The sequence below is a fragment of the Cryptomeria japonica genome, chromosome 8 (genome assembly GCF_030272615.1).
Source record: "Cryptomeria japonica chromosome 8, Sugi_1.0, whole genome shotgun sequence".
Classification (NCBI taxonomy): domain Eukaryota; kingdom Viridiplantae; phylum Streptophyta; class Pinopsida; order Cupressales; family Cupressaceae; genus Cryptomeria; species Cryptomeria japonica.
In genome coordinates, this window is record NC_081412.1 from 35410630 (window position 1) to 35482718 (window position 72089).

A 72089-nucleotide genomic window follows, 5' to 3' on the forward strand; every position below is an offset into this window, starting at 1 on the left:
AATTGGAACTCATATCGGACATCAAATTCATATCGCAAGGCAAAAAATCACAGATCCACATCAAAATAAAATCAGGATCCTCATCAAAACAATCAATCGGCTTGGCACTCCATATCGAAAGCAATTTCAACAGACTCCAAATCCTCATATCAGAAATCGGACATCATCATAGCAGGCAAAACATCGGCTCAAGACCCATCTCAAAACACTCAGCAAGCACCTATCAACCCCTGAGACATCTACCTAATCTATTCAACCCTCGTGATACATCCTTCCCAGCCTTTTTCCCCCATTTTTGGACCCTACATGCTAAACTAGGGCTCCTACGTGCTAAGCTTCTACTTATGCGCTATCTTTTTCCTCTAATGCACTAGAAACTTTACCCTACGCATTAAACTCCCCCTATGCGCTAATTAGTTCTGCCACTGCACTACCTTGCTAACTGTATGCGTAATCTACCCGACGCGCTACTCTATCTACCCCATGTGCTAACCTGTCAACCCTATGTGCTAAAATGAACTACGCGCTAACCTAACCTACTGACGCACTGGAGAAAACTACTTGGACGCTAACCTACCTAGGTTTACCCTATGCGCTATCTTGTCTATCGTATGCGCTATGAAACTACATCTACGCGCTAAAACGATAAATTTTAAAACAAAAAATTAAAAATATGATCAAAACAGGCAAAATCAATCAAAAACGTGGCAAGATTTGAATCACTTACAAGTGGGCTATACACGGCGGGCCTCCGATATCGACGGACGCGCTCAAATCGGTGTGAAGCATATGGAATCGACATCTTCATCAAAGCTAAAATGTCACAAACACAAGGAGACAAATGTGCAAATGATAAGAATCAAATCACTTTTTACCTTTTTATAGGGTAAAAGTCAACAAGGTTAATAAGTGGGGCATGCATTTTCCTCACTTTTTCATTTTTAATCTTATCAACATCATTTTCGGGAGATAAAATAATTAAAATGCATTCAACACAGTCAAAATATTCAAAATGCAATTAATTTAAAAACGCTGATCAAATCAACAAATTTTTCAAAATCCTTGATTCATCTCCCGAGGGGGCATCATCAATATCGTTCATCAAATCTGGGGCATCATATCGACATCTCGACACACATCATATCGATCAAATTTTGACAACATATTCAGTAAATTTTCTTTGAATCAACATGTGCACACACGTTACTTCAAAGAGGGACAAAATGTAGATGTATAAATCTGACCACTTTCCTAAATGAATATTTAATATTTATTTTAACCCCATTCCCCTTATTAATTAAATTCTATTTAATTAATTTCTTTGTATTCGTCTATTTGATTAAATAAGTTACTCAATTTATTTAATTAAATTCACCTAAGCCTTTTTTAACCTTTGATTAAATAAATTACTTTATTTAATTAATTCCCCTTTCTCCCTTTTTAATTAAATTTACATTTAATTAAATTGATCATTACAAATAAATAAATCTAATTTATTTATTTAAATCCCCTACTTGTATTTATGCAAGTTGCATCTATTTGATTGAAATAAAGTAATTTTATTTTAATTAAAATCCTTTTCCCTCCACTTCCATTTTCCTACATCTCCCACTTGCCTCTTTAACCCCCTTCTAGATCCTTCTAATCAATTCTAATTTAGCTTAATTCATTTCTTAAATATTGTCACAATCCTAAGAAAAGAGAAGTCACTTCTCAAAGCCTCCAAAGTCTTTGAAAACCATTAAAGGTTTTATGTCCTCAACAAGTTAACCCTCAAAGTCTTCCAAACCATTTAAGGCTCTTACATAACCATTAATGGTTAACTCAACCTTCTTGCATGATTAGAGACTTTCTCTCTAACTCAACCCTTATCTAACCCAAGGGTCTCATCAAGCATTCATGGCTTTAACCTTGGTTATCCCTTTAACCCTTGCACAAGAGTTTACCTCTTGGGTAAAAGCTTTATCCAATGGATGGCCCTAGTCTAACCTTGAATCTTACCTCTTGAGGTAACCTTCATGTCTTCTCAAGCATTTAATGCTTCTTTCATCTCCTCTCAAGCAACCTCTTATTGATAATTGTCACCATTTCATTGGTGAGAATTGTAAACATGGATTGATAACTTTCAATCCTGTCCCTTGTCAAGATTATCCAATCTTGACCATCCATTGCCCTATTTTCCCTATAAATAGAGCTCTCATTCTCTCATTTTGAGATAGAAATATTTCATGCATCTAACTTATAGTCATTTTACTAAGCATCTAGCCTCTCTTTGTTAAAACACATTAAACATTTAGAAGCATTTTTAATATCATAGCATATCCATGTTAGACTATTATATCTTATTAGGATGGGATTAATAATATTTATCATAGAATCATATTCATACTAGTTTAAATCAATCTAGTTTCAATATTATACATGTTGTAGGAATACATTCATACTTATAAGAAAACATCACTCGTTCTTGGAGTTGTCATTTCTAAGTCACTTTGCTCAGTGATCTGAGAGCAAAGACATTGACTTCACAGATCCTGTGAGATAGAGAAAAATGGGACACCCCTTGGGAAGTTGAGCTATTCAATATAACTCCTATAACTTGCACCAAGAGTCTCATTGGTGTGTAGACACTTTGAAACTAGACATTTATGTTTATGTCGCCCTCATTTCCCGCACACACCTAAAACCTTCTATATCTCTAAAAGGAATCAATTCTTCATCGCTCACCACCAATGTGGCCTACAATGTTCCTGTACTATCAATATGAGAAGATCCAGGAAATGATGGTATCTTATCAACAGTAGTCACCTCTAGTGCATCCTCATGTGCATCTCCTACTACAGAAAATGAATCCACTATGAAATGCCCCCAAGAAAGAACGCTTGAAGAGAAATAAACACATAACAGAAGATAGAGCAAAAGAGGGATCTACCAATAGTGGGTGAGACAACATGACGTGGAATAGAGGATGTTTGCATGTTGTGTGTTCCCAACATTGAAGTCGGCAATACAGGTGGGGCTAACCTCTAAGGAGGCGGCATTTGCACAGGAACATTGATAGCACCTGAAGAATAATACATTAAATATATGAAAATTGAAAGAATTGTAAACAAGGATGAACCTTTATTATGAACATTGACAGTATCGAGTATGATGTGTTTTGGGTACTCAATGTGATAAGCCAAGCAATTGATAAGCCAAGAAAATCGTCATCACATGAACTACCTGCAATATCTTGATCATGGCCACTAGGCTGATGAGGACGCATAAAATCTTGTAAAAACAACACGTACATATTTTAGTTAATGACATAAAAGAGAATTATATATAAACCATTATTGAACTTTTGTTATAATTAAAGCTTTCATTACTGCTTACTTGCAAGTTTTGTGTTGTCCACATCAATTGTTACACCCTCTCTTTTATTTTATCAGTCTGATGGCGCATGGATGCCAAAGAAAGAATCTCTCTATTAATTTTTCTAATAGACTTTTTCATCATTTCTATATGGTTGTCGTTAATGTGATGTCATCATCGCATAATACTATTGAGTCCATAGCCCTATAAAGGTATTGAGGTACGTCAGGTCCCTTTCTCTTTCCCCAAACATCCGTCTGTGACAAGAATATTATTAACACTATCAAAATTACTCCAAAATACTCAAGAAAAGAACATAATAATTTAACAGCTTGCTTCTATCTAATTTGTACAATTACAATGAGGTTTACGTGCTCGGTAGAAGTGTCGTGACCTACATCCCTGTTTGTGCTATGTGATGGATCCATGTCGCCTTGTGACAAAAAAAATATATAAAAATCGTTAGTGAAATGAAACCTATAGGCTTAGCACAAAAACTTAATAATAAAATGGTATATTGGAGTCATTAATTGGAGGTTGGTTAATTTAAATGGTATATTGTATGTACCACCCCATGATAGTAACATTATTTGTATCTATACGATTCAAATTGTAATTGATTAACAGCTCTTCCCCTGCACTTATTGATTTTATCGCACATACAAATACATGATTTCCCTCGCGCACCTCAAATATGCAATTGGGTTGCTTATTAGTTGACCTAGGTCGCGTACTATTTATAAAACCTGCAATATTCCCTATTGCTTTTGGCCTTCCATCAATGTATGCAGCCACTCGTTTACTTTGATCATTATTTTTCTGTTGTATATAATTTATTGACAGTGCATACCTACGCATACTTTTTTATATCGAACAATCTGCATCCAATTATTGTAATTGTAACAAGGTCCGACAAACTCTGTCAATTCAGCAACTTTGTTGTAATGGACCTTTATGTCATCCATGGAAAATAGGCCCAAACCATGTAATGATGAAGGTGTTATGTGATATATCCTATGATTAACACAAAAAATGGTGTTTATTGGAGGAAGTTCCTTGGGTACCCATTGTTTGTGTAGATGTTTGTACCTCAAGGGCACCTCAATGTCGCCTTTGGTCTCATCATCATAAGAACATGACCCTCCTTGAGCAAGGAAAAATTTCATGCGTTTATTGAATTTTCTTCTAATCTTTTGACCTCTAGTTTATCTCCCTATTATAGACCTACTACATGTCTCACTTTCATTTTCTATTCCTGCATTTCCCTCACTCGAGGAAGACACATCTGACAAATATTTATTTGGTGGTACCTGCACTCCATCAAATTAGAGAGTTAGTTGGTAATGAGAGAGATATTTTGCAAATGAGGGTAATGTTGATGAAGAAGTCGACCCTAAAGTTGATGTTGAGATTAAAATTTGAATAAGTCCAATTGGGGGCTCAAGTGTTGATAATTGTATTAGATTTGCTTCTAATGTTGAGGTTTGAAAAACCGAGGAAGTTTGTTTTCCAAGTAATTTTTAAAAATAAACTATTTCTATAGGGTGCATTGACTTATACCTGTCGATCCATGAGACTGTGCATGATCCTCATCAAAGGAGTTTAGGTTCCTGCACATGTAATTCAATTATCTTATGTTAGCTAAAAATTACATGATATGTATACTAAAAATTACATAGTACACAACATGAACAACGTGAACTTTGTAGACAAGAAGAGTATTAAAAAATAAAATATGATGTCATCATAATCATTGTAAATTTTTTAATTCCTTGCTTTTACTTTATATAGACTATGCAAGATCCTCAACTAAAGGGTTGACGATGTGTGTAGTCAATTACCTGTTTCCACCAAGGGTGATAGCATCACACAAAATATATACATGAAATAAGCACCATCAATTGAGCATCATAAGCAAAACATTTGTAAGTTGATAAACAATAAATACATATATACATCATAAGCATCACATATGTATCATCATATATGTAATTGAGCATCATAAGCATCACAAATGTGTCATCATAAACATGTAATCCATCACATATTTATCATAAATCACCATCCATTACATAGGTAATAAACAATCCATGTTCTATAAATAAACACAAAGTTCAAAAAATGTCACATGTATCATCATAAACATGCAAGCCATCACATATGTATTTTAAATCAACATCCATCACATAGCTAATAAACAGTCCAAATTCCATAAATAAACACAAAGTTTTAAAAATGTCACATAAATACTCACTCTCCCCATCTCCATCTCCTTGAGGTGGCATAGTTCTACTATTAGGACCTGCTAGAGGTGGACCATGAATTAAAAACATTAAAAGGTGCATCATGAATTAATTATGTAATGACATTAGAATTCAAAACATAATGAATTAATTATGTAACCATATAAGTGAAATAAATTTCTATCAAGAAATCCATATTAAATAGATAATATACTAATCGCATACCTCATACATTTCATTCATGTCATTGATCTTCTTCATCCAACTCATCATCATGAACATCATGATCGTCATTTCCATCATCATCATCATCATCATCATCATCATCACCACCACCACAACCACCACCATCGCCATCGCCATCGCCATCACCATCGCCATCGCCATCGCCATCGCCATCGCCATCGCCATCGCCATCGCCATCACCATCACCATCACCATCACCATCACCATCACCATCATCATCATCATCATCATCATCATCATCATCATCATCATCATCATCATCATCATCTGTTTCTTCTTCTTCTTCACCATCGAGTAACTGTTGATTGTGATCATCTTCTACTTCTTCGGTATCTTCTTCTTCCATCACATTATACTTTATCGACCTTCCTCTTGGATCATGTCTAACAACAAATGACCAACTCGGTTTATGTGGAACCTCTGAGTAAAATACTTGCTCACATTAGCTTGGAAGAACATAGGGCTCATCCCCAACTAGTTCAAACGACCTTGCACTAACCATTGTAAAACCATTATCATGTTCAATGACAGTTCTATCGGGATCATTTTTATTCAGTCGTAGCCTATACCATTTGACAATGAACAAAACTAATTTGAAGGAATTAAAATCACACTCAAGTATATCATCCAAAATGTCATAGTATCGATTTTGAGACCCTTGAGGATGTATGTCATTTCTCGATGAAATATTTGTCACCTCAAAGACTACAGTTATCTCAGAATCACAAGTTTTCTTCGTGTCATTAAACTATTTGATTCGAAATTTATGACCATTGTAGCACATAGAGTTGTGGTGTTTGACCTACAATATGTCAAACATGTAAAAATTATGGAATCGTGAGTTGATAAACATATGGGTGATTAATAAATTTATGCATACCTGTTTATCTCTTAAACCATATGCTAAATCAATTTCCCTTTGCGTAACATTGGAATCTCCATTACGATGAGATTCTTTAACCAATGAAGCCACACCTTCCCATGTTAATGTGCAACCAGAATGTTGACAACGTTCAATCCATACTGTCATCTAATCAAGATTGTTTGCAATATACAAATGTAGTGCATCCCACTCTCGACCAACTGTACAAAAAATAAATAGACGTCTTACAACCGATTTATTTTTAAGATTAAGAATTAATTAACTACAATAACATCTTATAATTACCTCTCACTTTCCTCAATCTACCTTTCCCCGTCAAGTACTCCCCTTCAAATTTGTTGATGGGGTTGGGATCCCAAATGCGATCCAAGTGGATCTTTGTTGCAAACTTAGGAAGATATTCATAAATGTACACCATAGTCTGGTATACCATATATCCCTCCATCATAGAACCCTCAGGATATCCTCTTTGTCGAACCAAATCCTTCAAAAATTTCAAGTGCCTCTCAACCATCCACATTGACCTAGTGTGTACAAGTCCACACAATTCAATCTCCTCAACTTGGTGTATGAGGTAGTGTTCTTGTGCATTGAAAAAAGTTGAAGGTAGACACTTTTGCATTTCACACATTAGATGAGGAATTTTTTTGTTCCAATATTTTATATCTTCTTTATGGATTTCTTTACATGACAACCACCTACAAGATATTCAAGATGCAAAAATACATATTACATAACAAGTAAAACAAATCGCGAATATAATATCTATACAACAAATTGAACAAATATCACTACTTACCTCATGTGTTTTCCAAGATCATATATGAATTGCTTAACATTATTGTCGAAGTGGTCTGAGAGAGATAGAGGTAGAATGTACTACAACAATTATAAAATTATCTTTTCATTTTTTTCTAACATAATACAATGAAAAGTACATGTACAGTATACAAATATATAGTAAATACACAAGAACATGAATTACCTTAATGAAGGTATGTCAATCATGCGTTTTCATCACTGGCCCAAATTCACTTTTCTTTGATATGAGATTGTTTATGTTCGCAGCAAATCTTGTGGGAAATCGAATTTTTCGTATTTATTTTATAGCATTGCTTTTCTGGTCCGTTAATAACCAAGGAAGGTCACTTATATTAATCTAGTCTCCATGGCTATTTGATTGAATGACATTTTTCATTGCATGATTGGATTCCTGAATGTCACTACAAATTTTGACATTTTTTTCTTTGTTGCACCTTCCATCCAATATTTTCCATAATGTCTCTGTTATATTCTTTCCAATATGCATAGTATCAAACAAATGCACAATTTGTAACTGCTCGTAGTAGGGTAACCTACTAAATTGTCGGGGATAACTTTTTAGTCCCTTAGGAAGGTGGGCATTAATGCCTTGACGATCTTCACGATCATCAATCACATCATCAGTAAACAAAACACAATAGAAAATATGTTTTATGACATAAACCATTAGATGGAATGACATTACCTTGATGATTAATTCTATTATATTCCAACTTCCACAGGTGATGTGTCATTCTTCCTAGCTTTGATGTATTCTCTTCTTTCCCATTGAAAAGATCTTTTTCAGTATTTCGATACTTATGATTTTTGTGGAGAAAGTGACTATACTCATCAAACACCTACTTTCTTAAACTTTTTGAATGACAAGATTTCATCTTTGAACGACAAAAAGAACATGCAAATTTTCCCTTTGTTTGAAGACCTAGAAGATAATGTATAATTGGATTAAATATGTTAATTTTTTTAATTATAATTATCATGCAAAACTTGAACACTATAACATACCACCAAAATGTGTTAGCCCTGGGGCATCGTGTATTGTCCATACAAGCATCACATGGAATTGAAATTGTCTTTGTCCTATTGGTCTAGAGACGTCATACATAGTGACACCATTCCATAACTCCAGCAACTCGTCGATAAGAGGCTCAATATATACATTCATATCTTTAACTTGGTACTTACCTAATCAAATGAACAAAAACATTACATAATTATTATGACCATTTTACTGCAATATTTATAATTAAATGTAGATGACTATTAAATGATAAAATACCTGGAACAATCATTGCCAACATTATGTGCTCCCTCTTTATTGACATCCATAGAGGAATGTTATTATTGATAACAAAAACAGGCCACACTGAGTAAACAAATCTCATCTCTCCGAATGGATTGACATCATCTGCTGCCAATGAAAGCCTGAGATTACGAGGTTCTTCTTTAAAGTGTGGCCACTTTTCCTCTATGTCCATAAATGTTGAACCATCCACAGGCATTCAAATAATGTCATCTCAACTTCTAGTGCATGCATGGTAATCCATAAATTGTGCCAAGCTAGTGCACTTGAATAATCATTACATACGTGGAATAATGGGAATATAACGAAGAACCTTGTGAGGCACATTTTTTGTTATTTGATCTATTCGATATCTATTGATATGATATTCAGGGCATTCAGTTCAAAATTCATGTTGTTTGTGATATATAATATGATCATTGGAACAAGCATCTATTGCTTGATACTCCATTCCAATATCTTTCATAATGACAAATAATTCTCGGTATGAGTGAGGTAGAATATTTGATGGTGGTAACAAAAACTCACCTATCAATCTACAGCAAAAAAATATAATTTGTTAATATAAAGAATATTAATGGTACATGATTCACCATTTATTAACTATAATGACATATATGACATACCTTAACATACATGAGATTTTTATGTTGTATAAACCATTCATAACCTTCAAGTTCACCAACAATAATATAGCGGAGAGAAGAGTTGTCCGGGAGCCTTCGTAAAGGGCCTCATATACCTTCTCAAGTAGAGGTAAATCATGAACAACATCAAGGTCATCTTCATCATCATGATCAACTGCGCTAGTACTAAATGTGTCATGGATCAATGTATTTGTACCATCATCTCCAATTGTGTTTTGTGGCTCATGATCATCATCTTCCATGGGATCATTATCTTCAGCTTCGATATTCACACCTCCATGTTCCTCCACTTCAAAAACCATATTTTTCGGGTTGTGTTGACCCATATCATGTGCTCTGGGGTGCTCGACCTATATAAAAATGATAAACATAAATAAACCGTGATCATGATCTCATCATCAAGTGATTTCTTATGTATATAAATTGTTAAAATGTTATAATGAAAAACTTACCAATGGATGATAATCATTTCCCCCTTCAATGTGACCACGTAGCCTACAATGTTTCTTAGTTGTTTTGATTAGAAGTCTTCTAGTCTTTAACCCCTTACAAATTTTGCAAGGACAATAACATTTTCCATCACCTTTTCTTTTCAAGTTAGACCACAATCTAGCAATCGTTTCCTTATTTTGTTGTTCGTTGATATTGTCTGACACGGTCTTTCTTCGCAGGCAAAAAAATCAGGCTATAAAACTAGTTATATAGAAGTTAAAATGTTAGTTATGAAATCACGTTTCAGTATAATATACCAAATTAAATTACTTGAGCATATAAATAATGCAAATTAAACCAAAACCATTTAACTCTTCTATTTCATCTCAAAACATATCTAATGGCTTTGTGGTGATTTAGAGCAGGTGATATGCTAATGGCTTTGTGGTATGCAATCCTTGTATCATATCATAAGCTGACTAATGTCTAATTGGGGTAATCTATGAGTGTCTAATGTGAATTCATTATCAATGTTGTGAAGTCATCGAGAGTATGGTGATAGTCATCCTTATAGGATCCTCTCAATACTGTCCAAATTAGTCTAAAAGGAAAGTAACTATCCATTATCATGCTCATGCATACTTACATGACTAATGTTGCCCTTGTGTATCCTAAACATTGGAGAGACCTTATTTGACTTGCCTAATCAATGTGGTTGTTGTCCTAATATGAAATACCAAGTTCTACCCTTGTGTCTGCATCAAACTTATCACATCATGTTTCTTCAACAAAACACACTATTTCGATCCCAATCTTCCTCAATACCCTTAATGGAGGGGCATGTATAATGGTTTCAACATACAAAGGCAATGATCATACAGTTCATTCTTCTAGACACCCTTGGATACATTATGTGGCTTCTAGGCTTGGGAAAACTAATATGAATTGAGCCAACACCATGAGGATAGGGTCAAGTATCATGGAAACTAATCATAATATGTTAACCATAAGTCAAGCAGATGAAAGATAAGTCAAGCATATATCTGTTTGTTATATTTTAGGTACTTACCCACTATTTTATAAAACATCTTGTTATGGTAAATAGAAAAACTCTCAAGTGACACTATGTTAGAAATGACTCATCATTGTAGGTATATGGAGCACCTTCGATGGTCATTTTGAAACTCAGCTTGAGTCTACATGAGCTGCAAAAGCTTGTGATAAGTATGGATGATTGTCTCCTTCCAATATGTAGTCCTTTCATTGTATGCATACCTAAACAATAGCATAAATCTATGTTATATTTTAGGTGCCTACACACTATGTTAAAAATGTCTCACTATGGTAGGCAACTAGATGCTAATGTTAGCCAAGATTTCTCCCCATACATGCTCTAAGGCATCTATTTTGATCTCAAAATATTGCTACAAATCAGACAAAACAAAGAGTAGTACTGAACAAAACTTCTATTTCAATTGAGTGAATGCTTGTTGTTGTGAATTTGTTTAGCCCCAAGAAACTCAAGAGTTTTATGAGAATCCTAGGAACAATATATTATTTATAGATCAAGAACTTCTCTAGGTCAACATATACACCATATTCATCAACAATGTACTTGAATTACTAGATCCTCTCCATGTTAAAGAGCATTTCTCTATATTGGCATAAAGCCTAAGCTGATGCAAGTTGGAAAGAACTTGTCACATGTTATTCTCATATCTTTTTGGACATAAGAATTTCATCCAAGTAGACAACCACAAAGAGCCTATGAAGAATCTAGGTACATCAATCATCATCAAAATGAATGTTGTTGGTGTAGTGATTATTCCAAAGGGCATCAATAACCACTCAAACAAGCCCTTCTTGGACTCAAAGAAAGTCTTCCAAATGTTAATTAGCTCAACAAGGAATTGATGGTTCTTGATTTCAAATCAATCTTGTTGAAAAATTTATCTCCTCGGAGCTGGTTCAAGAGGTCAGCAATTTGAGGGATCAAAAAAGTTGTTCTTGATAGTGGTTTTGATTAGGACCCAATAGTCGATTTGAATCACCATGTCCCATCTTCTTCTTGGAAAGTAAAAAATGGGCTTCCACAAAGCAAAAGTAGTTGGTCAATATGACCCTTTTGAATCAACTTCTAAGTTGTTGTTAAGTATTGATGTAGTCTTAAGACATCTCATGACTCCATTACATGTCCCCACTTGGGTTTAAAAACACAACTCTATCAAAACAAAAACAATATCACTAGTAAAACTATGACTGTGATAGTTAACACCCTTAGGACAGTTATAGAAATTTAATCTATTTCCTTTGGTTTTGATCCACAAACCCTTCTGAAGGTTCCATAGGGTCCCCTCACCCCTCTCTCTATCATCAACCACTTCAAAATACCAATCGCTTGGTCTTCCCACCAAATTCTTCTCTCTTACTACCTTTTACTATTTGATACATAGAGATATCAAACTGCCTTCATGCTATGATACATAGCATGAACATATGTCTTCCCACACATTTGGGTGAATTTATATGCATGGGAGACCAAACTATACATTATTTACTCCTCTTGGTAAACCCTAAGCAAAGTTTTGATAATTTTTGGAAAAACTATGATATCTTCTTTAAAACGCAAATTGAATTGACATAAAGATTACACCAAAACATTCACACAAAATATTCGCACAAATGTATAGTTTTGAATATTTATGTTAATTGCATATTTCAATAATAGTTCGCACAAATGTATAGATTCTTTGCACACAAATTGAATTAACATAAAGATTACAACAAAATATTTATTCAAATATGCAATTAACAATCTCCATGCACATCAATCCTCTTCACATTTAAAGTCTCTCCCTAGCATTTCAATTTTTTAGATAGTTATTGATTTGATCAAACACATGGCAATTATATTTATGGTAGAGTTTCAAAAGCCTTTACGCTTTGATGGATATCATACCCTACTCTATGTCTCAACCTTGCATCTTTTTCATTCTTGTTTCTTGCATAGCTTGTCTCTATATTGTGCCATGCACCATCTCTGCAACCTCACAAAGTAGTGTTATGTTTGTTCATTGCCCCTTTTACTAAACTCTATAAACTGCAATCTTGTATTTATTTTTAATTGATGCTTTCCTACATTGTTTGATCTGCCATCTTGTTAGAAATATCCTCTCTATTATGCTTTGATGAATGTCGCATCCTGTTATAAACCTCACATTTTGGCACTGACAGAAAGGATATTAACAAAGGTTGTGTAATATGGCTTTTACATCTGCCAATTGTCATTCCATCTTGTGCATATGGCTTTTACATGTAGAAGAAATACATTTGATAAATAGGCCATATGGTGGATGACAAGTGGAGGATGTAAGCACTAAAGGTGTGGCACTAGTGGCTTTGGTACATGAAGGTGACTAGAGGTTGTGGAAGGAGAAATGATGGAAGTTGGATCTATGGTAGAGGTGGGAGTAGATGTTATTTACACATGAAAATGCTAAACTAATACTCATAAAATAGCTAGGAATCCAACTTAAGGCCTTCTATTTGTTAATAAATTTCTCTACCATTAAGCTACTACCCCCTTTCTTACCATTATATTGTTGTCTTGAGTGTAGATTATTTTCAACACCCAATATAAGACACATTATAGGTTCTTGGGGCTCCTAACCTAGCCTAGCTTTGATAACATTTTGGGCTACCTATGACTAAGCTTCTAGCTCCTTTCTTGCTAGTCCATTTTTGGTCCAAGTGTTTCTTATTTCCAAAAACTAAAACCATTTGTAAATTTTTGGGTCATGTAGATTACTTTTAAATATACCATGAAACATATCTACTAGTGGTTTTGGATCAGTTGCAACTAGAGCTGTTTGTAGTGCTTCTATTGTTACCTTTGCAATTGTTTATGTTTGTTTAGATGGCGATGGAACCACATATTGGTAGTGAGGATGAGGTAAATCACATATTGGTAGCAGTGGATAGGGGGAAGATACATGACAAGAAGCACACACCAATTGATGAGCTTCTACCTCAAGAAGAGGGATTGATGAACATCTTATATAATTTGGCAGATCATCAAAGAGACCTGTGAATGTGAGCACACTAGGAGGCCCTATAGATGAATTGGTTGATAACCTCGGAGGTTGCAGAGCTGCAAATATACTAGTTACTGCACTTGTATAGAAAGAGACAAGATGGTTATAGGGTGGTAAACTAGTGTTCACTTTAGTCGTGAGGGGTCATCAAGTGTATGACTGAAAGCTTTGTGCATTAATACATTCAATCATGAAATCAAAATGCTATCTACTGGGTAGGGAGACAATTTTCACATGTGCTCCACCTGGGCCCCCTAATTCCTAAACTCAAAATGTTTCTTGAGCAGTACGAGCTGCTCGAGAAAAACAATCAGGCCTAGGTACAGCTAACCAAGCTCGGCCAATCGGATATACCAATTCAAGTGCTTCCCCTCCTTGGATCGCCAGGAGAAAGAAAAAGAAAGGTGGATAACCACAAGTGTTTTCTATTTACCCAGGTGCATTGACAAATAAGCATGCAGCTTTGTGAACATGTTTATATCACTTCCATTCCCTATTCATTAGGGATTTAGGAGTGGAGGTATTGAAACTCGACCATAAGCCATTATAGTATTTGTAGGTTCAAAGCAAGTTTTATCAGGCATGCCATTACAAGTGGATGCATTTTTTGTAATAAATGTTGTCCAGGCTACCAATAATAAAACCCAAATCAAGTCTAGCTCCAATCCCATAGCTGGAGCCATTTAATAGAGAGGCCTATGAAGAAGAATATAAGGATGACTCAGATTTTGGGAAAAAAGTACAAACAGCTCCAAGGACAAGGGGTTACAAAAGAAGGTGAAGATTATACCTCGAGTGGTGAGTGTCATTTGATCTTGCTAGGGGTTGCCAGAGGTCGATGAAGCCTGCACGAGATTGATTGCACAAATGACTTGCCCTCTTTTTTTTTTTTAAGTAATGTCTGTTGTCGTCAGAATTTCAACAAATGCGTGGAATTTTTTTCAAAAAAAAAAAAAATCATTGCTAATGCCTTCTCTGTCGAAACCAAATGTGAAATTATCGTCGGAGTTCCAATGAATTCGGGCATTTTTTCAAAAAAAAAAATCAAATTTGGTCACAATATACCTTCTCCATCGAAAGCCTCCATCAAAATTCTAGACCAAATGTATTAGTGTCCATTGTTGCATTTGTTGGTGGTGCCTCAAGAGAAAGCCCTTATGGTGATGAAGGAAGCTTATCTTGATTTTTTAGCTATATAACTAGGAGAAACATTTGGATATGGCCTCATTGGAATGTCTTCTTCATAAGGGGAAGAGAATACACCTTGAGCTATTTACCTTTTGAGGGCAACCAACTCATTAGCCAACTTTTTCACCATGGGATTTGTTCTCTTGGTAGCCCATGATCACAATGAAGAGATTTCTTTGGACCCATTTGATTTTATCTTTATCTTACCAGCAAGGATAAGATCATCTTCAATATCAATTGCCAAGACTTACGTTGCTACAAGGTTTCTTGGAACAACCCTTCTCAACAAGAAACATACTTATGGCACTTGAGCATTGATGAAAAAGCACTTCAAATATTCAACAGTAGGCTGAGAAACAACTGGAATTCTATTATACAACTTATTGAATTTGGCCACAAACTCCCGCATGGATTCATGTGACTTTTTTATCAATGCATGCACATCTTCTACAAGATTGAACATCTCTCCAAACTTTTCATTAAGTGTGGCCCAAGATATAATCGAACCAATAAAGAGATTATAGAACCAATCAGTTGTAATACCTTGGAGAGTCTCCCCAAATGGCCTTACAGATATATCTTCGTGTTCAACACCATAAACACCACATGCAATGTAGAAAGCAACAATGTGTTCGTCAGGGTGTTGTTGTACATCTCCAAAGAACTTGGGAAAGTTATTCCTTGAACCATCAGGAAGAGCATGCAAAGGTGGAGTTAGATTCAACGAACCAAAAGAATTCCCCCAAGGACCTTGAGCTATCATCTTACATGTCCTTCATGAAAGCTTAAGAAATTACAAGAACAATAATTACAATGAATAGGATACCAATATACTTCAAACAAAAGCATGATGCTTTTGGATGCATATTGGTATTTCCAACATAAACCCCAAGAAAATTTATTCTGAAAACAACAAGACACTAGACTTCAAATGAAAGCGTGAGGCTTCCAAATGTGTTTTTGTCCCCAGTAGAGTCATCAAAAACTGTTGGTTGAAAATTTTGTACACCTGGGGGATGTACAAAATTCTAGTTTCGACCAAAGTGTGTGAGTATTATACCCTCCTAATTTAGGAAAGGCTCCCCCTATCTACAAAATAAACTAATCTAATATGGCTGGGACAACAGTCTTTCTTCTTCTTTCAAGAAAATCTATATTCTTTTCTCTTCACATAAAAGTAATAACAATTGGAAATAAATAACAGCAAATACAAAAATGGGACTTTTTTGTAGGATTTTTGGAACATAAAGGGAATCAAAGTTTCCATGAAGGCACAAAGACCTTCGTCACTTCCCCGGGACGGGAAAACAGAAAGAAAGCTCAAAGTCTTCAACTATCTATTTTCCTATCAACCTTTTTAGATTATTTTATGCTAACCAAGCACAATATGTAGCAGCTCAAAGTATAACTACATGATGCACTTCACCTTACATGTACAAATCTTAAAAATAGAAGAAACACAAAGTCTACAAGCTATCTTCCCACTTTACCTTTCCACACTAGTTTCAGATACGATAAGCAACTCAAAGTCTACAAAACCAAATCTAAAAACCAAACATATAACTCTAAATACAATTAGCAACTCAAAGTCTACAAGATTGAATTTAAATCCCTCTTTTACAATAGATAAAAACTCACAATCAACTCTAGAAAATTTCATCACATAACAACTTCAATTGGCACAAAGTCTTAACACAACTTGCCTCTTTTATTGAAAGCAATATGATTTACATCTAAGCTGGAAGTCTTAGAGTGCACATACAAACTCGCAGAATTTTGTTGCATTGCCAAAAGATCTAAATTATAATAGACCCCCTCAAATATTTATAGGAGAGGAGCCTTGAGAAAAAGGTGGGAGGATCCTAACTAACTTGAGAAATTCTCTCAACGACCATGACTTATTCCAACTACAGTCCTAATTGAACTCAACTTGTCGTTGCTTTACATGTAATTACAAAAGTGCAAGTGATGAGTTAACTTGCAATTACAAAGTTATGTTTTTTTTACATGTAACTTGTCAAAAAAAAATTACAAATGCATAATTAAAGTTATTCTATGCGTCCAAAGACACGACTCTAACTGCTTCGTCCTTTGTCTGTGATGATCTTCATGTTGCTTCAAGATGCTAGAACTTGAAGTATTTTGGATCAATGAAGACATCTTGAACTGGAACGAGAACTTTCATCCTTAATGATCTGTGTGTCCTTGGCCAACGAACTTCAACCTTATCTTCTTGTTTGGGGTAGTACTGGCTTTTCAGGAGGGAAAGGGTTGCCTTCTTCTTTTCATGTCATGACCATCTTTGTCTTTAAAGTATTCTATGCTTTCAACCATTAATTGTTGTTGTATCTCTTCTTTGTATCATCCTCCAATCTTGAAATATGCTTGCAAAATAAGGCACATGCCTTAATTCATTGATTTGGTAGATCATGTGTACAAACTAGACTAACAAGGGAAGGGATAAATTGATGCAAAAATGGGCTCACGAGTGAATTTCGGGTTCTCGAAGCTACATTACATATGTGATGAAAACAAGAGAATTAACTTGCAATTATGGAGAACAAACATGAAATTTCATGTGTAATGGGTAACTACAAGTTTGCACTTGTAATTGGACCTTTAAAACTCATTTTCAATTGTTTTTTGAGTGCATTTTGGTACAATTTTGAGTTCTGGATGGCTGATTGCAAGTAGACTTTAAATGGGAAAAATGAATGAAGGTGTGAAATGAGTGGATGAAATTGTGGGAATAGGGATCTTTATATGTGGTAAATTATGGGAATGAAGATTTTGAACAAGGAAAACATTTTGGGAAGATCATCTTGATGAAAATGGGAAGAACTTTCAACTTGTAATCAGGTTTTAAAAACCCGATTTTGAAAGGATGAGCATTTTTCCAACTTTGAAACTTGGAATTTCAACAAAAGATGGTTAAGATTTGTCAATCAAAGGGTTAGATCAACTATTTTCATCTCACTTGCAATCAGATTTTTGAATCTCGAATCCAAGCAAAGAGGGAAAATGGGGAAAGACAATGCAACTTGCAAATTTCTTTGCAAACTTGGAACAAAGGGGAAAATCTCTCACAAAACCTATTTTAGGCAAGAGCAAAAAAAAACTAACATATATACAAATTGATCAAGGAAACAAGAAAATAAAACAAGAACAAGAGAAAAAATCATACCTTGATCAACAAAATGACCTTCCAAGAACAAGAAACAATCCTTGAAAGAAGAGATAGAATCTCTTAAATAGACAACAAACTAAATTCTAAACCCTAGCCACATTTTTGAAAAAATGCCATATGCAGCGAAACACCTATCAAATGCATGAGGAATCAGTCAAATAATGCATTCAATCTCCACACCTAGGTAAGACAAGCAAAAACAATTTGGAAGAAAGAAGATTCATGGCATTTGCATGAAGAAAATTGTGGCATTCTACAAACACGTGTTTGTTGTTTGAAGACCACAAAACAAGCAAAACATCTTCCAAATGGCACAAAAGGAGTTGAAAGATGCATGAAAATAGCAAGGAATCCAAAACACCTTCTCCCTCCTTGAATCTCTCCACAAAAATCAATGGAAATCTTCAACAAAATCTTCCAATATTTTTGGTTGAGTTCTTGAGGAGGAATGGCAAGTTTAAAATGCATAGAACAAAAGAAATCAGGTTTCTTTCACCTATTTGCAAGTTAAAAATGTTCACTTTTTCATGCATGAGGCAAAATCGGAAATGTGAGAGCAAACAACAAGTTTAAAATGCATGTAAAAGGGAAATAAAACTCCATTTACAAGTTGTAAACAACTCAACAAAAGACTAGTAAAGGGAACATAAAATTCCCTTTGCAAGTCACAAAAATAACTTAAAAATAAAACTTGTAATAGGGAAATAAAATCCCTATTACAACTTGAAGTGACTTTATAAAACTTGTAATGGAAATAAAAAGTAAGTTACAAGTTCTATTTTTCATAAAATGCACTTGTAATTAAATTAAAATTTCCCTACAACACTAAAACAAAGAAAAACATAAAACTTGCAACTTAAGGAAAATTTCCCACCTGCATTAGGGAGAAAAAACCCAGAATTGAAGGAAAAACATAGCAAATGAACTCAGAATGCAATGAAAATCTAAACATGGTTTGAGGATGGACTGAGGATTAAGCAAAATTTTGACTTGGGAAGTGTGCTTTAGAGTAAAATTTTCATTTTTTAACAATTTTTTTATGTAATAGTCCATATTTTTTAAAACAAAAATGAGGACAACAATCCTGACCATTATGATCCAAATTTTTGCCTATTTAGCACCGAGATTGCTCTTATTCATGTTTATAGTGTTTTGTATATGCTCTTATTTTTCATCAGTTTTCATTTATGCTTTCATTCTCATAATTAGGTTTCTGAAAATAATTGTCGATTGTGTCTTGAGTTTCATTCTCCTTATCCTTCTATCTTTCATGCAAAAAGATTGATTGTTTGCAGTTGTGTAAGCACCTGAGATTCATTTTGTGCTAAGGTTTTAATCTCTTCATCCAATTCACTCATAAAACCCTAACCTTAACAATGGTAGAGTCTTCCAACCAAGGGAAAAGGAAATGGTCTGAGGATATTATAGCTTAGCTTCTTGGGTCAACTGGGACTCTGAAAAGGTTGAAACTTGGTTCAAGGCCAAATGAGTTTATCATTGACCACGCAGTAGGTATTTGAGATGCATTAATTCCCCCAACAAGATGTGGTCTATGGAGGAGGGGTTATAACAAGAAGAAAGAGGGGGCCCCAGTTTCAAATATTTGGACTTCCAATTTGGGGAAGCTTGTAGTACCAAATGTATATGTGAACGCATAATTAATTTTTGTAATTGCAACAAACTATAATCTTGTTACTAGGGAAAATGTAGCAAGTCGGGGTGCCAAATTGACAGAAATTAATAGAGATGTGATAAAAGAAGTTTGTATGCTCAATCCCAATATTGATTGGCCCATCAATTTGGATGAACTGAAGATTGAATATGAGAAGAATGAGCATGTGTATAAGAGGAAGTTGGTACAATTATTGCATGCAAAACTCAAAGGGGGGGATAGATTGTTGACTTCAAACCAAACATCCCCTTAGAGTGTGGACTTATTTGTAGATTACTTTGTGGATACATGCCATGCCCTTTTTCAAATGTGTGCTACAGATGCCAAGGACATGGTACTAACCTGGATGATGATGGTGTGTGCGGATGTTCAGAGCAGAGATATCAATGGACCCTTTGATTTTGCTTCTGTGGTGGCTGAAGGTTTGAATAATGCCCTCTCTGATTTTAAATTGGGAAAGTCAAATATTTTTTCAAGTATTATTCTTTTTTTATGCATCTATTTTTGTATAAGGGTCTCAAAGTGTGGCACCTTGGTTTGGGGATTATTACGAAGGTTATAGGGGAGCCTCTCCCAATTCAGGAATGGATGTATGTTTGGGATTCCCATGGTAATAGGTCTGATTATTTGATATTTGAAAATCTTTTTGTGAGAAAAATCCTTAGTATCTTGTAGAATAAGGTTAGGTGGGGACTATCCTAGGAGGCCAAATAATTTTTAAGGCCTAAGGACCTTAAGCTTGAATTGAAAATTACTCATAATTGGGGGTCATGGTTCTATTTCAAGAAACACACTATCATAAGGGTTTTTGGTAGTCTGGTTACTCCTAAGTGCGTACTCATTACTATTCGGGATAAGGTAACTTTCCTTAAAAACATGCATCAGTTGGCAAAAGCAAATAAGTCTTTGATGGGTGGTTCACATAAGAAAGCATCAATGATCCCATCACAAGTTGTGATTGGGATATATCATTTTCTGAATATGAAGGCATAGGATATTATTCACTCTATGTTGAATAAGTATAGGCTTCCTTGGGTTAAGTATAGATACTATGATTCAAAATGGTTTGTTAGGAGCCTTGGTAAGGCCAATCCATAGGATCACCAATGGGATACAAATAATGATTAAGACCTCATAAGCTATTGGTATTTTGGATATGTTGATATGATTTTGTCATGTTCATGGGTAAGAATTCTAGTTAGACAAATTGATAGGCTAGTCGGGTGGGTGGGCTGATGTCAACGCTTGTCATCACTTGTCAACACTTATCAACACTTGGAGATTTTGGTTATGTTCACCGGCAAGTCAAAGACTTATGCACAATCACTGTTATTTGGTTCACCGACAGATTATATTGTTCACCGGCACTTGGAATGACTTGGAGACTACTTGGTTATGTCGAAGACATTATTCGATCACTTGGTTTTGGCGATTTGGTTAATTGCTTATTCGGGTTTGCATATTTTCTGTTACCCAGAAAAAGGTCCAGGATACGCATTGGCAGGCATATCTGTTCCAGATCAGCACAACATGTTATGGAGATGATTTATTATTATTGTAAATGCATTTGAGCCGACATCATGCATCGAATATTGATTTGTTTGTAATTGATTTTATTGTAATATCTTTTAGTAAGCCGACCTATTCAATTGGTCTAAATTAAGGTATAAATATAAGATCTCATTTGTGAGATTGATATGCTATTGGGAAAAGAATTGTAGTAAGGCATATGCGAAAATAAGAAGAGCTATACACACAGACATCATTTGAAGGTTGAAGGAAGGTTTTGTGAAGGCAATCAGAACTAAACCAGTAATGAATCTACCATATGAAGATGCTATTTTATGCAGTACATTATCATTGGATTTAACCATCCAATCATAGTCAGTGTGACTCTCATTTTGTGATTGAGCAGTGAGCTCTAGGTAGCTGGCCTTTTTGCATGTGCAGAATCCATATTGTACACACATACTATCTGCAGTAGTATCATTTGATTGTGGGTAAGGCTTCCCACTGTGGTTTTTCCCCTTACAGGGTTTCCACGTACAAATATTTGTGTTATGTGTTGTGGATGTTGTTGTCTTTTTGTTTCATGCATTAATCTTTATCGGTACTGCAATTAACTGATAAAACTATCTACCGACATAAATTTTGGTTTACCGGTATTAAGCATTAAGTTTTCGTTGAATTTATTGGACAACTGATTCACCCCCCCCCCCCCCCCTCTCAGTTGTCTCTGGGACCTAACAATTGGTATCAGAGCCTAGTCCTCTTTTTGCAGAAGTTTAACAGCTTGAGGAGATCCAATATCTTCTAACTATTCCAAGAAGGACAGTTTGAAACTTGATGGAACTAACTATGGCATATGGAAGATCAGGATGGAGACACATATGAATTGCATTGGAAAGGACATATGGGATGTTACAAAGAATGGCTATATTGCTCCTACTCAAGGTCAACCTATTCCACCTAACTTGGCTAAAGATGAGGAAAATGATTGCAAAGCAAGAGAAGCACTTTTGAGTGCATTATCAGATTAGCAAGTCATGGGATTGTCAGACAGATCTATTGCTAAAGCTATTTGGGACAAACTAGAAACATTGAATGAAGGAGATTCCACAGTCAAAATTGCAAAACTTGAATGCTTTTGGGTCAGGTATGAAAGTCTGAAAATGGAAGAAGAAGAAAAAATTTCTACTTTTATGGAAAGAGTAAATGAAATTGTTTTGGGTATACAATATTGTGGAGGAACCTTAAGTGAAGATGAGATTGTTTCTAAAATTTTACGAGCTTTTCCACCGGCATATAAAATGAAAGTTACTGTTATAAATGAATTGAGAACAATGTCTAATGCATCAGTATCTAGAGACACTTTGGTTGGAAAACTTTCAGCTTTTGAGCTTGAGGAATTTGGTCATGTTACTACTATTAAGACAGATCTAGCTTTCAAGGCATCATCATCAAGTGCAGCATCATCATCATCATCTGATAAATCTGATTGGAAAGCCTTCTATGCAAGAGAACTTGAAGAAAGCAAGAGAGAAAATGAAGAACTTGAAGCACTATTTGCAAGGAAAATGCCTAAAGGTCCAATTGGAAGTAAGTATGAACATAAAGCACCCTTTAAATGTTTTCACTGTAATAAGATTGGTCATATGGCTTCTAGATGTCTTGATAGACATGAAAGATTAAGAAAAGAAGCTAAAAGAACATATAAGCCTAACCCTAACTATCAGAAATACAAGTTTAAGAAGAATAGAGATAAATCTTGTTATTATGTTGATGAAGGAATTACTGATGATTCTGATGAGGATCTGGCAGACAATGGATGGGCTTTTGTTGCTATAACAAAAGATCAACCGACACCTACTGTTCAACTGATAGAGCAAGCCCTGGCAGCTAAAGTTGAAGATAAGGATGAATGGATTATTGATTCAAGATGTTCACATCATATGACTAGTGATAAGAGTAAATTCTTAACCTTTCAGGAATACAATGGAGGTCTAGTAAGATTTGGAGATGATAAAACTTGTTTGATCAAAGGAAAAGGCACTATATCTTTTGATGGTAATCATAATACTGATAATGTTTACTATGTTGAAGGTTTGAAGATAATCTTTTGAGTGTTGGTCAATTAGTTGAGAAAGGATTTTAGTTACTATTCAAGAATGGTAAATGCAAAATCTTAAACAAAATTGGTTTGGAAATTGCAACCAGTAATTAGACTAGAGGTAATATCTTTCATTTGAACAACAATGAGAAAGCATGTTTGATAGCACATATTGATGAAAGTTGGTTATGGCACAAGAGACTCTATCATGTAAATTTTGATTGCATTGTGAAAATTAGTACTACTAAGGCGGTAAGAGATTTACCTAAGATTGTTAAACCTCACAATCCGGTATATAAGGAATGTCAATTTAGAAAGCAAGTTAGAGCAACTTTCAAGAGTATTCCAGAGAAGTCTAACAATGTTCTTGATTTAATTCATATTGATTTATGTGGTCTAGCAAGAGCTAAAAGTATACAAGGAGATAGTTATTTTATGCTAATCATTGATGACTATTCTAGAATGTGTTGGGTTACTTTTCTCAGGGAGAAATTTGAAGCATTTGGGAAATTCAAACTATTCAAGGTGATGGTTGAAAATGAAACCAGCAAGAAAATCAAATGTTTGAGATCAGGTCAAGGAGGTGGATTCACATCTAAGGAATTTAATACATTCTGTGAAGTGAATAGGATCATAAGACAGTTATCAGCACCCTAGACACCCCAGCAGAATGGAGTTGTGGAAAGGAAAAACAGAACTATCTTGGATGCAGCCAGAAGTATGATATCAGAAGCAAATCTACCTCATATATACTGGATAAAAGCAGTCAATACAACAATTTATACATTTAACAGAGTTCACATCAGAGGTGAAACCGGTAAGACCCCACATGAACTATGGTTTGGTAATACTCCTACTCTTAAATATTTTAGAATATTTGAAAGTAAATGCTATATTATAAGAGATGAGTATATTGGAAAATTTGATCCTAGAAGTGATGAAGGAATGTTTCTTGGTTATTCATCTAAGAGCAAGGCATATAGATGTTTTAACAAGAGATTGCAAAAAATTGTTGAGAGTGCAAATGTGAAGATTGATGAACAGTTTAGAGGAAATTCAAGGTACACAGACTCTGAACTGGCAATAGAGATAATCACAAATGAACCTACTGTGAATACACCGGTACAGAATGGTGATCCAGTTACACCGGCATCATCTGGAGATTCAACAGTCACTGAAGAACAACAACAAGCAAAAACACCAATTAATGAGGCATGTGAAGATAAATATTGGATTAAAGCTATGGAAGATGAATTGGAACAAATTGAAAGGAATAACACTTGGTCATTAGTTCCCCGGCCTAAAGACAAAAATGTAATTGGAACTAAATGGATTTTCAAAAATAAACTTAATGAAGATGGTAAGGTAATCATAAACAAAGCAAGATTAGTGTGTAAGGGATATTCACAGAAAGAAGGAATTGATTACAATGAAACCTTTGCACTGGTAGCTAGAATTGAGGCAGTTAGACTTTTATTGGCTTTTGCAGCACACAAGAACTACAAAGTATATCAAATGGATGTTAAATGTGCATTTATGAATGGAGATCTTGAAGAAGAAGTTTATATTGAACAACCTGATGGATTTTCTTTGACAGATAACAAAGACATGGTTTGCAGGTTAAGGAAAGCTTTATATAGATTGAAACAAGCTCCTAGAGCTTGGTATGCTAGATTGGACAAATATCTTTTGAAGCTTAGATACACTAAAGCTGATGCTGATAGCAATCTATACTACAAAGTGACTAATGATGACATCTTGGTTATTGAATTTTTCGTTGATGATATAATCTTTGGAGGAGAAGATGGTTTGCGTAAAGACTTTTCTAACAAAATGCAGCAAGAATTTGAATTGTCTATGATTGGAGAGATAAAATCCTTTTTAGGATTGCAGATTTCACAGACTGATAAAGGTATATTCCTATGTCAACCTAAGTACTTGAAGGGATTACTAAAGAAATTTGGCATGGAAAACTGTAAACTGGTAAGCACACCTATGACTACAATTGATAAATTATCTTTGAAGGATGAATCAACACCTATTAATCCGACTAGATACAAGTCTATGATAGGAGTTTACTGTATTTGACACAAACAAGACCTGATATTATGAATGAAGTATGTATTGTTTCAAGATTTCAGAGTAATCCTAAATAAAATCATGAATCAGCAGTGAAAAGGATTTTCCGGTACCTACAAAGCACTACAAATTTTGGTTTATGGTATCCTAGAGATGAAGATTTTGACTTATGTGCATACACAGATGCTAATTGGGCAGGAGATGTGGATGACAGAAAGAGCACCACCGGTGGAGCATTTTTTCTTGGTAGCAGACTAATTTCATGGTTGAGCAAAAAATAGAGTTGTACAAGTCTATCAACAGCAGAATCAGAATATGTTGCAACAACAACTAATTGTACATAGGTATTATGGATCAAACAAATGTTGAAGGACATAAAGGTAAAATGCAAGGAGCCTATAACTATTTACTGTGATAATATGGCGGCAATTGATATATCAAAGAACCCGGTATTTAACTCTAAAACTAAACATGTTTCTATCGAATTCAATTTTCTAAAGGAGAATGTTGAAGAAAAAGAAGTGAAATTGGTTTATGTGAATACTAAAGAGCATATTGCAGATATTTTTACAAAGCCTTTGCCTAAGGAAATGTTTGAATATCTTAGAGAGCAACTTGGAGTCCTACCCCCACTGATAGAGACTTGGACATTTGATGTTTGTCATCAACCGGTAGAATTAACAGAGAAATATTTTATTCCGGCTTTGATGAGGAGAGCTACTTCTCAGGGGGAGTAGTTGGTATATTGAATGAGTTGGTATTCTGTATTTAATCTGGTTTTTGTAATGCTTCGGCATTTGATGTCAAAGGGGGAGAGATTGATATGGAAAAACACATTATCCCTTTGGGGAGAGATTGTTACTTTGGGGAGAGATTGTTGGATAGATTGATTACTCTTTGTATCTGTATCTTCATTTTTGGTTAATGATCTCTTTGGGAGAATTATTGGTTTTTGGTTTTTGGCATTTCTGTTTTGGCAATTTGATGGTTTTTCCATCTTGTGTTGCCATCAATGCCAAAGGGGGAGATTGTTGGTATTTTGGATATGTTGATATGGTTTTGTCATTGATGTCAACACCTGTCATCACTTGTCAACACTTATTAGCACTTGGATATTTTGGTTATGTTCACCGGCAAGTCAGAGACATGCACAGTCACTGGTATTTGGTTCACCGGCAAATTATATTGTTCATCGGCACTTGGAATGACTTGGAGACTACTTGGCTATGTCGAAGACATTATTCGATCACTCAGTTTTGGCAATTTGGTTAATTGCTTATTCGGGTTTGCATATTTGTTGTTATCGGCAAAAAGGTCTAGGATACGCACCGACAAGATTATCTATTCTACATCAGCACGACATGTTATGGAGATGATTTATTATTATTGTAAATGTATTTGAGCCGACATCATGCATCGGATATTGATTTATTTATAATTTATTTTATTGTAATATATTTTAGTAAGCCAACCTATTCAATTGGTCTTAGGTTATGGTATAAATGTAAGATCTCATTTGTGAGATTGATATGCGATTGGGAAAAGAATTGTAGTAAGACATATGCAAAAATAAGCAGAGCTATACACGCAGACATCATTTGAAGGTTGAAGGAAGGTTTTGTGAAGGCAATTAGAACTAAACCGGTACTGAATCCAGCATATGAAAATGTTATTTTATGCAGTACATTATCATTGGATTTAACCATCCAATTGTAGTCAGTGTGACTCTCATTTTGTGATTGAGCAGTGACTCTCATTTTGTGATTGAGCAGTGAGCTCTAGGCAGTTGATTCTGAGGAGGTGTTAAAAATAAAATAAAGATGGTGTAAGATCCAATATGAGGAAGATAGAAAGAGGAAGCAGGATAGTTCATACTCTCCTTCTTGGGAGACATTACAGATCCCAAAGGCAAGGATGAGGGCAATTTTTTCAGCTTACATAGATGTTGATAGGATGCCTCTGCAACTTCTACCACATGAAAGGCCCCATTTTGATGTTGTACCCCTAGTTCAAAGAATGGAGGTGGAATAGCTTCAATTCCCTCAGTTAATTGGTTCCCCATTAGACCTACTTCTCCTCCACTAAGCCCTCAAATGCCTCCCCCTATGGTTGTTGTAGACCCTAAAACCTTAGACCCTTCCCCTTCTGAGAGGTTGCTTGCTGAAGCAGCTATGAAGAAGCCTATGATTGGCTCAGATCCAAGTGGTCCACTTTACCAAGTACTTGAGAGCCCTAGGGTAGTTACTCCTTTGCACATATTGTCACCAAGAAGGGATGACCCTTATCAATCATACCATGATTTCGAATTCCAAGTGGATGAACCACTACCTCCTCACAGATTTGATACAACAACAAGAGTTGTTGTCCAAGATCCTCCTAAAGAGTGGGCTCTAGATTCACTCAAGCTTGGAGGTGATGTGAGTGAATATGTAAGGTTAGCTACCTGCGAAGAATTCATGAGTGATGATAATTTCATCCACACACAAGAGTTTAAACAATTTGTTATCAGATATTTGACAGACCATATAGAGAGAACCCAAGGCATTGATTTTCATAAATTAGAACATGATGAAAGGGAAAAATTAAAGCATGGGGTCTTGACTATTGGAAATCAACAATTTTCTACTGACTCTAGAAATAGGGAGAGAGATTATGAATAAAAGTGGAATAATCCTTCTTGAAGGATGGGACATCTCCTCTGCTATTGTTTTTGACTGGATAAGAAGGAGACATGACATAGATTTGGATTCAATGGATCTAACACAAAGAGATAAGGTACTGTTTGGAGCTCTATTTGATGATCACCTTGATCAACTTGTTATTTGGTACCTTCATAAGGTCACAAGGAGACCTAGCATGAGCCATGAGATGGATCAATTTTTTGGTGGTTTGTTGGTCAAAAGAGTGGCTAATACCTCTATCATAGAGGCAATAGACCTCAATTTGAATGTGGCAAAGTTTACTCGTAAGGTTTCTTTGAATACAGAAGAGGAACTCACACTCTTGAGAGAAAAGGTGGTTACTCTAGAAGAAAGATTAAGGATGGTACCTACACATACACCCCCAGGGAGAATTGAGTATGTATCTGATGAAAGTATTGGATTAAGAGATTATTTGGCTCAGGCTACATTGGAGATTGTTGATCTCATAATTGAAAGAGATGGCCTAAAGGTGGATGCCTTGTAGACAGAAAAGAAGGTAAAGACAAGTATGGTAGAGTTATTATTGTAATAAAAATTCAATAAAATTTTGGATCATGTAGATACAACATGGGATGATCATAGAGAATTGGTAAGCTTTTTTTAGAGACATTTGGATTGACAACATTTTGTAGCTTGCTCATTATCTCATATGAGCAAAGTGATTACAGTGTTGGAGATTTCAGTGGCTATACCTCTCCCAAGTTATCTACATACTCTGATGGAGAGTTTTAAAGCCAAATTTGAAATAACAAGGCAACTCTTCACCATTTATAGGATGTACACCTAGAGAATTAACAGTAAATTCATAAGTTTTCATTGCTTGATCACTAGCCATATGCCTACCTTGTTTGACAAGGAAAGAAGTAGGACAAAAGGAAGGAAAGTTTGAAGGGCTAAAACAGACTGGATAGCTAACATCAAAACACTTCAGAGACATATATTTCCTAAGGTTACTTCAGATGATACTCATCTTAGCAAGAAACTAGGGTCATACATGGATGTTCTTTCAAGATTGGACAGTGGTATGACAAGGATGGAGGTTGTCAGGTCAGAGATTGCAGACAAGGAGTACCAACAACACATCAAGGCTCTTCAGGACCTTAAGCAACATGGATTTGGAGAATTCTAATCCCTTTTTCCTTTCTCTCTTCCTTTTTCTTGAATTTAAATTTTGAATTCACAGTTTTCCATCTTTTTTGTAACTTCAGTTTCTTCTTTCTTGAAGTTGTAACAGGTCTGAAGCTTATTGCATCCTTGTTTCTATAAAAGGATATTCAAGGCCTTATTTCTTTCTTCTTGAAAAAATGAGAATTATAGAAGACTAGTTTTTGAGAAGCTTGTATGCTTTGTTTTTTCACTAAGGGTGAATAGTATTCCATATATTTTAGTAGTCTTTTATAGAGCAGTACTGTGACCATATGTTTCCTACTTCTAGAAAGCTTTGCAAAGGATCATATGTATGAATTTTGCATATATATATAAACACCTTGAAATATAATTCAATGGTTTTGAAGTTGTTTCTCTTCATTTGTGATCTAGAGTCTTATATGAATTAATAAAATCAAGGGTTTTATTTCATATCTCTTCACTGTGTTGAATGAGTTTTGGATAGAATTTGGATTCTTCTAAAGTAGGAGATTGAAATTTGTTGATTTCTACTCAAAAGGATTCTATGTATACAACAAGTATTGAGTTACAATTGAGAAATTCATCCTTTGTTGTGACTAATACTAGGTATTAACCACACAAGGCCCAAGGCACTGCAAAGGATACATATCTTTTTATTGTAATAACGGTTCATCTAGTGCATAGCCCAATGGAATAGGCACTGGTCATATATTTTTATTGTAAAAATGGTTCATCTAGTGCAAAGCCCAATGGAATAGGCACTGGTCATATATTTTTATTGTAATAATGGTTCATCTAGTGGATAGTCCAATCAAGTAGGCATAGGTCATGCTATTGTGCTATTAATTATGCTCATAGGAAAGATTTCACCAAAATATTTCAAATTATCATTTCATTTCATAGTTCTTTTTTAAGTTTTAGGAAAGCTTTGTTCTCATTGTGATCAGAATTGTATAGGAATTAAGGCCACATCTTGTTGGGAAAATGGTGTCTCAACATTGCATTTACATAAGGTTACTATTTATAGTAAGTTTTTATTTGGGCACGAAATGGTGTGAAATTCTCACTGAATCTTTTGGTTGGCTAGATAAGCATTCCAGTAAAGTTATGTCACAAGATCACAGGTAGTTTTGAAGATATTAATTTTTTTCATTTTGGAGGGGTTCAATGAAAGGTTTAAATTTGATTTTGAGGACTTTAGAGGCCCTAAAATGCCCTAAAAAGTGGGTGTAAGTTGAATAGTTGTTTACGAGGCAATAGAGCACTTCTCGAGCTTTCTAGCGCTTCAAACGGTTCGTCAATTGAACACATGGTTCACAAGTTATGGCCTCTAGAAGTTTGTACTCTTGAAATAGGAAATTAAATTTGTTTCAAACACATAAATAAGATATAAAAGGGAGGGACATGTGTTGATGTGTGTTTTAACACATCATAGTGCATCTAGAAAGGAGATAAAGTCTTCTACACCTTATTGTGTGGTTTTATAATACTGTTTGATAATTTCTTGTATTGTATCTCCTATATGTTAGAATCAATGGCAGTCCCAAAGACACTGAGAGGGGGGGTGAATCAGTGTTTAACTGATTAGCAAAATATTTAAACTTATTAAGAACTTTGTATCCCAAAACATTGTACCAATAAATAAGAATTAATGCAACAAATAAGAATAACAGAGACAACATGAGGTGTGTGAGATAGAGGTTGTGTGTAAGAGTCTTATGGCTGTTGATTTACCTCTAAATCTCTTATTAGTGGTACTTCTATGAAGATCTTTCTCTGCAAGTATATTGTAATCTATTTTTTATTGCTAAATAATATATTGGGTAGCTTTTGGAGTGTGGGTTTTTTTCTCCCGAAAGGGTTTTCCCCACGTAAATCATTGTATTATGGTTTGAATGTTATTATATCTATTTATGTATTTTATAATGGTCTATAAAATTTATTGCATTACCCTCTTCTCAAGGTTAGTGTAGGAAGTTGTTATGTTACTTAACTTACTTACAAGTGGTATCAGAGCTTGATCACCTTTGGTATCAGTTGTGGGTTGTTGGGTTTTTTGAACTAATCCAAATTTGAGTGAGCTTCTGTAGAAGACACTTTTTGATTTTGTTGCAGGAATTTTCAGATGGCAAGTTCGTAAGGGAAAATAGAGGTACCAAAATTTAATGGAACAAATTTTGAGATGTGGAAGCTGAAGATGGGAGATCTGCTAATAGATCAAGATCTATAGAGTGATGTTGATGTGAATGTCCAAAGGCCCTTAGATCCTACTACGATGGCTCAATATGATGTTATGGACTGAAAAGCCAAGGGTCTAATCAGATTGTGCCTGACAAACTCTGTTATGATCAATGTCCATGAAGAAAACACTGCAAAGAAGCTATGGACTAAGCTTGGTGAAATGTATCAAGCAAAATCTTTATTAAATAAGATTTTCTTGAGGAAGAAATTGTATTCCTTGAAGATGGAAAAGGGTGGATGAATTGCAGACCACCTGGAAGCATATGATATGTTGGTGGCTCAATTAGTATATGTCGGTGTTAAGATGAAGGAAGAGGAGAAATGTCAGATCTTTCTTTATTCTTTTCCTGATTTGTGGGATTCTCTTGTTATGGCTATTGGTAGTACTTATGTTGTTTTGAAGTTTGAAAATGTAGTGGATGCCCTACTTGGTTAAGAGATGCGAAGGAAGGTATCCCTCAGTTCAAAGGAATCCCTAACTATTCATGAAAGACCTAAGAAGAAAGGCAAGAAGAATGAGAAGCGCGATAAGTCCAAATCGAGAGAGAGATCGAAATCTCTTGGAAAGCCCAAAGTCATTTGTTGGAATTGCAGTAAACTAGGTCACATTTGTAAGGACTGCAAAGAAGAAAAGAAGAAGAAGATTGATTTGAATTTTGAGTCTGAGAGAGAAGATGGTGATGCATTTATTGCAACTTTGGCAGCTCATGTAGGTAATGATGCCTGGTTAATTAACTCAGGTTCATCTTTTCATATGACTGCCAATAGAGATTGGTTTTTTGAATATGAAGAATTTAATGGAGGTAAAGTGTACTTGGATGATGATTCACATTTAGACATTGTTGGTCGAGGTAAAGTTAGAATCAGGTTTTCTAATGGTAGAATAAAAAGGATTAATGGTGTGTTGCATATCCCTGGATTAAAATGAAATCTGTTATCTTTGAGCAAACTGATAGATGTGTGTGTGGAGGTAGTCTTTTCTGAAGCAAGATGTAAGATGATTAAAGGTGCTATGGTAATTTCTAGAGGTGTCAAGTTTGTCACTTTGTATAAGCTAGACGCATACACTATTGAATGTAATAGAACTTCCATGAAAAGTAAATCTATGGAAGATTTGAGGGTTTCACCTACAGTAGATGAAAATGGCTTTTGGGTACCTAAGGGTACTCTATCTTCTGAAGCAAAGTTACCTGCAGAGAAGACTATGTTATGGCACTAGAGGCTTGGCCACATTGGAGAAAAGGGTCTAAGGACCTTAAAAAATAAAAACCTTATTGAAGGTTTGAATGATTGTAATATTGACTTTGATTTCTATGAGCATTAAATTTATGAAAAACAAAATTGTGTTCAGTTTTACTCGAGTTCTTATAAAACTTGTGGTGTTTTGGATCTTATTCATTCTTATGTGTTTGGTCCTGTAGATCTTCCTTCGATTGGCAAATCCACATATTATATTTCATTTATTGATGATTTTAGTAGAAGGACATGGGTATATTTTCTAAAGAGTAAATCTGAAGTTTTCAATCGATTTAAAGAAGTTAAACCAATGGTTGAGTTGTAGACTGGAAAGAAAATTAAATGTTTGAGGACTGATAATGGTGGTAAATTTTGATCTAATGATTTTGATAGATTCTATAAAGATTGTGGCATTAACAAACAGAAGATGACTCTGTATTCTCCACAGCATAATGGAGTTGCAAAAAGAATGAACAGGACACTAATGGGGAAGGCTAAGAGTGTGTTAAGTACTGTTGGTCTAGAACAAAAGTTTTGGGCTGAAGTTGTTGCCACTCTTACTACCTGATTAACAAGGTTCCTACATCAACCCTTGTTGATAAAACACATATGAAAGCATGATCGGGTCACAAGCCTTCACTCAGACATCTTAGAGTTTTGGGTTGCGAGGCATATGCACATGTGCCAAAGGAGAAGCAGACAAAGTTTGAGAACAAAGTTGTGAAATGTATCTTCATCAGGTATAATTATGGTGTGAAAGGATACAAGCTTTGGGACCCTATTGATAAAAAGGTAATTCATAGTAGAAGTGTTATTTTTAGAGAAATAAAGTCTCCTTATATTACATTGCAGCCAAAATAGACTAAAAAGGAAGATGTGATTCAATTTCTCTCTACACCTGAAAGAGTTGAATCAAGACCCTTAGATAGGCAAGAAGTTGAGGAGAGCTTGTCTAGCTCTGAATCTTCAGAAGACGAGGAATAACCTCCAACTCAACTTGTTCAAAGGTCTACAAGAAATAGACAACCACTTGAAAGGTATTCACCTGATGATTGGAGATTTATTTTTGCTTTGAATACTAATGTGGATGAGCCAAAATTTGTAGAAGAGGCATTAGGTATGAATGATGTAGAATCCTAGAATATTTCTATGGAAGAAGAAATGATAGCTTTGAAAAAGAATGATACATGGGATCTTGTACCATTGCCTGAAGGATAAAAGCATGTTCGTTGGAAATGGGTGTTCAAGAAAAAGATTGGTTCAGATGGAAGCATTAAGAAGTATAAGGCAAGGCTGGTTGACAAAGGTTACTCTCAGGTTAAGGGTGTTGATTATGGTGAGATATTTTCTCATGTTGCCAAAATGGCATCCATTAGATTTTTGATTTCTATTGTTGTTGCTCATGATTTAGAGGTTGAGCAAATAGATGTGAAAACTGCTTTACTTTATGGTGATTTGGAGGAGGAAATTTATATGACATAGCCGGAGCACTATGTGGTGAAAGGTAAAAGTAATTTGGTCTGTAAATTAAAGAATCTTTATATGGCCTCAAACACAGTCCTAAGATGTGGTACAGGAAATTTGATACATGTGTTGAGTTTGGGATTTGAGCATTCTAAATTAGATCATTGTGTTTATTATAATTCAAATGGTGATCATTTCCTATACATTGCATTGTATGTTGATGATATGTTATTCATTGGTAAAGGGAAAGGTATGATTTCAGAACTAAAGTCTTAGCTCGCTATTAAATTTGAAATGAAAGATCTTGATGCAACGAAACACATTTTTTGGATAGAAATTACAAGAGATAGAGTTAACAAAAAGATATGGCTAGGCTAGAGTAAGTATGTGAATTCAGCGTTACAGAGGTTCAACATGTAGGATTGTAGACCATTGTGTTTTCCTTTTACAGTTGGAACAAAATTATTTGTTGCAGATTGTCCTACATCCCCATAGGAGATGGAAGACATGAGAAAAGTGCTTTACCAAAGTGCAATTGGAAGTTTGATGTGTGTTATGGTCTATACTAGACTAGACATTGCCCAAGCAGTGGGAGTTCTATCCAAATATATGTCAAATCCTGGTAGAGTTCATTGGGATGTAGTCAAAAGAGTCTTCAGATATTTGAAGGGTATCTCAGATTATTCTTTGTATTATCATGGTAATTTAGTTACAGACGTGATTTCCCTTCATATTCATGGTTATGTGGATTCAGACTAGGTAGGTTATATTGATAGTAGAAGATCCATCGGTGCTTATGTGTTTACTTTATTTGGTGTTGCAATTAGCTGGATGAGTAAGCGACAAGCTATGGTTGTTTTATCCACTACTGAATAAGAGTATATGATAGCTACTCGTGCTTGTAAAGAAGCCATTTGGCTTAAGAGACTGTGTTCAAACATTAGAATAAAACAAGGAGTCATGACAATTTATTGTGACAGTCAGAGTGTGATCTGCCTAGCTAAGAACCCGACATTTCATGCCCAAACCAAGCACATTGATGTTCAGTATCATTTTATCAGAGACATGGTCAAAGATGGCAGGGTGAAGTTGGTGGTAGAAACTTTGATGAAAGTTGCAGATGCTTCAACTAAGGTTATGAGCATGGAGAAGTTCAAATGGTGTTCGGATCCTATGGGCCTCACGACCCCTATTAATTGATTTATTATGTTGATACTCCATTTTCTCTTGCAAGATGTTCGACAAGCAGGAGATTTGTTGGGAAAATGGTGTTTCAACCTTGCATTTACATAAGGTTACTATTTATAGTAAGTTTTCATTTGGGCATGAAATGGTGTGAAATTCTCCCCAAATCTTCTAGTTGGCTAGATAAGCATTCTCGTAAAGTTACATCGCAAGATCACAACTAGTTTTGAAGATATTAATTTTTTTCATTTTGGAGGGGTCCAATGAAAGGTTTAAATTTGATTTTGAGGACTTTAGAGGGCCCAAATGCCCTGAAAAGTGGGTGTAAACAACTTGGCGCTTTATGAGGCAATGGATCACTTCGTGAGCTTTTCGATGCTTCAAACGGTTCGTCAATCGAACACACGGTCCACAAGTTATGGGCTCCAAAAGTTTGTACTCCTAAAATAGGAAATATAATTTGTATTGGACACATAAATAAGATGTAAAAGTGAGGGACATGTGCTCATGTGTATTTTAACACATCATAGAGAATCTAGAAGGGAGATAAGGTTGGTTACACCTTATTGGGTGGTTTTAGCCCATGGTTTTGTAATACCGTTTGATGATTTCTTGCATTGTATCTCCTATATATGAGGTGCATGCGATAGAGGTTGTGTGTAAGAGTCTTATGTCTATTGAGTTACCTCTAAATCTTTGATTAGTGGTACTCCTATGAAGAGCTTTTTCTGCAAGTATATTGTAATCTATTTTTGATTGCTGAATAATTTATTGGGCGGCTTTTGGAGTGTGGGGGTTTTCTCCCAAAAGGGTTTTCCCCACATAAATCATTATGTTATGGTTTGAACATTATTATATTTATTTATGTTTTTTGTAACTCTTGTGACGATTTGTAATTTTTTTTTCATTACCCACCTCTCAAGGTTAGTGTAGGAAGTTGTTCTGCTACTTAACTTCCTTACACATCCTATACAGTTTAAAGATCATTGATTCACATAATAGTCTGGGAACATGTCTGTTTAGCGTCATGTCTACCTGAGAAGATAAAAATTGCTACCATAAGGGATACCCACCTTGGTCCTACAAAGCCTAAAGTGTAGAGAGTGTGATTAGGTCCTTATCCCTAGTCTGCACTCTGTCAGTTAGTCCACTGATTTGAGGTCTTAAAAATTGAGATTGGCCTCTCATAGAGATTTCTTATAGCAATCAGTTGGAAACACCAACAAATTGCAAGTTTATTTCAAGGAAAAAATTAATTAATTTGTAATTATATTTCAGCAAGGTAGACAGAACTTATAGTGATTCTTAAGTAAAGACAACAAATCCATGAGGAAGCATATGAAATTTATCAATTTCTTTATTATTATGCAAAGTTGAAATATGATACAAATTAATAGTGCAACAAAGGGCTAGACAAACTTGTATCTACCTTCAAACATTAACACCAACAAGATTTTCATGTAATGGGATAACCCAATTGGTCCCATTCAAGTTCATAAAGGGCATTGCCCTGATTTTAAATAATACAAATATAATGTCTATAGGAGTTGTATAGAGCATGCGCTTTGCCTAGTTGTTTGATTGATGACCTTCTAATACCTTTAAATTTGATTTGATAACCCCATTGACATGTGAATTTACATCAACCCATGTACCTGCACATTTGGATCACCATGTGAGACTCAAATGTATATTGAAATTTCATTTAGAACATATTTTATCTTTTCTCCAATTTCATTTCACTACAAAATATGAATGGCTGGTGAAAGAAACTTACACCAAGAAGTAGGTAGCAACAAATTGGTTGAGTTATCCCGAACATTCACCATCGATAATATTCATTGTACCTAAATCCAAAAAGTATAAAAGCAATATTAAATTGGATAAAAAAATAAAATTAAACAATCTAACATATGGGATTACATAGTGAAGAAGAAAGTAGAATGTTTTGAAAATACACCTTGTTCATATTTTTAACAAAATCTGAAGAAAAAAAAATTGTGATCTCTTTCTTCTAATTTGTATGTATCATTCTTAGCATTGTAGGATAAGTTGGTATTTTCTATGACAGAATGAAGTTCCACAAAAGCATGATCTATCAAATCATACTTGTAAATGTGTTGCGCCTTTATTCTATTGTACCAACATAATTGAAGCTCGAAGCCTTCTGGCCTATTGAAAAGGTCATCATGGTAATCAAACACCCTATTACCATCCTTCCTCTATATTATTTGAACCCTTCCAATGTACCAGATTCCACAAGAAACTCCTTGTCTCATACTTTGAGAAACACCTTTTCTTGTAGCACATTCACTGGGAGGTATTGAATTGCTCTCAAACAATACCCCACAATTTGATCCAATTCCAAAGATAATTGAAACACCCTTTACTGAGGCCCTCTCATCTCACCTAAAGTAGACCCCATTCCTTACTTTAGTCAGCCTATCTTTCGATAACGTCAGATTTCCATTCAACTGACTAACCAAACAAGCTTTGAACATATCCTTACCATCAAGCTCTACCACTGGTTTTACAATTTTTTTTACATTTTCATCAACGAAATCTAAAATTTCATCCAACTCATGCCTCCACTCACTTTCTATTATTTGCAATTCACCATGATTGTGTGCCATTGAAGACATATATTGGAATCTAGAGTTGGAATGAGTTGGTGTTGAGTCATTAGCTACTTCCTCTACAACTTGGAATGTTGGATAATTTTGGTCCTCTATCCATGGTTTAACCCACCAAGAATATTATGTGGGATTATCTAGTCGCATGCCAAGAGATGATAAAATATCTTGTGCATCCTTCAATCCTATCTTGAGGGCTTCTATAATTTTATCATATGTAGATATTGAATCATGCTTTGATAATATGTTAACTTTTAGTATCCTTTCTTGGTGCAATCTATTCTAGATACTGTAGTATCGTAAATTGTACACCCTTGCCAGGGTGGTACATTTTCACACTTAGGTTAGCACCTGCCTTAGTGTGTATTGCATCTTGCATTATTATTTCCCTTTAAGCATTTAATTAATTAATTTAATTACATCTTGTAGTCACATAAATCTGTCCAATTTAATTAAATGAATATTTCCTATTTATTTGATTAAAAATCCACTAGCCATCAGTTAATTAAATTAATATTTAATTCATTCATCTTTAAACATTCTCCTATTAATTAAATAAATTATTCAATTTATTTTAATTAATTCATTCAACCAAAATCAGAAATCAATTAAATGAATAAATATTGTTTATTTAATTAAATCCCCATTTTCCTCTTTTAAATAAATTAAATAAAACATTTATTTAAATCATTATCCCCCCCCCCACTTGCATTTTCCTACAAATGCAACTTGCACACATTTATTGAAATAAATTAATTTATTTTAAAATAAAAATCCTATTTTCCCTCACCCACCAAATCCACCTGCATTCCTAAACTCCTTCTAGATTCTTCTAACCCCTTCCTAATTAACCTAATCCATCCCCTAATTATTGTCACATTCCTAAGCAACTTGGAGTCACTTCTCAAAGACTTCAAAGTCTTTGAAAAGCATCTAATGTTTTGTGTGTTCAACAATTTAACCTCCAAAGTCTTCCAAAACCACTAATGGCTCTTACATGACCATTAATGGCTCTTACATAACCATTTATGGTTATTTCAACTTGCACTCATGTGTCTCCTCAAGCATTTATTGCTTTGACCATGGTTATCCCTTTTGCTTTTGCACAAGAGTTTATCCATTGGATAAAAGTTTTATTCTTTGAATAAAGAATTTATTCATTCAACTAACCTTGACCTTAACTCCCAAGTTAACTCTCAGGTCATGTCAAGCATTTAATTCTTATTCCCTCTCCTCTCAACCTATCTCACATTGACACCTGTCATCCTAGGATTGGGTTGAAAGCCCTCACATGGATCTCAAATCATTCAATCCTGACCCTTGTTGAGATTAATCAATTTCAACCATCCATTGCTCCATTTTACCTATAAATAGAGCTCACATTCCTCATTTTCAAATCCTCAAGCCTCAAGCATTCTCAACTCTCAAGCATTTAGCATTTATAGTCATAAATCATTTTAGAGAGCATTTAGCATAAATCATTAATCATCTTGTCATTTTGGTTTAAAATAAATCATTTTAGTATCTATAAGCATCTAGTATTGGCTTTTCATTCACATTTAGAGCAAATACTTAATCTCAAACCTCCATAAGCATCCATAGTGCAAAAATTTGCTTAGAGCTACACTAGTTTGGAACTTGGAGAGGAGAGGAACAAGGAAGGAGAAGCTACCAGCATGGTAGAGAGCATTTGGAGGAGCTTAGTTGCTTTTTGTAGATTCCTTAAGCTTTCTTTTTGCTTAGTAGTGTCTTTCTTGATATGCTTGCTTAGGATAGTTTTTAAATTATGATTTTCTAACATCTAACAATCGACTCTTATTGTTTCTTGTTCAGGTGTTTGTTTATCCTAACCTTGTCCTTTTTGTAGAGCATCATTTGTCCTTTTTTGTCGTTCCATCTACCTACCATCAATGTATCAAGTTCCCACATAATGGTGTAGAGATCACAATCCTAGGCGATGCAAATCCCTTTGCATATTGTCATAATATCAGTCATCAACCAAAGATTACCATTCCTAACAATAGAGAAGCCATCCCCTCCACATCATATATAAGTCCAGCCTCTCTTGCCAGTTCAAACACCACTATACCTAAGCAAGAAAAACTTAAAATGAAAATAGCAAAGGAAGGTCCTGGGGAATACAATTTGAGTCAACTCTTTTGTGTTGGACAAATGCCCACTTCTCCTAGAACACATGGAAAACCTCAACAGTTACTTCAAACACCATTGATCATGCTAGCATGTGCTTTGACACCTTTCATCCTTGGGAAGAGTCAAGAAGAAGAAACCAAAGATGAGGACTTAGCGGAATGGATCTATAAAGATCCCATCACCACTGATATGTCGCAAGATACACTTCCCACGGATCAGTATGGCAAAGGCCTCCTTATTATGTAAAGAATGGGTTATGATGGTCAGAGTGCTTTGGGACCTTGCAAACAAGGAAGACATGGACCACTACTGCCGGAATTAAAGCCCAAGGATAATATAGGCCTAGGCTTTGGAAAGGAGATCTTTCCTAAGCTCAGATTCAAAGGAAAACCCAGCAAACCACTATATCAGCCTATTGCAAAGAGGACACCTTTTATTATCAAAGCAGCATCAAACACCATCGCAACTCCCCCACCGAGGCTCAAAATCCCAACGCAACCATCTACAATGCCAATCATCCCACCAATCAAACCAGTGATCCCATCAGTAGCAGTAATAACATCAATAGCACCATTAGCAGCAGCGACTATATCAGAACCCATAGCAGTATCTACGACACCAACGGTTCCAGCAGAAGCAGCAAAGTCAACACTACCAATGCTCCTCGTATTGGATTCATTGATCCCTATCATCCTTCTTGCAACTCTGATTATTTCATCTACAAAGGTACATCAACCGACCACACCTGCAGTGTTTAACACAAAGGACATCCCAGTATGGTATAGTAATCGGATATTGGAAAGTGATTCAGAGACTGACTCACATGAATGGGAATTTGATTCCATCCATCTTAATACTTCAGATGAGGAAGACACATCACTACCTCCACCTCGCAAAGACATCCCTATTTACGGAGAAGCATAGATAAAGACCTATTGGGTTCCTGAGTTGGAAACTTCTTAAATAGACCCTACGTCACATCCTACGCCTGATTCTGACAGGGAGAGTACCATCAACGACCTTCACCACACCATCTTAACCCTCACTGAAACATCTAAAGAACTTAACCTAATCGATGAAGTAATGCCCATTATCCATCCTGAACTCATCGAATGGAACCAACCAAATCCCCCATGTCTTGACCTTTTCCAAAACGATGAGGTGATCATTGACTTTTTGGAATTACGGGATAACATACCAAGCAGGGATCACAAAGCTGGATTCACCATTGAACTTAATAGCACAACATACTTCAAGGCGGATGCCAAACCTTTCAGCTGCAAAAATATAACAATAAAACATGGATCTTCTAGTGAAAACCACATTGTGGCACTGTTTGATTCAACAAAAGTAAAAAGAAAGAGTGTATCCAACGGTGAAAACCTCTCTGAGGCACCTGAGGATGAAAGGTTTGACATCCTTCCCTGTAGCACACAATGGGAACGGTCAACGATTCTCATCAAGGAAACAAAAGAATACAATGTGGGGACTCCTGAAATTCCTCACCACATACATCTGGCATCTCTTCTAACTCCAGAGGAACAACCTAAATTTGTAGAGTTCTTTCAAAAGCGTCAGATCAACTTTGCATGGTCATATGCAGACATGCCTGGGCTTGATCCTGATTTAGTCATGCATCACCTCACCATAGCAAAAGGAGCCAAACCTGTCAAGTAGAAGCTTCGTAAGATGCATCCTCAAATTGCAGTACTAGTCAAAGCAGAACTCAAGAAACTCCTAGATGTTGGTTTTATTAGACCAATTGATTATGCAGATTGGATATCCAATATTGTGCCCGTTGGCAAACCAAATGGGGGCATCCATATTTGTACTGACTTTAGAGATCTGAATAAAGCATGTCCTAAAGATGACTTCCCCCTACCAAATATCGACATCATAGTGGACCTAATAGCGGGACATGCCATTCTTTCACTCATGGATGGCTTTTCAGGATACAATCAGATAAAGATCGCACCAGAGGATCAACATAAGACAGCCTTTACATGTCCATGGGGCACATACTGCTGGAATGTAATGCCTTTCAGCCTTAAGAATGCGGTAGCAACCTATCAACGAGCAATGACCACCATCTTCCATGGCATGATGCATACTATGATGGAAGATTATGTTGATGACTTACTAGCAAAATCACTCACCAGAGAAGGTCATCTCGACATATTAGATAAAATCTTTGATAGACTGGAACAATATCATGTTCGACTCAACCCAAAGAAATGTGTCTTTGGAGTAACCTCAGGGAAACTTCTTGGACACATTGTCTCAAGCAAAGGCATTGAGGTCGATCTAGCAAAGGTCAAAGCAATCATGGACATGCCACCACCAAAGAACATCAGTCAGCTAAGGACATTACAAGGACGACTACAATCCATTCGAAGATTCATTGCACAACTGGCAGATAAGTGTCACCCCTTTACACATCTGCTACACAAAAACATTCGCTTTCAGTGGGATACCAGATGCTAGCAAGCATTTCAAATGCTTAAAAACTATCTCACGAATACACCATTGCTAATCCCACCAGATCCAAGCAGACCTCTGTTACTCTATATCTCTGCAACAAGTACATCATTGGGTGTACTTCTGGCACAACATAATACAGAAGGGAAAGAGTGTGTTGTTTACTACATCTCTCGCACACTGGTTGGCTATGAACTCAATTACACCCCTATTGAGCGAGCTTGCCTAGCAATAATCTTGGCAGCCACTAAACTAAGGCACTATCTATTAACACATAAGGTAAAACTCATTGCGAAGATTGATCCACTCAAATACTTACTCAGTAAAGCAGCATTGACAGGCCGCTTGGCCAAATGGGTGATGATTCTCAGTGAATTTGACATCAAGTATGTAGACTGTAAAGCTATCAAAGGACAAGTTATTGCAGATCAGCTGGCCGAGGCACCACTCATAGGAGATCATCCTCTCATTTCCAATTTTCCAGATGAAGAGATATTCATGATCACAATAGCACCACCATGGAAACTATACTTTGATGGTTCGTACACTAGGCATGGCTCGGGGGCAGGCATTCTGTTTATCACACCTCAAGGTGACAGCATCCCGAAGTCTTCCAGGCTCACATTTCCATGCATAAACAACATAGCAGAGTATGAGGCCTTGATCACAGGACTCAGGCTAGCCGTACAATGGAAGTTACAAGAACTACAAGTATATGGCAACTCCCAACTGGTCATTCGACAAGCAACAGATGAATATCATACCAAGGATGACAAACTCATGCCATACAAACAAATGGTGGACAAATTAAAGGCATCATTTACTACTATCACCTTTGAGCAGATACCAAGAGACCAGAATCGAGCTGCTGACGCTATGGCTACCATCGCATCTCTCCTAGATCTTCCACATAATTCAACACGCTACGAGTTCTTGGTAGAACAACTTTGGATCCCCACTTATGATATCCCCGAATCTGAGATGATATGTCACCTTGTTGGTTCTGAATCCCCATGGTATGGTGAGTTCTACACCTATCTCCGTGATCACACACTTCCTCCTAACCAATCAAATAACCAACGTAAAATCTTCATTCGCCAAACTGCTCGATATACCATTATTGCCGAAACCCTATACCGACACAGTCTTGATGGTACTCTCCTTCGATGTTTGGAACAAGATGAGATAACAAAGGCCTTGGAAGAGGTACATGAAGGAATTTGTGGAACTCATGCAAGCGGTCTATCACTAGCCAAGAAACTCCTGCGCACTGGATACTACTGGTCCTCTATGGAAAAAGATTCCTACTATTTTGTCAGAAAGTGCAAGAAATGCCAAGTTGATGGAGACCTGATACATGCACTGGCACAAGAATTGCAACCAATCACGACACCATGGCCTTTTTGTCAATGGGGCCTTGACCTTGTGGGTAAAATTCATCCATCTTCATCCAACGGCCACAAATTCATTATTATCGCCACCGAATACTTCACAAAGTGGATCGAAGTTGTTCCACTTACCCAAGTTACCAGCAAGTAGATCGCTTCATTCATCCTCAATTACATCATCCACCGGTATGGTGTACCCATGTCCATCATCACAGATAACGGGCTTCCTTTCAAAAATCAGGATGTCCATGAACTCTGTGAGAAATTTCACATCCAACACCGCTTTTCCACTCCCTATTACCCACAAGGCAATGGTCAGGTCGAAGCATCAAACAAGAACATATTGAGGATCCTAAAGAAGATAGTCAATGATGTCGGTCATGATTGGCATGTTCAATTGAATCTAGCACTATGGGCATATCGAACTAGCATTCGAACCCCTACAGGCACAACTCCCTACTCATTGGTTTATGGTGCATAAGCTATTTTACCTATTGAAGTTGAGATAACATCACTACGGGTTTCCTTGCACAATCTCATCGATGATGAAGCATACAGAGTATCCTGTCTCCAAGACTTAGAGCTACTTGATGAGAAATGACAAGCTGCATACAATCACCTCAAAGCCTATCAGCAGCGCATGAGCAGAAGCTATAATCATCGAGTTAGACCTCGTACATTTGAGGTAGGTGATCTTGTTCTTCAAGAAAATCCTCGTAACCAACCCAACCGAGAACATCAAGGAAAGTTTGAATCAAATTGGCTGGGTCCATATGTGGTTACTGTTGTATTTGGATCTGGGGCATATTAGTTGGCTACTTCAGAAGGAGAACCGCTAGCAGATCCGATCAACAGCATGCACCTCAAATGGTTTTATACGTAAAATCTGTACAGAGCGTCAGGCTCCCATATATACTGGCAAAAATACCAAAAAAAACATCCAGATAAATGACCTGAAGAAAATACAAAAATAACAAAATAGTAAAGAAAAACGCATGCATCCAAACGGTGAACAACCACTCTGGTGGCACCTTGGGTAAGTGTGATGGTGAAAACTTGGCAAACAAGCACCACTCGTAAAGGCTATGGCTCCATTATCTTTCAAACTTGTTGCGATGACATCCACTACATACACACATCCATCCGTCCACACCATGGCTTGTTATTGATCTGCAATCAAGAAAAGTACTTCATGCGTCTTACATCCTGCTTTTTCATAGTCATGCCTACACTGGGGGCAATGCCCTTAACCTATTGATGGAAGTGGATTCTGCATTACTTGTGATTCATTGGGTTCTTCATTCAAAACTGTCTCACAAAATACCAAAAACATTCAAAACTATCTCACAAAATACCAAAAACATTGGAAAACAATCATCAAAATACCAAAAACATTCAAAACTATCTCGCAAAATCCAAAAACATTGAAAAACAATCATCAAAATCCCAAAAAATTGGGAAAATATCTCACAAAATCCAAAAACATGATAAAAACATAGAAAATCAATCAAAAACATGGCAACAACTTGTACATATATTCTTCAAAGTGGATACCAAACAAACATGGAAAAATACTCGCACGATGATCACTTCTCAAAATTGACCAAACAATCAATATCAACACTCAAACTGTCTTCAACAAGGATGCATCCTTCCTTACCAAAACAAAGACAAAAAAGACGTTTTCTTTGACAAGAAAATTTTGTGTTAAGCTATCAAATACTTGGTTGATTTGTGGGTTATCTATATCAAGATCTTACAACATTGTTTGTGTATCGTCGGCGCATTATTCCGATGAAGTTCTGGGGCATGTACTAATGATGTCTACGTGGGAAGTTCACTAAGCTACATGATCTTATGCAAAATGCAATCATAGATCACTACGGCTTGCTGACTATAGTGTATACCTCGACCATATGAGCATGAACCATTACCAAGGATCCATATTCTTTATTCTTTATGTATGTTATTTGCTTATACCTCATCCAATTTGGAGAAAGGTTTTTGTCTCTTATTAAGGTATGAACTTGTCTTAGGATATGATCAACCCAAGATCAAGGAGGACGATCCAAGTCATGCATGAATGGAGATGATCCTTGTCTGTTCCGCAAGCAATACTCTAGTCAACTTGACCCATTATATCAAGTTGTTTGTATTAACTTGCTATATCAAAATCCATGTAAGGAATACTCAGGTCATCTTGAATCATTATGTCAAGTTGCTTGTATTTTCTTACAACATTTTAAAGCTCAATGATGAAAAATAAATCACTATGGATCATCATTCCATCTCATCTGTATATATTGCATTCCGCTGCATTCCATCCATCCATACATTCATAATAGATGCATATCATGCATACCTAGTAATGACAGTGCATACTCTATTTTCCTTTTCTTCCATAGGAATGAGTCATAGGTCCTCCATTTCTTCTATCTAAACATCGAATCCCCACCTCACCCTCCCCATCTTGATAATCAATGTCACATACCCTACATCATTTCCCATCAACCCAATCAAGCCACCTTCATCACCATCCATCTCTAATAGGAGGGACTGCGTTTCCCATCCTAAGTCATCCTATAAATCAAGCCAGTTACTCTATCTATATAGGTACATCGACTCACACACACCTAGACTATCAACAAATACTCTGATCAAGTATCTTCGGGTCTCAATAGGTAATCGATCATGGTAATCCTAAACTACATCAGGCATTTATCATAATGACCTAGTCTCAACAGGGCTGCTATGATTCACCACAACCATCCATCCCATGCACACACTATCAATTGATCAACTAATCAAACACAAACCAACAGACAATTACATCAATTGTCTAAGTCTCAACGAGTATTTTGATTCAGATACCTTGACTTCATCGGGCAATTACATCAATTGTCTAAGTCACATCAGGTCACTTTGATTCACTTACTCAGACTTTATCCTGTCCAAGCAACCAATTGACATCAACTGTCACGCTTTGACTCAACCGTGGCAATTAAACCGATTGCACCAGATTGTTCAACCAATTTTGATCAATTATATAACATCACTCGAAAGCACAACCACCACATTTTCATTGTATCTCCTGCATGACCTAAGGGTACTCACTGGCTTGATGTTTCTCCATTTTATCTCCAATTTCTTCTGTTTTTCACCCGCGTTGCTAACTTCTTCTCTTCTATCAGCCTGCCAATTTTCATTCTTTTTCGAGAGATCACCCGATTTTTCAAAAAATTTCAGTCCATCTCTTGAGGGGGCATACCACCCACTAAATTAACATTTATGGGGCATATTTCTTCACGCTTATTTTTCTTTCTTTGAAACAACGTGATAAACCGCATCGTCTCAAAGAGGGGCAAATGTAGTCATATAAATCTGTCCAATTTAATTAAATGAATATTTCCTATTTATTTGATTAAAAATCCACTAGCCATCAGTTAATTAAATTAATATTTAATTAATTCATCTTCAAACATTCTCCTATTAATTAAATAAATTATTCAATTTATTTTAATTAATTCATTCAACCAAAATCAGAAATCAATTAAATGAATAAATACTGTTTATTTAATTAAATCCCCCTTTTCCTCTTTTAAATAAATTAAATAAAACATTTATTTAAATCATTATCCCCGCCCCCCCCCACTTGCATTTTCCTACAAATGCAACTTGTACACATTTATTGAAATAAATTAATTTATTTTAAAATAAAAATCCTATTTTCCCTCGCCCACCAAATCCACTTGCATTCCTAAACTCCTTCTAGATTCTTCTAACCCCTTCATAATTAACTTAATCCATCCCCTAATTATTGTCACATTCCTAAGCAACTTGGAGTCACTTCTCAAAGACTTCAGAGTCTTTAAAAAGCATTTAATGATTTGTGTGTTCAACAATTTAACCTCCAAAGTCTTCCAAAATCACTAATGGCTCTTACATGACCGTTAATGGTTGTTACATAACCATTTATGGTTATTTCAACTTGCACTCGTGTCTCCTCAAGCATTTATTGCTTTGACCATGGTTATCCCTTTTGCCTTTGCACAAGAGTTTATCCATTGGATAAAAGCTTTATTCTTTGAATAAAGAATTTATTCATTCAACTAACCTTGACCTTAACTCCCAAGTTAACTCTCAGGTCATGTCAAGCATTTAATGCTTATTCCCTCTCCTCTCAACCTATCTCACATTGACACTTGTCATCCCGGGATTGGGTTGAAAGCCCTCACGTGGATCTCAAATCATTCAATCCTGACCCTTGTTAAGATTACTCAATCTCAACCATCCATTGCTCCATTTTACCTATAAATAGAGCTCACATTCCTCGTTTTCAAATCCTCAGGCCTCAAGCATTCTCAACTCTCAAGCATTTAGCATTCATAGTCATAAATCATTTTAGAGAGCATTTAGCATAAATCATTAATCATCTTGTCATTTTGGCTTAAAATAAATCATTTTAGTATCTATAAGCATCTAGTATTGGCTTTTCATTCACATTTAGAGTAAATACTTAATCTCAAACCTCCATAAGCATCCATAGTGCAAAAATCTATTGAGAGCTACACTAGTTTGGAACTTGGAGAGGAGAGGAACAAGGAAGGAGAAGCTACTAGCATGGTAGAGAGCATTTGGAGGAGCTTAGTTGCTTTTTGTAGATTCCTTAAGCTTTCTTTTTGCTTAGTAGTGTCTTTCTTGATATGCTTGCTTAGGATAGTTTTTAAATTATGATTTTCTAACATCTAACAATCGACTCTTGTTGTTTCTTATTCAGGTGTTTATTTATCCTAACCTTATCCTTTTTGTAGAGCATCACATCTAAAGTCCTATTTCATCACTCCCCACATCATAAAAATGGGCCCTTTACCCTAACTGTGCCTCTTTCTACTTTATTCCTCCAATAAATCATTTAATCATAAACCCTAATTATATCCTATTTCGACCTTTAAGGCCTGAATTCGCATATCAAAACACCTTGAAATCGGTTATAAATTTTTTATTCTCTCTAATATCATATCTAACAACCCTGAAAATTTGGTGAAAAGTTGGTCAGACTGTGGTGGGAATGCACATGGTCCTCGACTTTTTTCCCAAAATTTCAGGAGCACAATTCTATGATATTATAATGCTTAACCCCAAAATATTGGCGGGAAATTCAATTCCTAGGTCGGCCTAAAGATGGAATTAAGTTGAAATTAAGATCTAGGATTTCATACATAAGAGCTCTCTTTCTTCATTTGAAGGCAACTAAGAACTATCTAGGGGATCTCTTCTAAGAATCAAAAGAGTAGGTTTTTGGAGCATAAGGATCCTTCTATGTAGTGAAAGAGAAGCCTATGTGGAGTCTTCAACAACATTCAACAACATTCATCAAGAATTTATCATCAATTAGGAGCCTTGAAGACATTGAAGAGTAATAGGAGATCTAGTGGCAATATCTCTCCCTTGGGGATTGGTATGATTTCATGTTATTTTCGTGTCTTTGTATGAGATTATTTATATCAATTTTCATATTTACATTCATGCTTTAGATCATTTATCATATTTTGTTTTAAATCATTTTTATCTACATTGACAATTACATTTAGGGTTTACTCTCATGCGTAGGGTAGCTCTAGTTTCTTTCATTTTAGGATCTTGCATACACACAAGGTTCTAGCACACACATTTTCAGTACATTAGTAGCTATTTGTGGAGGTGTAAATAACCAACACAGGGGTTTGACTAAGTAAAAACCTTATATAGCCACCCAAACCTTCCCTTTTCAATTGTAGGTGCAGAAAAAGGTACCCAAAAGGACTTTCAGCTCAGGAAAAGGCATCAGAACCACCCAAAATCATCAGATCTGCCCTAATTTGCTTAGGAAAAGGGTGTGGAACTCTGGTATTTCCCTGGACAATGGCATGGCACAATGGTCCCTCCACTTTGCAGTGAAATTTGATAGGTTTCAGCCTCAGGTCATCAGATTTGCAGTCTTTCAGTTGCAACCTCTTGTCTGCAAAAACAAGACAATGGCGTGGTACCCTGGTCTAGATCAGTTTTCGTCAATCTGTAGCATCAGACATACATCCAAAATCCTCCCCCTTTCATTCTTTCAGTATCTCAGTTTCAGATCTGCAAGTTTGTGCAATTTCGAGTTCATTTATGCTTCATTCTTTATCTCCTAGTCTAGTTGATCATTCAAACCCTAGTTTTTCTCATCATTTGCAACAAGAAGAATAGAAACCCTAAGAGATAATCCTTGGCTCTCTCCTTCTCACAAAAATTATCTAAAGTGATCTATCTCCCTAGGATCTTTTGTATTTCCAATGTGTTGGCAGAAGTAGCATTAGGTCCTAGTCACCCGGTCTCGCTTTTCTTGCCACCATATTTTGGTGAACTTAATGTGAATCCAACCTTCTTTAATTATGATTTAAGTTCTAATATCTAAGTGGTTTTTCTATTTCAAATTTAAATTTACATTTACAAGTTTCAATTCCTTGCAAATTTCAAAATTTAGAGGTTAATTTTGTTAAAACCCTAATTTTTTAATTCAAAATTGAACTTGTGGATAGCTTAATTTGGATCATTAATTTCAGATCTAATTTGGGAACACATTCCACTCATAAATTTCATTTTATAAATCAACATTTAGAGTGCTTTCATTGGTTAAAATTGAACATTTCCTTCTATTTTGCATATGTTATCATTTGAAAGAGGAAATTTTTTGTCATGATGCATTCATTTCCTAAATGTGATAATGGGTTAGCTTCCCTTGTTTCAATTTTTCCTTCTCCTAAATAACTTCTTCCTATCTATGACAACAATTTAGTTCCTGAAAGAGTCCTTACCAATCCCTTCAAATCTCTCCTATGCTCTAAGGATGAAGATTTGAAGAGCGATCTTGACAATTCTCCTAAAATGTTCCCTTCCCATCTAGTCATCTTAGAGGAAGAGGATGATACCATAAACACCTTTATTATTGTTACTTTACCTTCCTTACATGATCCCTCTCTAAGTGAAGAGGTATTTATGGACATTGACTTAGCTTCTCCTAAATTTAGTCTTACCAATGGGGGTGTGTTAGTACAACAAGAGGTTATGAGCACTTCTCTCAAAGATCTCCTTCCTAAGCATGAATCTTTGGAGAAATATCTACATCTCCCTCCTAAAGAATACTCCCCTAATGAGGTTCATTTTGTGCAAAAATATGGTATTCTCACTACTTTTCCTACTAATGGCATTTCCTCTTTTGATTCCAACAAAATTCCCCTTATAAATGATGCAATAATGAGAAAAGTTTTCTTACCCCTAAATATTTTTTAGAGAAAGAAGATGAAATCATAATAAGTTTCCTTAATTCTCTCTCCCCTAAAGATCCTATTGAAGACATTTTGAGGAAAGAGGATGATTTAAATACATGTAGTGATTCTCTCCTTCCTAAGGATGAAGAATTAATAAACAATGTTATCCCTTCTCCCAAAATTGGTAATAACAATAAGGACATCTTTGTGCAAGATATTTCTAATACTTTTCCTAATGACCTCACTACTTGGGATGAACCATTAGAAGAAGGTGTTGATTATTCTCTTCCCCATGAGAGAATCCTATCCCAAGGGGATGAAATCATGATTGATAACTTCCTTGGTAGTATCTCACCTTCCATGAATCTCAATCATTTTTTCTCTAAAGGTAAAGCATCTCCCTCTCCTCAACTTGGTTCTACTCATAAGGATACCCTAGTTCAAGACAAGGTTGTTGACATCTCTTTCAAAGATCTCCCTCTCAAAGGTGAGACTTTAAAGAGTAATGTTGATCCTTCTCCTAGAGATTTTATTCCCCATGTATATCCTTTGGTGATAGAGGATGATATGACCTTTCCTACTTTTCCTCGTAAAATATCAATACCTACTTCTAGTCTCCTTCCTAAAATTGATCTTATCCATGATAACATTTTAGTGCAAGAAGAGACTATCAACAATTCTTCCAACAAAATTGTTCATTCTTCTTTTAAGGAAATCTTTGATATTCCTAAACCATCCTCAATCAATGTGATACATGTGAATGAAACACCTAATAAACCCCTCTTCACAGTTCAAGGTGCTTGTCCTTCTCAAAATTTCCCACATAAACCTATCTTAGTGGTTCAAGGTGGTTGTGCTAATGATTCTTTTTGCACTCCTAAGAAACCTATTATTACCATGCAAGGAGGTTATCCTACTAAGATCCCTTATGAGTATGCTAAGAAAATCACTTAAGAGACTTATCATACGGTTGCTCATACCTACAACACAAGAAACAATAGGCAACCTAGTTCTCCTCTAGTTATCCCAATTTCATTTTCTCCCTCTCAACCTATTCTTCCACAAGCACCTCATATATCAAATCTTAGCAAGGAGTATGATCTCATTGGACAACTTAAGGCCACTCCTGCTAAGATTTCTGTTTGGGATTTGGCTCAAACTTCACCTGCTTATCATGGGATGTTACAAGATGCTTTTAAAAACTTAGATGTCCCACCTACAGTGACACCTAATAACATGACTTCCTTGATTTATCCTACAAACAAACCCAAAGCTCAAATTGTATTCACACAAGATGAGTTACCTTCTCCTGAAATCCAAAATCAATATGATCCTCTTATGATTGTGGTTATTATCCATGATAGTGCTATAAGATGAACCCTTGTGGACAATGGATCCAGCCTTAATGTTTGTGGTGTGGACTTATTGGATAAGATTAATGTGGATTGTTCTCTCATAAAACCTTCTTCTCTTACTATTTGAGGCTTTGATGATGTTGCTAAACAATGTCTAGGTGTCATAACCTTGCCTTTTAAGTTAGGTCCTGTTGTGTTACCTACACCTATTCATGTTATGCCTGGTAATTTGACATATAACCTTCTATTAGGGAAACCTTGGATTCATAGCATGCAAGTTGTCCCCTCGAATTTTCATAGGCAAGTCAAGTTCATTTATAACAATACGACAAACACCTTATTAGCTAATGCCAAACTTCAAGAATAATTAGAATCTTGTTCAACTGCTTCTCATTCTTCTTCAAATACATCTAATTCTTTTAATGTTGTTGTTCCTTCTATTACTCCTAATTCTTCTACTCAATCAAAATCTCCTCTGAAGGATCTCTTTTCTCCCGAAGAAGTGCTCGCAGATGATGATTGGGGATCTCTAGACTTTAACCCTACATTTGTAGGAGAATATAGAGTATCTTGGAAAGGATCTAAGACTGAGAAGGATAAATCTAAGGAGGAACCTAAAGAGAAACCCACTTTGTCTAAACAACTAAGTAACCCCTTTGTGGATACTTCTAATTCAAATTACTCTTCAAATCCTTCCTCTAATTCATATAGCACTGAGACCTATGAGGCATCACTACCTATCTCTGATTTGGCATCCCTCTATGGCCCTGGATTTCACATTTTAGCTAAGAGTGGCTATGATGGCAATGGTTGTGGCCCAAATGAACAAGGAAATAAAGTTCCTTTAGAACATAATACACACGAAGCTTCATTTGGACTTGGATATAATCCTTTTAAGCCCACCAAAGCATCTAAAAGACCATCTCTCAATGTGAATGCTATATTTATTAGTGATGATGACCTCATCTCAATTAAATCATCTCTTACTTCTTTCAACATTCATCCCCCTCATAAGGAAATCTTGGTGATGAATAAATCTCTTTATGAATCTCCTCAAGAGATTTCTAATTCCACTTATGAGGCTTTATTTTTTACTCATTCTGAAACCCCTTCTCGTAGGAATAAGGCTCTAATGATATCTTGTGTGAAAGAAAAGTATGATTTGGTGGCCTATTCTTCTCCTATAAACTTTTCTCTTTCTAAAGACTTTTTGACATTCATCATTTTATACATGTTTTTAATCTCACTTATAGTAGAGCATTTAACATGTCATATTCAAATACCTCGTTCAATCTATCATGTCTTTAAATAACATTAATGGATATTATGTTGCTAATAATTATGTGGCATTGGTAGCTCACTTACCATGGGCTCATTGTCATTCATGATGGTACAATTTCATGTGCAATCATACTTTTGGAAGCAACATAATAACCTATTTTTGTATCCTCTCTTCTCCCTATATATATGGGGGAAAGAGTGATTTTAAACATCTCTCCTTCTTAAGATTAAAATTTCCCCTTTGTGAAGTAGTGTCTTCTATAAGGATTTCTAATTGATTGTAGATTTGTATTCATATTTGAATTCCTTCTCTCATATTGGAACAAGAATCCCTAATAGGGATCTTAAGTACATATCCTTAATTGGGACCTCCTCCTTGGTGTTGGAAGTCTTTGATCATTCATCAATTTATTTTCTTCATTGAGTTGTATCTTTTATAATAAACCCTTCTATTTCGTGCATGTGCATATCCCTAATGAGGATCTCTTGCCTTATTTTAGAAGAGTGTTGCTATAAATAATCTCTCTTTGATGTCATGTCAATCCTCTGCTCTTTTTAAATCTCTTGCATTCATTCATTATAGAAGATGTTATATTTTTCTAAGACAACTCCTCTTGAAGGTAGATGTCTTTTAAACAAAGATCTCTTCTCCTCCAAGGATCTCCTTTACACTTATATAGCAAGATATCTCTTTTCAACTATCTTATCCTTGCTTGATGAGTATTCCCTCTCTTGCTTGGATTTATTACATCGTTGCATGATGGATATCTTCTTGGTGTCGAAAGTAGGTATCCTTGTTCTACTTGCACACACATGCACGAGGTTACGTGGAACTAACAGTGTTCTCACTCTCCTCCCTTACATGGATCACCTAGACAGACTCTGGGGGATAGTGTTCCATGTCCTTCTCTCCATGGATCACCTAGTTTTAGGGGCGAGATGTCCATGGTTCCTTTTTTCTCCTCATGGATCATCAAAGTTTGTTTTCATGCTTTCTGTCCCTTCTTCCTTCTCTTTGCATTTGTTTCCATTTAAATCTTTCATCTTGTGTTAGAGAGCCCTCAAGTCCTCACACTCTTTGTTGTGTTGGAATTGAGGCTTAGTTCTCTTTCTTATCAAATGATTCTCCATTACTTTTTGATCTTGTATCAAATCTTCTTGTGAGCATTTTTCATCAATCTTCTTTCACAATTCGATGTGGTAAACATGATACCCTATTTCAACTCACTAAAATTAGCAAGCCGAAACAGGGATGGAATATAGCTACCCTCGAATTTTCATCACCTTCCTTAGTAAGCATTTAGGCAAGTTTGTGATTTTATCTAACATGTGTTTTTGTAGGGTGTGGATCCTAACTGTGTACTACAGATACCACTGGGGGCTTCATCCGACAACTTGTGGATATATCCTTTTTTCATGAATGTTTACTTTTCTTTACTTTAGTTTGCATATGCATATGACCGCTAAAGTGGGGGCTAAATGTAGTGTCATAAATTGTACACCCTTGCTAGGGTGGTACAATTTCACACTTAGGTTAGCACCCACCTTAGTTTGTCTTGCATCTTGCATTATTATTTCCCTTTAAGCATTTAATTAAAATTAATTAAATCTAAAGTCCTATTTCATCACTCCCCACATCATAAAATTGGGCCCTTTACCCTAACTGTGTCCCTTTTAATTGTATTCCTCCAATAAATCATTTAATCATAAACCCTAATTATGTCCTATTTCGACATTTAAGGCTCAATTTCACATATCAAAATATTTCGAAATCAGCTATAACTTTGGTATTCTCTCTAATATCATCATATCTAACAGCCTTGAAAATTTAGTGAAAAGTTGGTCGGACCGTGACGGGAATGCACATGGTCCTCGACTTTTTTCTCAAAATTTCGGGAGCACAATTCTTTGATATTATAATGCTTAACCCCAAGATATTGGCGGTTGTATATGGTGAAAATGGATAACAATAATAACAATATTGAAAGGCTAAATGAATTCAACCACAAAACCCTAGCCTAACAATCAACAAAGATCCACCATAACATATGAAGATTACCTAAGACAATGCAAATCACATGAAATCACAAAGATTATACCATCACATGTCCAATAGGGTTTTGATCTCCATTCTTCCTATCTCCATTGATCTTGCTTGATATATTTGCTCTCAGATTTTATATGCACAAGAGCTCAACAAAGAACGGAATGTGGTTGCAAGTAGGATCGTAGTGTAGTCAAGATGATCATTAGAATGCTTGATTAGAATCAATCATTAGGGTTTGATAATGAAGGAAGCATCTCCTTAAATAGAAGACACAATATGAAATGGAGGGATAAGATTGAGAGGTGTAAAAAGGAGGTCGGCTAGGATTAGAGGGTAGGTAGAAGAAATAGTAAAATAATGAAAGGGGTAGGTAGTGTATGAATTAAGAGATGAATGACATGTGTCATGTGTAAAAAAGGTTAACGAATTAATTAAATAAATAAAGATTTATTTAATTAATAGTAGAAGTGGGATAATTAAATAAATAAAATATTTATTTAATTTAGGAAAATGATAATTTAAATAAATAAACGTATTTATTTAAATGAGAAATAAAGCTAGAAGAGGATAAATGAATTAATTAAATAAATAAGGATTTATTTAATTAATAGAAAAATTAGGCTTAAATAATTAAATAAATAATATTTATTTAATTAGACATGACAATTTTAGGTGTCTACATTTTGCCCCTCTTTGAGACAATGCGGCTTGTCGTGTTGTTTCCAAGAAGATAAGATGAACTGATACAGAGTTGCCCCAGAATGGGAATGATATGCCCCCTCGAGAGATTGGATGAAAATGTCTGAAAAGATTGCAGACAATCTCTCGATAAGAAAGGAAGGCTAGAATGGACTGACCGGATAAAGTGACAAAGTCACGGGATAAAGAAGACTGACTCAGAAAATGAAGGCGAGGGCTATGGTAGGCTATAAGATAGACCACGGGCAAAAGACATCCTCATTGTCATCTACACCTTCACGAGATCACAGTGCAGAGCGAGAAAAAGAGCAGCAACAGTTAGCAGCAATGGCTTTCGTACACAGATTCGACCGCGTTCGCCGATTTCAGAGACCAGCAGAGGCAGGAGAGCCGGTAAGTACCACCAAACCTCCTCGTACTTTGACGCATTCAATTTTGTCATTAATGCATGCTAGTTAGCAATAAATGTGCTTAGGAATAGGGCACCAAAAAAGTGCAAAAACGTGCAACCGCATCTGCGTCGGTGCCAGGCGCGTCTGTGTCGGCCAGGCACGTCTGTGTCGGTGCCAGGCGCGTCTGCGTCTGGAACCGCGTTTGTGTCTAATGCAGGCGCGTTTATGTCATGCAGAGGCGTTTGTGTGCCAAAGTCGCATTTATGAAAAATATAGGCACGTTTATGTCATACAGGCACGTTTGCATTTTTCAGGTGCGCTTGTGCAGTCTATAGGCACGTTTGTGAGTTAGAAACGCGTTTGTGTCTGAAAATGCAAGGTTTTGGTCTTCTAGGTCAAATCGACAGTTCTGTGATGAACATACGCTGTCGATTGGATAAGCTGCTGAGAGGATACACTCAAGCAGGTCCTCTAGGAAGACTAGGATAGATCGAGGCACTTTGTGATGAACAGGGAGCACCAAGATAGAGTACTTTGTGATGAACAGGGAGTACCCAAAGTATGAGCAACACTTTGTGATGAACAGGGAGTGCAAATGTGAGTAACACTTTGTGATGAACAGGGAATGTCACACACGTAGTACTTTGTGATGAACAGGGAGCACTACTAGGATAGATAGCAACACTTTGTGATGAACAGTGAGTGTCACTAAGATAGATGACCATATGCATTTAGATAGCGAGTAGCATTTTGTGATGAACAGTGAATGCCACCATGACTGACATGATTGATTTGTTTGACTGCAGGAGTATTTGCCTATGCTAGAGTCACGGGAGAGATTCCCATCCACACAGAGGTTGCGACCTGAGTTGTCTTTTCAGGATAGAGCTGCCATCGAGGAGATGGGTTTGAGACACGTATTGTATGTGCCTGAGTTTCGAGCAAACATGGGTTTGCTGACTGCGCTGGCCGAGAGATGGCATTCAGAGACATGCACATTTCATTTGCCGATGGGTGAGATGACAGTCACCCTTGAGGATGTTTATAGGATTCTGCGGATACCGATCGATGGAGAGCTGATTCCATATGATCGAGATGGTGATAGAGAGGCATTGAGACGGGTGTTTCAGGATCCCGGCCTAGAGATGAGGGCTGGTCATGTGGCATGGGACACCATGACGTGGATAGGATTAGCAGTGCCAATAGTGTTGGCAGGAGTGATCAGTGAGTTCCTCTGTATCAGTTTTGTACCATTTTGTATAATGATGTAGACACCTGCGGGTGATTGTAGCCATATGATTTTGACATCATTGTATCATGACACTTTATATATATATATATATATAAGATGATTCATCTTTGCGGTAGCTATATGCATGTGTACCTATGTGATGAGATGTTCTTATGTGATGCTTATAATATGGATGCAAATATGTATATGATGCAATGCAATTTTTTATTTTATTTTTTTGTTCGTTTATGTTTTATATGTGTATGCATGATGCAAATGTGAATGTAAGTAATGCAGATGAATATGATAATGCAAATGTAAATTGTGCTAACGGGTGTTGTGTGCAGGATGTGATGCAGTTGTGATATCTATATGTATGTATGAAATGCTTATATGTGGTAATGTAGGTGCAGCAACATGAAATGCAAATGTTTTTGGTGTGTCATTATACTCAGTCATGTGATAGCAGGCTATGCGGACTCGAGAAGGATGATGGAAGTCAATCAAGAAAGGGGGGATGATAGACAGAAGATATGAAAGTGAAAGAGCTTCTTGTGCGTTATCATGATTGAGCTTTATTATGGCAAAATAGGTTATGACAATCGAGGCATATGTTCGACCCAGAAAGTCATTGTACCTGTTTGCATGGAGATAAGACAGTCACAAACAAGGAATGCCCCAGTTCACACTAGACTCATAGTGTCCTCATATCCTTGGACAAGTCATAGCATTACTAAGAGACAATCCACAGACAACAAATACAAATAGGTGACGATACCCCATCCTCGCCTTTCTAGTCAAAGACATCCTAGAGATAGAATCTCTAGTCAGAGACATCCTGGAAAAGCTAAAAGACATGTCACCAAAAAAGATGAAATCAAAAGAAAACCAAGACTCGACACCAACATCCACTGTAGTCCTCAAGTTTAATGTCCCTTGTCACTTGTATAAGTCATGTTTGATTGTGGTCACAATGTTCACTTTCACAGAAAGGATAGATAGCACTGAACCATATTGTTGTCTGAGTTTGTTGAGAGATTTGATTTGTTGAAGCCCATTGTTGCTGCTGTGTCTCATCTGAAACTGACTGAATCCATGAAGCTGATACTTTATTGCGGAGAAAATGAAGCTTTATTGCGGATCTGGCGATGCAGATGTTGCTTTATTGCGGATTGTGCGCGAATAGACTGGAGAAAGCTGGAAGAAATTGTACTCCTCAAAACATGTGATGTTCTTAATTCCACACCCATCACTAGACATAGGATTTGCCTTAGTCACAGATAGGATCTGATTTATTATGGATGGAAAGGGAGGTTTAGGAATGTTTATTATGAATGGCTAACCAATCTTGGGTAGATCAATAACAAGCCATGATGGGACTAGGTAATTTTATTATGAACGAATTGGTCGTGAGTGTGTGCAAAGTGAAAGGATGAAAGAGAATCCTGAAGGAGGGAGGAGCAATGTCTCTACGCATGGCACTGGGAACCCAGTTTTCACCATGGTACTTGCCCAGGGTGCCACCGAAGTAGTTTTCACCGTTGGACGAAATTATTTCTCTTTACTTTTTTCGATTTTTCAATGTTTTTTGTGTCACAAGGCGCCTGTTTGCCAGGTTTTCACCAAGTAACGATTTTTTTTGTTTTATAATTTTTTTTGTATTTTTGAATTTTTAAATTTTTTTTTTGTATTTTTAAAATTAGGATATTTCGACGAGCTATGTGTAGAACCTGCGAAGGTGTCTGTTGATAGGATCCTCCAAAGGTTCACCTTCTATAGTTGAGAGCTGACAATGCCCCAGAGCCATATACTGCTGTTATGATGTAAGGACCAAGCCAGTTTGGTTCAAACTTGCCCTTCTTCTCTATGTCTTGCTGATTCTTGGGGTTTTCTCTGAGAACCAAGTCACCTACCTCAAATGTGCGAGGCTTGACTTTGTGATTGTAGCTGCGACTCATTCGTTGTTGGTAAGCCTTGAGATGATTAAAAGAAGTTTGTCTCCGTTCATCTAGTAATTCTAGTTCTTGTAAGCGAGAGACCCTGTAGTCTTCATCAGTGATGATGTTTTGCAAAGAGACCCGTAAAGAGGGTAACTCGACCTCAATAGGCAAGATGGCTTTAGTGTCGTAGACAAGTGAATATGGTGTAGCTCATGTAGGTGTTCGGACACTTGTGCGGTAGGCCCAAAGTGCAGGATTAAGTTGGATATGCCAGTTATGGCCAGCGTCGTCGACTATCTTCTTGAGGATTTTAAGGATTGTTTTATTAGATGCCTCAGCTTGGCCATTACCTTGGGGGTAATATGGTGTGGAGAAACGATGGGAAATATGGAAGCGGTCACAGAGTTCACGAACATCCTGATTTTTGAAGGGACGCCCGTTATCAGTAATAATGGACTTAGGAATACCATATCGGCAAATGATATAGTTAAGGATGAAAGTAGCAATTTGTTTTCCAGTGACTTGTGTGAGAGGCACGGCTTCAATCCATTTTGTAAAATACTCTGTGGCAGTGATAATGAATTTATGACCATTGGAGGAAGGAGGGTGAATCTTGCCTATGAGATCGAGTCCCCACTGACAAAAGGGCCAAGGAGACGCAAGTGGTTGTAGTTCTTGTGCCGGCGCATGTATGAGGTCTCCATGAATTTGACATTGCTTACATTTCTTGACAAATTGATATGAGTCTTTTTCCATATTGGGCCAGTAATATCCAGTCCTAATGAGTTTCTTGGCCAAGGTAGGACCACTAGCATGTGGACCACATATCCCTTCATGCACTTCACGTAACGCAATCTGAGCTTCGTCGCTTTCTAGACATCTAAGAAGAATGCCATCTAGACCTCGTCAGTATAGGATATCAGCTAAAATGACATATCGAGAGGATTGGCGAATGAAAGTGCGGCGTTGGTTGTTTGATAGATCAAGAGGTAGGGTATTGTCGCGAAGGTATGTGAAGATGGAGCCATATAACTAGGATTCAGGACCAACAACGCATATCATCTCAGTAGGCATTATCTCATATGAAGGAACCAAAAGGTTATCCACCAAGAACTCATAGCGGGTCTCGTTTGGAGGTAAATCAATCAATGAAGCAATTGTAGCCATGGCATCTGCGGCGTGATTCTGCTCTCTTGGTATCTGCTCAAAGTCTATCTTTGTAAAGTGTTGTTTCAGACTATCCACCATTTGTTTATAAGGTAGTAATTTTTCATCTTTTGTTTGGTAATCATCAGTTGCTTGACGGATAACAAGTTGGGAGTCTCCAAAAACACGAAGTTCCTGGATCTTCCATTGAACTGCAATTCGTAATCTTGTTGTTAATGCCTCATATTCCGCTATATTGTTGGTGCAAGTAAATGATAAGCGGTATGATTTTGGTATAGAATCGCCTTGAGGAGTTATAAAGAGAATACCAGCTCCTGCCCCATGCTGTGTGTATGAGCCATCGAAGTACAGTTGCCATGGCTTTGCACGTGACACTATTAAAATGGATTCATCTGGAAATTCTGAATTTAAAGGAACATCATCTATCATGGGAGCATCTGCTAATTGATCTGTGATGGCTTGTCCTTTTATTGCTTTTCTGTCCACATACTCGATGTCGAATTCACTCAGTATCATTACCCATTTGGCCAGTCGCCCAGTAAGTGTTGCTTTATTGAGAAGGTATTTTAATGGATTAATTCTTGCAATCAACTTAGTCTTGTGAGTGAGCATATAATGTCGTAATTTCTGTGAAGCAAAGACCATGGTGAGACATGCACGCTCGATTGGTGTGTATTTTAGCTCATATCCCACCAATGTGCGACTGATATAGTATACTGCTTTTTCCTTGCCGTCAGTAATTTGTTGTGCTAAGAGTGCCCCCAGTGCTATTGGAGTAGCTGAAATGTATAATAACAGTGGTTGATCTAGAACTGGTGGCATCAAAACTGGCGGATTTAGAAGATAATCTTTGAGCGTCTGGAAAGCCTGTTGACAGTTATCATCCCATTTGAATTTGATGTTTTTATGTAGCAAGTGTTGAAAAGGATTGCACTTATCCGCCAGTTGTGCTATGAATCTTCGTATTGACTAGAGTCTGCCTTGTAAGGATCGAAGTTGACTGATATTTCTTGGTGGTTGCATTTCCAAGATAGCTTTGAATTTTGCTGGATCCGCTTCAATTCCTCTTTTGGACACGATGAATCCTAGGAGTTTCCCGGAGGTTACTCCAAAGACACATTTCTTAGGGTTTAATCTTACTTTGTATTTTTCCAACCGATCAAAGGCAACTGAAAGTATGTCCAAATGTGTATTTCTGTCTATTGATTTGACCAAGAGATCGTCAACATAATCTTCCACAGTTACATGCATGAGATCATGAAAAATAGTAGTCATAGCTCTTTGATATGTAGCACCTGCATTTTTCAGCCCAAAGGGCATGACATTCCAACAGAAAGTTCCCCATGGACAAGTGAATGATGTTTTATGTTGATCCTCGGGTGCAATTCTTATCTGATTATAGCCAGAGAATCCATCCATTAATGATAGCATTCCATGACATGTTGTGAGATCAACAATCAAGTCAATGTTTGGTAATGGGAAGTCATCCTTTGGACAAGCTTTGTTGATGTCTCTGAAATCTGTGCAAATTCTAATGCTGCGATCTGGTTTACTGACAGGTACCAAATTGGAGATCCATTCGAGGTAATCAATTGGGCATATGAATCCGACATCGAGTGATTTCTCAAGCTCTGCTTTGACTAGTAATGCCACTTGTGGATGCATTTTCCTTAATTTCTGTTTCACTGGCTTTGCCCCCGGTTTGACTGTCAAATGATGCATTACCAAATCCGGATCCAGTCCAGGCATATCAACATATGACCATGCAAAGTTGATTTGTCGTTCTTTGAAGAAGCTTATGAATTTTGATCTTTCGGACTCTGTTAATGATTGGGCCAAGAATATGTTGTGTGGAACCTCTTCTGTACCAATGTTTGTTTTGATAGTCTCCTCTACCAACATGGATGACTTTTCCTCATATGATGATGGGAGAATGTCGAGCCTTCCATCTTCGGGTACCTCAGAGAGGTTTTCGCCCTCAAATACGTCCTTTCTTTTTACTTTTTTGGGGTCAGATAGCGCCACAGTGTGGTTTTCGCCATAAGACCCTTGATTTGTTCTTATTTTCACATTTTTGCGACTGGAAGGTCCGACACCCTCACCAAAATATGCCATGTTGTTGAGTTCTATGGTGTATCCTGCTTTGTGGTCCCCAGGGGGAAGATCATCTCGTATGCCAAGATAGTCAATAATAGCTTCGTCATTCTGAAATGTGTCAAATTGTGCTGGTCCTTCATAATCCCAGTCAATGAGTTGGTGGTGAACAAGGGGAAGGCCTTTAATGTTTTCAGAGTTTGCAGGGCTAAGAGTGAAGATATGGTTATATTCGGGTATATCGAGGCAATCGTCGAGGTCATCGATGGCACTCTCCTCGTCAGTTTTGATCGCAAGCGAATCCAAATTGTCGTTACTAGTAGCGCCTTCCGGGACAGGTGTCCTCATCCTATGTGATTTCGACCTAGAACCTTGAGACGAAGACTGTGCGGAATCCTTATGGGTTGTTTCTTGACCAACTCTGAACTTTTTATAAAATTCCTCTTCTTCTGTGGGTTCATCTGGCTCTCTGAATGTCTCGGTGAGCTCGTAGTCACTGGAGGATTTGTCTGAACCCCAGTCCCATTCATTGGAATCTGTGGAATAGCAATCTTCTTGTTGAACTTTGGCAACGTTGATTTGTGATGCCTCTTCTATCCTTTTAGTGTGGATCTTGGAAGTCAGAAAACCAAGTCCCTTTGAGCGTTCTCTTCTTATAGTCAATTCAGGTTGTAGGGGTTCCATGACGCCTTCTTTGCGTAACCCAAGAGGGCTTTTTCCATCATACCCAAATTTTTGTAGAATCTTGAAGCCTTTGCCATATTTCTCACAAGGTATATTGATCTGATCATGTGTGTCATCTTCAATGTCTTTATAGAGCATTTTGTATAAATCTTCCTCTTCCAGTTTACCCCATCTTTGAAAGGTAGTAGGATCCCATTTGAGTGTCATGATGAATGTTTGCTTGTTAGGATGTGGCTTTCCAAATTCTTTTGGAGAGCTCATGACTTGTCATAAATACATGGTCTGATTTAAAGTGTATTCTCCCATGCCTTTGTCCTAAAATCTGCCTTTAAGTTCACCTTGTTTTGATGTCGAAGGTTTTAATGACTTAGGGTCAATGTATGTCGAAGAAGGAACAGCTTCACGATTACTGGGAATGATGGTCTCCGTATGTGATCTTAGGTTATTGCAATATATGAACAGATTAGGATCACCGTTAACTGTTACCTCGACTCCATTATGAGGAAACTTAATGCATTGGTGATATGTCGATGGGACTGCCCTCATTTCATGAATCCAAGGATGTCCTAGCAATATATTATAAGTGAGATCTAAATCTAGGACCTGACAAACCACATCCTTTGTAACTGGCCCAATTCTTAGAGGTAAGGTGACCGTGCCCTTGGATGAGCGTTCTTCATCATCGTATGCCTTGATGGTGATTTGATTTTTTGAATTCACAGCTTTATCGGAATATCCCAATTGTTTAATGTTGCTCAATGTACAAATGTTTAGACCAGCTCCTCCATCTATTAGGACTCGCTTTATTTGATGCTTGTGTATGAAGGCTTCAATATGTAATGGTGCATTATGTGGCTGACTTACGGAGGCGTCATCGGCTTCTGTGAAAGTAAGGGAGTGTGGAACGGAAAGGTATCCCACCATGGCTTGAAACTGGTCCACGTTTAGATCAGTAGGAACAACAGTATCTCTCAAGATTTTGTCAAGAATAGCTTTATGAGCGGGGGATATGCGTAAAAGCTCAAGGATGGAGATGAGCGCGGGTGTCTTCCCTAACTGTTCTACAAGGTCATACTCAAGCTTGGTTGATGAAGAAGCAGTATTTTTAGTGGAGGCACCTGGCAACGTAATTTTACCTCGACGAGTTGTAACATGACATTCAGAGGTAGGTCCGGAAGAAGATCCAACACCTCTTAGGACAATCTTGGGTCTCTTAGGAGGATTCTCAGGATTTTTGTTCTTGATGGTAATAGTAGAGATATGATTATCCATTGAGATGTGATTGATAGTTGAGTCATAGTTGTAAGGTGCTCTAGTATAGTTGGCCTGATCATCTGTGACTTGGGCTTTTCCTTTGTCATGCTTTGGGAATGGTTCCTTAAACATCTCATGTTCTTGATTAGACGAATGTCCCTCAATCTCAATCTCACCTCTATCAATGAGATCTTGCACGATATTCTTCAGTCGATGGCAATTTCCTATCTTATGACCCTTGCTCTTATGAAACTCACAATACTCATCATCATTCCACCAATTTGGTTTGACCTTTGGTTCATATGGAGGAAAATCTGGAACTGTGCTCACTTTGTTTGCCACTAGCTTTTTGAAGATTGATTCAAGTGGTTCTCCCAATGGAGTGTACTTCCTTCATGATCTGGAAGTTGTTTGAGTATTCACTTGATTGTTTGTAGAACTTGATCCTGAAAAGATGAACTTGGGTCTCACTGTATTGGCATCAACAACGCCATCGTTGACTGTGTTCTTGTTTTTATTCCAAAATCTTGGCTTGTCTTTTCCTTTAAAGTCATCTTTGTTTTCCTTGAATAGCTTGATGACTCCTTGTTCAATTAGGACCTTTTCTGTTGCTAAGCCCTTTTCAATAACATCCTTGAAGGTGGACAAACAAGCTTTCCTTAGATCATAGCCAATATCCTTGTTAACGTTTTGAGTGAACATTTCTACCATTTGTTTTTGGGGAATTTCACAAGAGCATCTGCTGGCTAGATTTCTCCATCTTTGTAAAAATGACGCAAAAGATTCTCCCTCCTTTTGCTTAGTATTGCACAAAGTAGTGACTGAGATATCTGTTTCTATGTTGCAGGAGAAATGCTGAATAAATGCCTCTGCTAAGTCACCCCATGACTTAATACCAGGAGGTAATTGAGAGAACCATTCCATAGCTTGATCGCCTAAGCTTTGTGGGAATAACCTCATCAAATATGTTTCTTCTGCTACTACCTTTATGCAAGCTGTGAAAAATTGTCGTATGTGTGCCTTGGGGTCTCCTTTTCCTCTATACTTGTCAAATTTTGGCGTCACAAAGTGTGCCGGAAATGGAGGCATTGGAATGCTCTTATCAAATGGATAAGGACATATGTCTCTCATAGTGTATGTTGGTTTTGGTGTACTCATGTCCTCCATTTTATTTTGTAAATCTCTGATTTGTTGCTCCAAATTATTCTTAGGTGGCGATCGATTTCTTGTAGCATACCCCATGTTTGGAACACCGATTTGAGGAGGAGCTTGTTGCATGTATGGATGATATTGATCATAGACATGTTCATATGGAGGAGGCTTATATTGATGCGGCATATAGGGAGCACTTGGTATAGCTTCATGTTGAGGAACCCCATATCTATTTTGTGCATATATACCATATTCTATAGGCACGTCATGTTCTATTATGTTGCCCCCAAATTTGACATGAGGTTTCCTTGTGTCCAAATTTTGAGCATGCCTTTGAATGTCCACTTGTTTTGATTGATCCATAGCTTGAGCATGTGATTGAGCATATCTATCTGCATAAGACTTCCATAATGGTCTTCGAAGGTAAGTATCATATGTTTGACCATGTGTATGTGGGATTTCTGGTTTTGAAGCAAAGCTGATGGTGATTCAGGTACCATATGCGGTCCTCTATTTCCTCCACTATTGGGTCTCCTTTGATCCATGTTGGAGTGAGTTTGTTGCGAGGGTCGGTTTTCCATAAGTTGAGACATGTCAAAGTCATGAGGTATTTTAGCTCCACTTTGTGCCATCATGTGTGAGAAGTATTGTCTATCCCTCTTCATTATCTCTTCAACCAATCTATTGAAATGAGGATTCATTATGGATTCTTCTACATCTGCTGATTGTATTGAAAAGTTGTCCACATTGTCATTGTGTGTAGCCTTGTTGTTTGTAGTGTCTGCGTTTTCCACATTTGGAATGTGTCTATAAACATCCATGTCAGGCAGTGTAGTGTGCTCAGGATTGAAAAATAAATCATTATCATACTCATAAGAACCCATGTTGGTGGACTCTTGAGCTTCTTTAGCTTTTCTCCTAGATTTTTGAAGACGGGTTTCAACCATGAACTAGGTGTTTGACCAAGATGTGTAAGATTAGATGAAAAAATGGAAAGAGTATGGAAGACCAAGAGTTGTATGGAGTGTAAATGAATCTGAGGTGTACTTGCAATGTCCAAAGTGTAAGACCAAGTATGTAAGTAGTAGAGTAGGTGTGACTTCCAAAGAGAGGATAGTTTCTCTTGATGAGGTAAGCTGACCTTGACTCTAAGTAAGACCAAATGAGACCCAAAGGTAAGAAACCTTGATGAGGGACCACTTAGCAAAGTGTTGTTGTATGTAGTGTGTTGACAAAGTATGATGAGGACAAGCAAGTGACCTTTTGACTCAAGTTTAGACAAATGTGAATGTAATGTAAGGTGTAAAGCAATGATGGACTTTGTGAGACCCAAGGATAGGTTGAATGCTAGATGAAACCTGAAGAAACAACCTAGGAAGCTCAAGTATTCTGAAACCGATTTCTTTTGTTTGCTGGACTATGAAATTTTTCTTGCAATTTTGAACACAGACGCGACTGTATACTTCACAGATGCGGTTTCCGGACACAGACGCTACTCTGTCTAACCCAGACGCGCTTCTGCGATTTTCTTGTTTATGTTTGCTAGTCTGTAAAGATTTTTGCAATTCTGGACCAAGACGCGACTGTATACTTCACAGACGCTGTTATCCGACACAGATGGGTCTCTGTTCGACACAGATGCTTCTACACACACAGACGCTATTATGCCCTTCACAAACGCGCTTAAACAACACAAACGCGGTTAAAACAGACACAGACGTGTTTCTGTAAACTTCGTGCAATTTTTTCGATCTGTGAAGTTGTTTTGTTGTGACCAAATCCAACTGTTTGACTGTTTTTCGTGACAAGAGGACACAATGTTGATGAGGACTCAATGTGTTTGCAAGTGTTTAGACTCCAAAAGTGTGTTGTTTGATGTAAAATGTTTTGCATACACTTGAAGACACAAAAGACACAATGTTTTGCTGTTTGGTCTTGAATGCTTTGAATGTTTAACATAAGTCAAGCACAATTCTTATGGCTGGCCAAGACAATAGTTGTTGATCCCACATAGGGTTTTACCCCCGAGGCTACGCTATTCAGAGCGGATACTTAGATGCTTGACCTCACTGGCTCCACCCTCGGCACTCACTTCTCGGGTCAGCCAAGCATCAGTCCCTATCAAAACTCCCCATGGCGAACTTTGTATCTCTACTAAGAACCGTATGTGTGTGGGCCGCTACCAGAGGTCCGACCTCCTGCCCCAACAACTAGAAGGATTTGGGCCTCTAAAACAAAATGGTGCTAGTAAGGGCATCCGCTCGTGTGGCCATACATGCGGCACTTTCAGCTCTGTAAATATAGAAGGCTCCCAGCCAGTAGGGGTTACGCCCTACAAATGATCAAATAAATTTGATCAAACAGGTTTATGGGGAGACATAGTGTCGGTATGAACTAATCAGCACACGTTATTCATAATTTTCACCATGAATACATTTGATTATAGTGGTTTGGATGAGGTGGGTTTTCCTCGCTACCACTTGGGTCGTTCTCTTCTCACTAGTAGTCCTAATGACCACATGGGAAGACAGGCCCTCTAAAGATTAAACAAAAAGAGCCTATTGCTCAAGACACAAAAGACAATGATTCAATCTTAGTGCACCAATGGAAGTGTTTGCTAATCTATGAAAACAAGGTACACAACAAAATTTCAAAACCCTAGCCAAGGACCTGCAACAAAATTTGTTAGTAGTTTGGGTTGTTTCAAATGATCACCCCTTCCTACAAGCACACAAGTTAGGTGAATTTTAGAAAACCAAAAGACTTTGTGAAAGAGGGGCCTTCAACCAAAACGTTTTAGCTTCCAAGGCGAGTTGCACCAACTTAGTTAGCTAGATCTGAAAGGGTTAGTCCAAAAATAAACCAGATCTGAAACCCTAAGGACGAAATCCGAAAACCGAATCAATGAAAATTTGAAAATTTTGAAACATTCAAAACACAGACGCTGTTACCTAAGACACAGACGCGTCTGTATGACACAGACGCGGTCAAAAATCACAGACGCCCTTATCGGACACAGACGCGATCAAAAACAACACAGACGCGCTTAGAAAACATAGACGCCCCTGTCTGAGACCTGCAAAATAAAATTTGTCAAAAACCAAGACGCGACTCCAGTATCCGCAGACGCTCCTGAAAATCAGAGACGCGATTCGAAAGCTCACAGACGCGAAAAAAACCTAAAATGTCGTCGAAAAATGTCCGATCTGCAACTTCAAAAACACAAAATCTGCAACAAAAAAGGTTAAATGCAAAGGGACAAAAAGTCCCATCGGGCGTGCCAAAATGTATATGGTGAAAATGGATAACAATAATAACAATATTGAAAGGCTAAATGAATTCAACCACAAAACCCTAGCCTAACAATCAACAAAGATCCACCATAACATATGAAGATTACCTAAGACAATGCAAATCACATGAAATCACAAAGATTATACCATCACATGTCCAATAGGGTTTTGATCTCCATTCTTCCTATCTCCATTGATCTTGCTTGATATATTTGCTCTCAGATTTTATATGCACAAGAGCTCAACAAAGAACAGAATGTGGTTGCAAGTAGGATCGTAGTGTAGTCAAGATGATCATTAGAATGCTTGATTAGAATCAATCATTAGGGTTTGATAATGAAGGAAGCATCTCCTCAAATAGAAGACACAATATGAAATGGAGGGATAAGATTGAGAGGTGTAAAAAGGAGGTCCGCTAGGATTAGAGGGTAGGTAGAAGAAATAGTAAAATAATGAAAGGGGTAGGTAGTGTATGAATTAAGAGATGAATGACATGTGTCATGTGTAAAAAAGGTTAATGAATTAATTAAATAAATAAAGATTTATTTAATTAATAGTAGAAGTGGGATAATTAAATAAATAAAATATTTATTTAATTTAGGAAAATGATAATTTAAATAAATAAATGTATTTATTTAAATGAGAAATAAAGCTAGAAGAGGATAAATGAATTAATCGAATAAATAAGGATTTATTTAATTAATAGAAGAATTAGGCTTAAATAATTAAATAAATAATATTTATTTAATTAGACATAACAATTTTAGGTGTCTACAGCAGTAAATTCAATTCCTAGGTCGGCATAAAGATGGAATTAAGTTTAAATTAAGATCTAGGGTTTCATACATAAGAACTCTCTTTCTTCATATGAATTCAACTAAGAACTATCTAGGGGATCTCTTCTAAGAATCCAAGAGCAGGTTTTTGGAGCATAAGGAGCCTTCTATGTAGTGAAAGAGAAGCCTATGTTGAGTCTTCAACAACATTCAACAACATTCATCAAGCATTTGTCAAGCATTCATTATCAATTAGGAGCCTTGAAGACATTGAAGAGTAATAGGAGATCTAGTGACAATATCTCTCCCTTGGGGATTGGTATGATTTCATGTTATTTTCATGTCTTTGTATGAGCTTCTTTATATCAATTTGCATATTTACATTCATGCTTTAGATAATTTAGCATATTTGGTTTGAAGCATTTTTATTTACATGCATATTTACATTTAGAGTTTACTCTCATGCGTAGGGTAGCTTTAGTTTCTTTCATTTTAGGATCTTGCATACACACAAGGTTCTACCACACACATTTTTTAATACATCATCGGTTATTTTTGGAGGTGGAAATCACCAACACAGGGGTTTGACTAAGGCAAAACCCTATATAGCCACCCAAACCTTCCCTTTTCAGTTGCAGGTATAGAAACAAGTACCCGAAAGGACTTTCAGCTCAGGAAAAGGCATCAAAACCACCCAAAATCATCAGATCTTCCCTAATTTGCCTGGGACAAGGGCGTGGCACTTGGTCCTACCCAAGATAGTGGTTTGGCACCATGGTTCCTCCACTTCGTAGTGAAATTTGACAGGTTGCAGCCTTAGGTCATCAGATTTGTAGTCTTTCAGTTGCAGCATCTGTCTATAGAAACAGGACAGTGGCATGGCACCCTGGTATAGGTCAATTTTGGCCAATTTTCAGCATCAGGTACACATCCAAAATCCTCCCCCTTTCATGCTTTTAGTATCTCAGTTTCAGATCTGCAAGTTTGTGTAATTCCGAGTTCATTTATGCTTCATTCTTTATCTCCTAGTCTAGTTGATCATTCAAACCCTAGTTTTTCTCATCATTTG